The sequence below is a fragment of the Xenopus laevis genome, chromosome 8S, assembly GCF_017654675.1.
Source record: "Xenopus laevis strain J_2021 chromosome 8S, Xenopus_laevis_v10.1, whole genome shotgun sequence".
Classification (NCBI taxonomy): domain Eukaryota; kingdom Metazoa; phylum Chordata; class Amphibia; order Anura; family Pipidae; genus Xenopus; species Xenopus laevis.
Genome location: NC_054386.1, coordinates 85426445 through 85481930, shown reverse-complemented (window position 1 = coordinate 85481930; position 55486 = coordinate 85426445). Strand labels below are relative to the sequence as shown.

General features: G+C 40.1%; 1 protein-coding gene across 1 annotated transcript; it reads left to right on the top strand.

The window, feature by feature from the left end:
- Positions 1–9275: 9275 nt before the first annotated feature.
- On the top strand, positions 9276–40055 carry ehd2.S (EH domain containing 2 S homeolog). The gene is given in 5 exon segments (NM_001089067.1): positions 9276–9808; positions 13489–13586; positions 29687–30099; positions 38096–38260; positions 38494–40055. Coding segments are annotated over 5 exon segments (1617 nt in total). The 5' UTR covers positions 9276–9404; the 3' UTR covers positions 39031–40055.
- Positions 40056–55486: the final 15431 nt, after the last annotated feature.

Below are 55486 nucleotides of genomic sequence, written 5' to 3'. Positions count from 1 at the left end.
GAGGAGAGTGCTATTCTAAGCACTTTTATAATATACATTCATTATTTTCTTTTATTCCAAGATATTAAGGGATACATGTACTGTTAATATGAATGAATTTTGTTACAACAGCGCCACCTGCTGGTAATTCCCCCACCAGTCTGACCACCAAGTAATCAAGGAAGTTGTCAGGAGAAAGAAAGAGGCTGCTCTGATGTTCTTCTACTTAGGAAAGATTTGAGAGAGAGGTTTCTTATTTCTTTCCTAAGCAGAAGAACATCAGAGCAGCCTCTTTCTTTCTCCTGACAACTTCCTTGACTACTTGGTGGTCAGACTGGTGGGAAAATGACCAGCAGATGGCGCTGTTGTAACAAAATTCATTCATATTAACAGCACATGTATCCCTTAATATCTTGGAATGAAAAAATAATGAATGTACTTTACAAAAGTGCTTAGAGTAGCCCCCTCATCAATTTTACATTCACTTATTTTAAACATTTACTTATCCTTTAAGACAGATCTGTCTAAGTTGCATTTAATAAGTAAATATGGACATTTCAACTTACATACAAATTCAACTTAGGAACAAACCTACAGATCCTATCTCGTACGTAACCCAGGGGCTGCCTGTACAAATATTAAGTTAACGAAAAAAGAAAGTCTGTGCCGTTTCTGGATTAACCAAACATATGCGGCCTGTTCAGTAAGGCTTCAGTGCCGCATATTTTCACATATCCACATACGATTTTCCAATGTCTTTTATCTTTTTATTGATGTAGTTCAGTCTAAACGTAAGAGCTGTAGCCACTGTAGGACATAAAGTTTAGAGACTAGATTACTATTGCAAGCTGTAGGATAAGAATGGCCAATATAAATGTTTGAGATCAATATATAACCCATATGGTATTTGGATATTAAATACAAGCATATGTTGGAGGTAATATTTTTATTTATCCCTCCGTCGTAGGGGCAATTTCACGAAGATCCGAAGTTGCGCGGGCAACAGCTTCGCCGCACTTCGCCTGACGTAGTTTCCCCAGCGATACGCAAATTCACTAAAATGCGAAGTTGCGCTCAGGGAGGCAAACGGTAGCGAAGTTTCGCTAGCGTTAATTTGTCAAAGCGAAGTTGCACTAGCGATGCCTAATTTGCATACGGCACCAAGTTAAAGTACAATGGACGTATATGTAGCAGCAAATACATTACACTACACAAGGCTGGGAAAGCTTCATAAAATAGAGTTGTTATTTTTCCCTATACATGTGCCCACTGTATAGTTTAGGTGCCATATGTTAGGAAATGTTTTGAGGAAGTCCTATCTACTCTATTGCACTTCGCCTGGTCTGAGGTGGCGATGGCAAGTCTGGCGCAAGAGGTAATGTTCAGTAAACTGCGCAAGTTAGTGAATTAGCGTAGTTACGTCCCATTCACCATAGTGTAACTTCACCTGGCGTAAGGGTGCGAAGTAGCGCTAGAGTAGGTCCACTTCGCTAGCGAATTTACGCCAGCACCCGTTAGCAAATCAGCGGAGTAACGAAATGATGTCACGCTGGCGAATTTGCACTAGCGTTAGCCGCTTCGCACTTTAGTGAATTTGCCCCGTAGTGTGGGCAGAAAACCACTGGGCAAATTCATTTGTGCAATGTTTTATTAATAGAACCATATTTTATTACTATCTGCTTGAAAGGGGCATTTGGCAGCATCAGTGGATTTTATGGATTATCCTGTACAGGTTACTTGGAACCTTTAAGACTTGCCAGCTGGTATTTTTTTTTATTTTTAGTAATGCTGAAGATGATGTGAGATTGTATTTTCAAGACATTCGGTTTACACAAAGATAAAACAAGAGGAAATAATTTTTCCAATTAGACAAATGTGTATGTGAAGCTATAATGTCCGTTTAATGCACTCACCTCCTGCTTGCTGACGCCGATTACACCATCTTTGTTTTTGTCCATAGCCCGACATTTCTCTGAAAATGCAAATACCTCTGGTTCAAAATGAGCAATACCATGGCTTGTATGAGATCTCTAAACCATCCGTAAGTGGAGGAATGGAATTTGGGGTTTACTAAGGCAATTGCTTCCCCCACATAAACAAATAAGTCACATACGTGTGAGGCATATTGTACACTAGATGAGTAGTTGCTGGTGTCAGCTGGACAGAAATAGGTTTTATTGCTTTCTACAGGGCAAGTAGTATAGTATGCCCCAGCGTAAAAAATTTTACTATAGCTAGCTACTAATCTGGTGTGACATACGCCAGAGACCATTTTCATGCAGAATTGCAGTGGCAGGGATGGTTAAATAGGGTTGGATGTTGTCCTCCAAAAGATTTTTACGGCTCCATCTCCTGAAAATGGTCTGTCAACTAAGGAGGCTTTCCCATTCTCCCACTGTCCTACACACACTGTAGAGCAGGAGTGCCCATACTTTACTAATGTGAGGTCTAGATCCTAATGATGTTGTCCCATTAGGATCTACATCCATAAAAACATTGTTAGCATTCTGTTCCATGGAAAATATTATTTAAATACTGATTTATGAGAAAGTGTATATTGCTATATTTAACAAACTATTTCTTTTTTAACCTTAACATAATAAATATGCGAATGAAAAGTATAAAACAGGAGGGTGATTTAGACAAGCTGTTTGTTGACAGTGTCTTGAGATCTACTGATCATCAGCTAAAGGTCTACTGGTAAATCCTCATCTACCTTTTGGGCACCCCTGCTGTAGTAATTTAATTCTCTGCTTTTTCTCTCCAAGTATCAATGCTATGATATCTGGACTGTCTTTCCACTCCTCTCGAGCTCCAGACATTGTTCCTGAGCATCTGTGGTGCCTCTATAATGCTCTGAAGATGTACACTCTGTTCTGATTTACAGTTTCTCCAAAAAAAAAACTTCCATGTTGCTCTTTATGCCTTTATTTTGATGAAAAGCCTGAAATAGGAAGGTGATATAGACAAGCTGTTTGTTGACACCAGCTAAAGGTAATGCTAAATCCCGATCTAGCTTTTGGGCACCCCTGGCCTAGAAGATGTATTAGAGCTCACTCTATTAAAATCATCAGACATCATGTCTCTCTACATGCAGAATTTGTGCAAAAGGCAGTTATTTTGTTAGATTTTGTTTGTACTGGAATTAGTTATTTGAATGAGCTCTAATAGATCTGCTAGGAAAGGAAGCCCCCCCCCCCTCATAAGATATATTGGATCTAACTGTCAATGACTATCTGACACCCAACTCCTGCATGAAGACAGAATTAGGAGAAACAGATGCTGAGAGAGGAACAGTGAAGATAAACTTGATTATTTCAGAAACGGTACCGAATTTTTAATCTATTGTATTTAGAAATGCTGAAGCTTATATTAAATTTTCATTTTCACAATAGTTCCCCTTTAAGTTGCCAATTCTGCCCTTTTAGATGGAGTCAGTCCCTAGTCCTAGATCTGCTCATTTACCAAGCAAGTAGATCTGGCTGTGCACGACCAGCTTTCGGATTACAATATTAACTAAACAACATCACTTGGAAACTTTGTTTTCTCTTCTAAGCAAAAAACCCGGTATAGTCTTATGACTCCATTAATATCAAGTCTCTAAAAGACAGTCTATGAAGCAGTGACTAACCCATATATTTCTATGTTACTTAATTAATTTGTGTTGAAAAAAAGACTTTGTTTTACTCAAGGTCGTTTCTAAACACTGGACAAATTTACACCTGGGTAGTAACCAATATCAGCCAATCAGGAATTTGTTTTATTCTCAGCCACATGCAGGTAGAACAATGAAAGCAAGCATCCGATTGGTAGCCAGGGGTTACTGCCCAGGTGCAAATTTGCCCATTGTTTATAAATGACCCCCAGTGTCCCAACAGTAAATTGTGGCCTCAAAAATAGATCATGGTGCTGCCCTTGTTAATGTATCCAAAATCATTAGCAGCTGCTTGACTTGTAAACACCAAGGAAATCTAGTTCTTGCTACCCATGGGAACAAATGGAATGTACATGACAATTTGTTCTCATTTCCTGTTGAGGAAATATATAGAACAGAAACTGAGGGACATTTTGTGAAAAATCAACATTATATTTACTTATTCCCAGTGGCATTGGTAGATACATTTCTGTTTGCCTCTTGCCGACTTCTGTTACTATAACAAGTAATTAGGCATTATCACTGATCCTTATCTAAAATACTTAAGGTGGCCATAGACACACAGATCCTATCGTACGAATCGAGGATTCGTACGATTTTCGGATCGTGTGTGGCGTGTGCCGACATCTTTCATCCGGCGGAGATCGGTCGTTTGGTCGATCGGTCAGGTTTGATTTTGACCCGACTGATCCCGCCGGAGCCCACGGCACATCTTAATCGGATCGTTCGGCCATACCCCTGATATAGCCATGTTTGTTAATGGCATATCGGGGAAAGATCCGCTCGTTTGGCGATGTGGCCAAACTTAAGTATTATTGATTGCAGCATGGGGAGATAAAGTAAAGGGATATGGTGTTAGGACAGGGGCACACAGGCAGATTTGGGGAGATTTAGTCGCCTGGTAACTAATCGCCTCTTCTGCGGAGAAACAATCTCCCCGAATTGCCTTCCCCCTGCTATGAGAAAACGCCTGCACCAATGCACTTGCGGCGCTTCAATTTCTGAAGTTGCCTCACGAGGAAACTTCAGACGACTTCGGAAATCAAAGCGCCACGATTGCATTGGCGCAGACGTTTTCTCATTATAGCAGGGGGAAGGCAATTCGGGGAGATTGTTTCTCCGCAGAAGAGGCGATTAGTTACCAGGAGACTAAATCTCTCCGAATCTGCCCGTGTGCTCCTGCGCTTAAACACTCGAATCATCGTACGATCGGACTTCCCCATCTCCCCAACCTGCCACTAACCATTCAGATCAAAGTCTTACCATTCCGACCAAATTAAGTAGTTAAAGAACAGATCAGCCGATGTTCTGCCCCTGACAGCAATCGTACGATAGACAAAGCTGGTGACAGTCTCCCACTGAAAATCGTACGATCGGCAATACACGCAGAGATATTACCCGCAGCCGACAGAAATCTTCTAACCTGTCCGATCGACCAAACGACTGATCTCCGCCGGGCAAAAAATGTCGGGACTCTCCACACACGGTCAGAAAATCATATGAATCATAAGATCCTGGCCAAGATGGCAGCTAATGGCCTGTGTATCTCTAGCTTTAGGCATGTTCCATTTATATTTTATCTGTCACTGTGTTCATGTGTAAAACTGAATATGAATAGTAGCCGGGCTACACAGAGTCTGCATCCAATGACTAGACTGAAGTCACACTGTACACTGTATTTCAATAATTGTCTGATCACTTGAGTTTACAGCTGCCTTCTGCACGAGAAGAGATGGATTTCCATTTTGAAACATAAAAACCGACTTTTCAATTTGCCAATGCCAGATTTTTGCCCTGGGACTGTACTTCCATGGGCCAATCAGAGGCACCAGTGCAATTTGGATGATCTTATGTACACTGCACTTGCATTTGTGAACAAAACCTATTTCCTCTGCACTATAGAAGCTTAATAACTATATATTTTTCAGCCGGCACATGCACACATGAAAGCAGGTTATTTATTTCAAAATAGCATATTGACATATATAGGGAATAAAGTACCACTCCTGGTACAATATAAGGATATTAGAATCCAGAAAGAAGTTCCATATATTGGCTCATGACATGCTTTTTATATGTAAGTTTTATCTAATTCCAAGGTGACTTCTAATCATAATTTACAACATGGGGTACTTAAGTGAGGATTAAAATTCTTTCTTGTTTGTTTTAAGAAAAGGCTAGGTATAAAGCAAATGGCATATAAATACATTCTCTTTTTTAGGCTACGGGGGAGATTAGTCTCCCATTGACAAATCTCCTCTTCTTCGGGCGACTAATCTCCCCTAAATGCCTTCCCGCCGGCTAGAATGTAAATCGCTGGCGGGATGGCACTCGAACGCTACGTTTTTCGAAGTTGCCTCACAAGGAAACTATTTCAGAAAGCCGAAGCAATATGATTGCCATCCTGCCGGCGATTTATTTTCTAGCCGACGGGAAGGCATTTAGGGGAGATTAGTCGCCCGAAGAAGAGGCGATTTATCACTGGCTAACTAATCCCCCCAGTAGCCTCGTCTGCCACCACCCTTAAGAAATCTTGCATTGTATGTAATGTACAGTGGTGATGTTTTCTGTAGCTTTTGTTTTGCCTCACCCTAATATTTCTATTTGTTTACTTTGCTATGTCCTTGCTCTTTAACACACAGGTCAACGAGTCACGTTACACATGAAGGTCAAATCACAAAGCACCGTTTAAACGGCTTTTATATACAGGTTTTTCAGGGCTTTTATAGTTTTCTGTAGGTAAAATCATTTGCAACGAGCTTTCAGTTTACAAAATTGCTGGAATAACTTGCTTTGCCCTGAGGTTACTTCATAAAGGAGAATTGATCAATAGAGAAAACTGTCAGGGTCATGGCACCCTAAAATCCGGCATTTTGAACCATTACATAAGTATTAGAACTTTACTGGATAGGCCAGTCTCCAGCAGACATACAGTGTGCACAGACAGATGTCAGCTAGAAGCACCTTTGGGTTGAAATCCCAGCACCGAGCAATTTTTTTTTTAAATGAGATTTAGGCATTTTTTTCAATTGTATAAAAAAAAATAAAGATAAAAATACAGAATTTTAAGCCAAAGAAAAATTTACTTTGTATTTCAGCTAAAATATAATTATCTTTCTAATGATATAAAACAGAACAGCACAAATACTAAAGGGATACTGGCATGGAAAAACATGTTTTTTTTTTTCAAAATGCACCAGTTAATAGTGCTGATCCAGCAGAATTCTGCACTGAAATCCAATTCTCAAAAGAGCAAACAGATTTTTCTATATTTAATTTTAAAATCTTATGTGGGGCTAGACATATTGTCAGTTTCCCAGCTGCCCTCAGTCATGTGACTTGTGCTCTGATAAACTTCAGTCACTCTTTACTGCTGTACTGCAAGTTGGAGTGATATTACCCCTCCCTTCCACCCCCAGCAGCCTAACAACAGAACAATGGGAAGGTAACCAGATAACCGCTCCCTAACACAAGATAACAGCTCCCTGGTAGATCTAAGAACAACACTCAATAGTAAAATCCAGGTCCCACTGCGACACATCAGTTACATTGAGTAGGAGAAACAACAGCCTGCCAGAAAGCAGTTCCATCCTAAAGTGCAGGCACAAATCACATGACCAGGGGCAGCTGGGAAATTGACAAAATGTCTAGCCCCATGTCAGATTTCAAAAATGAATATAAAAGATCTGTTTGCTCTTTTGAGAAATGGATTTCAGTGCAGAATTCTGCTGGAGTAGCACTATTAACTGATGCGCTTTGAAAAAAAAAACATGTTTTCCCATGACAGTTTCCCTTTAAGCTGGCATTTCCTAAACTAAGGAGGTCACCAAGTTTGGCATCAATCTTCTCACCTGTTGTTTGCTGATTGTGCCATCTTGGTTTTGGTCCATATTCTGGCAATGAAATGCAAATAATAATAATATAATGGCTGGATGTAAAAAAAAAAAACATAATGGAATGCAATTTACAGTTGACTTTTTGTTGTGGTTAAACGTGATCACAATGAACGGAGGAATAAATTAAAGGTGTATTTTAAGACCAATGTGTTCAAAAAGTAAATAATTTATTTATCAAACAAAATTTTTAGAATCTGGCCGGCCAGGAACACAATAAATAGATAATCAGTAAAATTACGTAAAAACAATTATCAGGTTACTCCAGGTGGATGGTCACTCATTTTAATATTAATAATACAATCCTGTATATACTCCTTGGTTATGATAGGTGATTGCCCCAATTGTGAAATAGCAAGGAAGGCTGTGAGTTAAAGTTCTCCAACTTGGAAAAGTTGTGTGGGGTGGGAGTTTCCAAAGGGATTTGCTGGGGCGTCCCCCACTCCCTCTATTTTCCAGCTGTAAATGCCCCCCAAAATAATTGGATGGATCTCACCAGGTCCTGCGTTCCAGTCTTTCCTCTAAGACACAGCTGGGCATAGACTTTTAGTGATAAACAGCCGATTCACGATTTCTCCACTTTGCAGGTACCTTTTCCTGAAGATCCAAGATGGCACCTGGTTCACTTTAGCATGTGCGTTCCATGGCGGAGCGCAATTCTCCGAATCTTCTCACACCGATTTCCACTATTTTACCGATTTTCACTGTCTTCACAAAGTACCGGCAAACTGCTGATTTTTACCATATTGTGGTAAAACGCAGAAGAATGATGATCCAACCTAAGGAGTGACCCCACCTGGGTGGACTTCCACCTGGGATCACAATAAACCCATTCAAGTTTTTCTTCTTAAAATAAATGCTAGAAAATGCAAGGAACATGCATTTATAGAAAAACAAACAAGGGTTTACAGAGTACAATAGGATTAGAGGGTCCTACACACAAGAATTTACAAAGTAAAGGTTAGGGTACAATTGAGACATTAGGATTTTAGAAACAATGTTGTGATTTATGATACAGCAATGATTGATTAATTAAGTTACATTAAAGGTGGGTCTTTAGGGAGTGTTTGGAAATAAGGAGAAAGTCTGACAGCTCGAGGCAGATCGTTCCAGAGAAAAGCAGAAGCCCGAGAGAAGTCTTGTTGACGAGAATGGGCAGAGAAGTGATGAGAGGAAGAAATGTTATCCAGTCTTTGAATTATTCATCAATAGTAAGTGGCATAGAAAAGGCCAGTTTAACCAGATGTTGCCCTGTCTATACCAGTGGTGTAACAACCTTTTGGCAAACCCTAGGCAACTTTTAACTTTAATGTATGCTCTTTGCCTATACTGTTCAACTTCATCGGAAACCTGATATCCGGCAATGCTTATTTTTGCCACTAGGTGACAATATAATACCAGAGACCTGCACGTAACCCAGTTGTACAAAAACGATACATTCCTAGGGTGGGGAGCAAGGGAACCCAGGGAGGAGACTACAGAAAACAAAGTTTTTGTTAAATGAAACATATGTTTTGGCATTAGACTGTTTTTTTGTAATATTGATTTGGTTTGGGCTGGGTTAGGCAGTCCCAGCTCTTTTAAAATACCCTAGAACCTATCCCCATTCTGTAGAAGCTAGCAAGGTGGTCCCACATTCTCCACACCCTCCTACTCCCATATGCCTCTGCTCACACACCCTGTTCCTGCCTGCCCTTTTTCAAGCCCTCCTGTGAGATTTTGGATTATTTTTTGTTTGTGACTGAGTAGGGAAGAGGAGCAAGTTGCTTAAAGAGAATAGAGAAGAGATTGTAAGAGAATAAAAGGAGAGCTTCTCTTGGGAGCAGCAAATTTCCAGTCTTTACCCACTCGTGCATCAGAGCAAGTTACTGTGAAATATGTTCAGCTGGATGGGCAAAAACGAGAAAACCAAAAAGACCCCCGAGGTCATCCACACAGTGACCGAAGGCCTGAAGGACCTGTACAAGAAGAAGCTGAAGCCAGTAGAGGACTTTTACAGGTTCCATGACTTCCACTCCCCAGCGCTGGAGGATGCTGATTTTGACAATAAGCCCATGGTGCTGGTGGTGGGACAATACTCCACCGGGAAGACCACCTTCATCAAGTATCTGCTGGAGCAGGACATCCCTGGTAGTCGAATTGGACCAGAGCCTACCACCGACTCCTTCATAGCTGTCATGCATGGAGAGACAGAAGGAGTGATACCTGGTAATGCCCTCATGGTGGATCCCAAGAAACCTTTCCGCAAACTCGATCCCTTCGGAAACACATTTCTGAACAGGTGGGTCCAGGAGACCAGTTTTCCTTTTTCTTTACTACTGGCCAATATAATTTTACATGGGATATTCATTCCCTTATACAGTACAGCAGTTCCTCTAGAAATCGACCCCAATAAGGCCTGTTTGGGAACTATTCCTACTTCAGTATGTAACTGCTAAGGCAGGGGTGCCCAAAAGATAGATCAGGATCTACCAGTAGACCCTTTGGGATCAGTAGATCTCAAGACACGGTCATGTGTCTAAATCACCCTCCTATATCATGCTTTTCATTCAGATATTTATTATGTTAAGGTTACATAAATCAATATTTAAGTAATATTTTCCATGGAACAGAATGATAACAATATTTTATGGATGTAGATCATAATGGGACAACATCACTAAAAGTAGACCTCACATAAGTAAAGTATGGGCGCTCCTGTGCTAAGTCATGGGGTTATTATTGGCTATTCCTACAAAGGTTGAGAGGAATGCCAATTAAAGGAGCTGACATTAGGGGGCAGATTTACTAAGCTCAAGTGAATTTTCGAAGTTAAAAAAGTTCGGATTTCAAAGTAATTTTTTTGGGTACTTCGACCATCGAATAGGATACTACGACTTTGAATTTACTTCCACTTAGATTCGAAGTAAAAATCGTTTGAATATTCGACCATTTGATAATCGAAGTACTGTCTCTTTAAAAAAAAACGTTGACATCATACATTCAAATTAAAGCTACTGAAGTGCAATGTTAGCCTATGGGGACCTTCCACAGCACTTTTCTTAGTTTTTTTTGATCAAATCGAAATCCTTCGATTGATCGCTAAAAATTGTTCAAATCGTTCGATTTATATTATTTAATTGTTCGATCGTACGATTTCTATTCGATCATTCGAATATGCTAAAAATCTTGCTAAAAACTTCGATATTCGAAGTCGAAGGATTTCAATTCGAGGGTCGAATTTCGAAGTTTTTTTTTAACTTCGAAATTCAACCCTTAGTAAATCTGCCCCTAGATGTTGGGTGTGGGTCTATGTATGTTCAGTGTTCCATGGAGACTACTTGCACCTGTGTCCTAGTCAATTTTTAGTAAGAAATGATTTATGATCAGAGAGGGAGATTATAGGGAACGCCCTGGCAGGCTGAGGTTGTTGATAAAACTTTTTGTTTTTAAACTAAGTTTTATTGATTTTCATTACATATAATATGGGTTGTCCGCTTGTTGCGGTACCCTGTCTTTAATAATTACATAGTAATGTTAGAAAAGAAAAATCAGAAATTAAAGAAAAAAAGAAATAAGAAAAATATATGACTAACATTTATTTAAAATAATAACTGTATAGCGGCGGGGGTAATCTTACTACTTAAGTGTTGGACTTGGGTTATTCGGGTTGTTGTCTCCCTCATGAATGTGTTGCCTCATTATGGGTGAAGGGCCATATAGAGCTGGGGTCATTTTCATGGGCTAGCCAAGGGAGCCAGATTTTATATTAAGCTATTATATCATTCTTCAGTGGGTATGGAAGCTTTTCATTGGTGGCTATACCAATTATTTGTCTTTAGGGATCCCAATGGTAGTCCTTGTTTTTGCCAGCTATGATGAGTCTCTCTGATATCAATATGTGCTGGTTCAGCTGGTTCAGTACTTAATGCACCTATAGCTGTATATTCTGTACATATAAATTCTTGCCTAACAGTGGATTCTCCCACTTTTGTCCAACTACATCTCCCATCATGTACAGACAGGTGAAGGCAGATAGTAAATGATGGGATTTGCATTCCAGTTGTTTGTGGTGGGGGGGGGGGGATTGCAATCCCTGTTGGGCACAAGTGGTGATTTCCAAACACTTTTTTTTCAGTTCAGTCGTTTTCAGATTTTTCACTAGAAAATAGACTTTTTTCCCGTTGCTTCCATCATTTTGTTTTTGACCATTTTTCTAAAATAAAAGTTAATGTCCCTGTCTCTAGTGTTTCAGTCTGGCAGCTCAGTGATCCAGGTGCAGTTTAGTGATGTGTCGGGTTGAACCCGACCCGCCCTTTCTCCGCTTGAGCCCAACTTCAATTTATAGACCTGCGCCGACCCACCCCGCCGATGATGTCACAAAAGGGGCGGGGGAGCACGTCCTCGTCTATAAAAAAGGAAGCCGGCAGGGATGGGAGGTTGGTCCGATCGGGCGTATCACTAGTGCAGATTCAAAACTATTACAATTTGCTACATTTAGCTGATACAATTAGTTGATACTTTTTTTCAGCATCTGTGGAATATTAGCAACTATTGTATCAATTCTTACAGCTGCCTTTATAAATAAATAATAGCAATTGAGAAAATTGTGCTCACCACTAAACATTTTTGAACCTTGGCGCAGAGGTGCAATGAGGGTGTGACCACATCATTTATACACAGAGAAACAGGTGATCGTTTGCACTTACCAATATCAGTATATTAAAGGCCACTGTGCAGATAGCATCTTTCAAGTAATCCCTGTTGTATCCAAAAAAAAGGCAATACTTTAAAAATCTTGAAAAAATAGTGTGCACTCCCTTTAGAGCTGGGTGCCTAGAACCAAAAAGATTAAATGCATACAATGAAGGTGGTTCACACTCCAAATATCTTTATTCTATCATTTACACCAACGTTTTGCCTCCTGTTTGGGGCCCCAAGCCGGAGCCGAAACATTGTTAACTTAAGAGATGATAAATAGTGAAACTTGTGATAACAAATTCTGTTATACTTTTATATGAAGCAGGTCAAATATTGAACTGGAGGATACATTCTGCAGCTTCCTTGTGATGCTCTCTGACAGCTGACAGTACAGTTCAGCAATAATAAGTAAAAAAGTAATAATAAGTAGAAATACCTTTCACGGTGCCTCTTATAGATATTACAGTAACTTTCATACTAATCAAATGATGAACAAATGTATAAATATAGATTCAACCCATGTCTGACTTATGCTCCAGGATTTCATACTGTGCTGTTCTGTAGCAGAGATTCGTATTGATCGGGTTTAAAGACTTCTAAGGGAGATGCTGCGGCAGCTGCTGTTTGGGTCAGAAGAGCAAAACACTATTATTTGGCTATTGCTATAATCTCACTACAATCTACCCAAAATGCAGCTGCAATTCCAGAAACAAGTTTACTAAAATTTTACTTAAAATTTGATTTGTAGAATGGTGCTTTTTTTATGAAGCATATTGCATTAGATATATTATATATATATATATATATATATATATATATATATATATATATATATATATATATATATATATATGTGTGTGTGTGTGTGTGTCAGGGCTGCTATTTCTAAGCAGGACCCTTGTATAGATTCCTTGCACACCTGAGATGTCAAATCCCCCAGGGCAAAAAAAGCAATAGGCTTAGAGCCAAGACCCCAATCACCTAGATCAAATTTTCCATTAAAAAAGTATGAAGGAAGCAAATTCCTTTGAAATACCTCATGTTAGTTACTGTGTTTTTAATTACATAGAATGAAACCATTTTGGAGGCCATGGGTAACCGCAGGGGATTTGTTGTAGCCGTGATTCCTCATGTAAAGAAATATATCACTTCACTATCAAGATTTAACCCTGACCATTATGAAACCTGTTGTTTCCACGCCTTATATCTATGTTCATATCATCAACCTTCCATCACTTTCTTTTTAATAGAGGGACTTAATTATTCATATATTTCTTGCAGGTTTATGTGTGCCCATTTGCCTAATAAGGTTTTGGAAAGCATTAGTCTTATAGACACTCCAGGTATCCTATCTGGTGCCAAGCAGCGGGTGAGCAGAGGTGAGTAGAATGTTGGCAATACATTAGAGCAAAACTGTCAATTATATCCATAATAGTTTGTGTGTTATACATGTTGTCTCCATGGCTTCCTAGAGGTCTTACTGAATTTGTTGTATCTTTTTTTTAATTATAAACGGTATAATATCATGTATAAAGTTGAATGCGAAGCACTGCAGGTCCCTTAGCACCCACTGCTACTCACTGGAATATATGTTGGCATGTTCAGGGTTGGACTGTGCTGGCGGGACACCGGGAAAAAACCCGGTGGGTGCCCAGATCCGCACCCACATCTGCAAACGGAAGGCTCCTTAAAGGAGAAGGAAAGGTAAAAACTAAGTAAGCCTTATCAGAAAGGTCCATCTAAATATACCAGTAAACCCCCAAAGTAATGCTGCTCTGAGTCCTCTGTCAAAAGAAACACAGCATTTCTTTCCTTCTATTGTGTACACATGGGCTTCTGTATCAGACTTCTTGCCTTCAGCTTAAACCTCATTGCCCTGGGCAAGAGCATGCTCAGTTTGCTCCTCTCCCCCACCCCTCCCTTCTCTACTGTAATCTGAGCCCAGAGCAGGGAGAGACTCAGACAGGAAGTGATGTCACACCACATTAATACTGCAGCTCCTATCCTAAACAAACAGAGAGCTTCTAGAGCTTTTTACTCAGGTATGGTAAAACATTCTACAGACTAAATATAGCATTCTAGCTTTCACTATTGCAGCTAATCTATTGGCAATAAAATGCCTCCGTAGCTTTCCTTCTCCTTTAATGCCCGGAAAAAACATTGCGCCCACTGGCACATGCGTACATACACAGCGCACTGGCGCAGCACTGGGGTGGCCAGAGAAGGACCCTGGGCATGTTTTTATTTGTACCACTTTGGTGCTTCCCATTTGATTGAATATGTCAGTGATCCCCAACCAGTAGCTCGTGAGCAACATGTTACTCTCCAACCCCTTGGATGTTGCTCCCAGTGGCCTCAAAGCAGGAGCTTATTTTTGAATTCCAGTCTTGGAGGCAAGTTTTGGTTGTATAAAAACCAGCTGTACTGCCAAACAGAACCTCCTGTAGGCTACCAGTCCACATAGGGCTACCAAATAGCCAATCACAGTCCTTATTTGGCACCCCATGGAGTTTTTTCATGCTTGTGTTGCTCCCCAACTCTCTTTACTATTGAAATTGGCTCATGGGTAAAAAAGGTTGGGGACCTCTGGATTATGTAGTGAGTAGCTGGTATCTAATTGCTGCCACAAAATGCTGCATATATACAATGAAGAAATCCAGCAATTTATATAATCCTTACCTAAGAGCCATTAGAGCCCCTGAAAATGTGCTCCCTGACATTACTCTCATTTGTTGCAAGCTCAGCGATGGGATCCATGTCTGCTGTAGCAGCCATTGACCAAAGTTAAACTCCCATTAATCAAATGCCACTCAGAGTGATTTTGGTTACTTTGGTGGTGTGACATGTTTCCAAGTGACAGTCATACAACGATTTCTTCAGGCAATTGCCGTAGCAGAGAATCAGCGGCAATTTGACACCACACCACCAATAAAGAGACTATAAATGATAGGCAGCAAAGCATCTGAAATCACCCCATATGCCCATACCCATAAATATCTTCCTACTGCAAAGCATAATTAATGAAAAAAGAACACAGTGCAAAATTCATACTCAAATCATTGTGATTTTTATCCATAATGCAACATTTCTGCCCAAAAAAAGCCTGTTGGATAGGTGCATTGGCACTTGCAACAAGTTGCTTAGAAGCATGTATAGATACAAGTACCTTTGTAAATAGTGGTTTATACATGCACAATTTGGTATCCTTTTTTAGTACTTTGTTATTAGCACTTGAACAGATTCTCCGTTTTAGGATCACTTCTGCCACGTGTTTGGATATTATTACAGTCTTTATGGGAAAAACCCTGCTAGCCACTAGCACAGCTGTTTGTGAGCATGTTAGCTTAGTGTAAACCCACTTAGGCTTGATTTTCCATGGTGCATAAAAGGCCTTTCAGCTGTAAATAGATATGGAATTTCCATGGATTAGACACTTCACACACACACTAGCCTTTAGACCTAGTAGAGTAATGGGTTTGCAAAATGGTTCCTTGCATTTACAGTTTTCCAAGGTGGAGCAAGCGCCATGATGGATCGTAGGGCCGTTTCTGAATTTACTCAGGGGGTATTAGTACTAATATTGGACAGACTAGTTGGAGTAGGTTGAGGGGTACTCAGCGGCAGCTTTTGTACTGGTTTCAGGTTATTCTAATGCCATGGAGGTATTTGCATAGTTAAATGGTCTTACAGGAAGCTGAGATTGGTTGAGGTCATTTTTTGGAAGGACCGGTCAATGTTAGGGGTCAAGTTGTGCTTAGAACATAAAATCTTATCCGGTGTGTTTCAAGAGGGGAAGGGCATGGGGGCAGCAGGATTCAGCGCCCATTATCTGATCCAAATATAATACTCTCTTGTTTATAAAAATGTCCATTCTTATTAGGAGCTACTGCATCTTTGCCTTTGGCACTTTGCCTTCTGGCTCTGTTCTGTAAACTTCAGGGAGGTGAGAGGGTGGGTTGTTCTCTTCAGGAGTTATGTTATCCCTTTGTCACCAGGCAATGTGAGACAACATGCACAGCTTTTTACAGACAAAGGGGAACTTTCACTGCAATATCAATCAGTACCTTCATAAAGAATTATTGCAACAAAAAGTAAGTAAGGATGGAACACATGCAACAACACATACAAACAACATGCATAGCCTACAACACACAGAACAATACACAAGCTCGGCAATACCGAGCACATCCACTGCAACAAAGAATAACACGCCAGCACTATAATCACAAATGTATCACAGATGCACAAACCATAAATGAACATTATGGGGCAAATTCACTAAAGGGCGAAGTGACTAAAGCTGCTGAAAATTCACTAGCGAAGGAGATAGACTCTAGCGCTACTTCGCACTCTAACGCGAATTTTCGCTCTGGCGAATGGACGTAACTACGCAAATTCACTAAGATGCGGATTTTACTGAATGTTACCTCTTGCGCCAGACTTGCCTTCGCCACCTCAGACCAGGCCAAGTGCAATAGAGTAGATAGGAGTTCCTCAAAAAATAGTTGAAAATTTTTCTAAGTCCCAAAAAACGCTGGCGTCTTTTCAGTTTTTCAGGGTGTTAGGCTGCAAAAGAGTGTAATTTTTTTTTAGGGTACCCGGCTTCCCCCCTACATTTCCTAACATATGGCACATAAACTATACACTGGGCTCATGTGTAGGGCAATATAACAACTTTATTTTATTTTAATAAGGTTCCCTGGGCTTGTGTAGTGTAATGTTTTTGCTGCTACATATACATCCATTGTAATTTAACTTCCCGCCGTATGCAAATTAGGCAACGCTAGCGCAACTTCACTTTGCTTGCCGAATTAACGCTAGTGTTCAGCGCCCTGGAGGCAACTTTGCATTTTAGTAAATAAGCGTTGTCCTGGTGAATTTTCTCTGGCGGAGTGTTGCGATTTGAGTGAAGCCGAATTTTGGGAGGTTAGTGAATTTGCCCCGTAGAGTAAATAACTACAACATACAACAAGATGCAATATAGACACACGCAGGATGCTGCCTAAACCTTAAACCTAGATCCTTATTTCTTCCACCCCTGTACCACAAAGAACCTCTCACCCCTCAACTGCCACATCCTTGCATTTATATTGGATATTTACCAAGGAGAACCCAATAACAGAGTTGTGTACGAAGCCGAGAATGGTAAGGGGTGGGGGAGGGGATATATGGGGAAGCCTTTTCCTACTTAATCACACACCCTGTCTGAGTCTACATTTCATGCTGTGTGTTTATACTTCCTCACGTGCCATAGTATAAAAGCTCAAAATCCGAAATGCATTGTGAATGTGGTTTTATAAGATTTAACAAGCATATTATATCATTTTGCACATATATCTTTCAAGAATGCATGCATGGATTTTGTGGCTTGTTTTTCAAAAGTACATGTAATTTGGTGTGTGTAAATTCAAGGCAACGCCCAGCCTAAAGTAGTGGAAAACCAGCTGTTATGCAAGTAAAACTGATTGTTTTATCAGAGTCCAATAGACAGAAATGTTTTTTGCAAGAAATATACAAGCGAAGCTGAGGAGGATAAGGCAATCGAGATTTGTGAGATTGTTTTTTATATCTTTGTCTGTTTGCAAGAAAACAAGAATACATTTTAGCTCTTAATCCTCTGCCCTGACCTGGCTATATTCAATAGGTAAAATAGATTTGCTCCAAAAGAATCAAACTCTAGGGGGTGATTTATCAAGGTTCACATTTGAATTTTTACACAAAAACTCACAAATTCGAACGATATTTACAAAAACTCAAATGTCCTGGTATTTGTTAAGCAAAAAAAAATTATGAATGTAAAAAATCAGTATCTGAAAGCTGGCGAGTTCATGTAGAAGTCAATGGGGTTTGTCTTAGGCAAAATTCAAGGCATTTTTTTTAAATTCAAGTTTAAAGGGATTCTGTCGTGATTTTTATGGTGTCATTTTTATTTCTAAATTACACTATTTACACTGCAAATAATTCACTCTACAAGTTTATTCCTGAACCAGTACATTTTTTAAAATTTATAATACTGGTGTGTAGGTGCATCTCAGGTCATTTTGCCTGGTCATGTGATTTCAGAAAGAGCCAGCACTTTAGGATGGAACTGCTTTCTGGCAGGCTGTTGTTTCTCCTACTCAATGTAACTGAATGTGTCGCAGTGGGACCTGGATTGCTGTTCTTAGATCTACCAGGCAACTGTTATCTTGTGTTAGCAAGCTTCCCATTGTTCTGCTGAGGGGGGAGGGGTGATATTAGTCCAACTTGCAGTACAGCAGTAAAGAGTGACTGAAGTTTATCAGAGCACAAGTCACATGACTGGGAGACGCTGGGAAACTGACAATATGTCTAGCCCCATGTCAGATTTCAAAATTAAATATAAAAATGTTGCTCTTTGGAGAAGTGTATTTCAGTGCAGAATTCTTCTGGAGCAGCACTATTAACTTTTGAATAAAACTTGTTTTCCTATGGCAGTATCCCTTTAAATTCAAGTTTTCAAGCCTAAATTTGAGTTTTCAAGCTTTTTAACTACAAATTCAAATTTTTTTTTACCCTAGAAACTCAAAAAATTTGAGGTCTTCAAAGCAGAAAAATACTCAAAACCTCCCAAATTAGATTTTTTTTTTTTATAAATAGTCTCTATCTGTTTTTTAATGATCTGCACCTGAACTTACCCACTCTAAAAATGTTAACTGCAACTTGCTCAGATTTGTGAAAAAAAATGCACTGGCAATTCTATTCATTGTGAGGCCCAATTATGGCAGGTGCACATGAAGCACTGCTTTATGGGTAAAAAAACAAGATGATTTGCACACTGTGTGGTAAGTAAATATCCCTTATTATTGCAAGTTTTGTTAGGGACCATTACTAGTGATGGGCGAATTTTGTTTAGAAAAATTAGCGAAATGCAGTGAAGTCAATGGGTGCCAAAATTATTTTGAAGCGCGTCGATTTAGACGGGCGCGACAATTTTTATACGCGTGCCTATTTAGTCCAAATGCATTAAAGTCAATGGGCGTCTGAATAATTTTGACGCGCGACAATTTTTATTCTTGCGACTATACTGATGCTTGCCCACATTTTTGGATTTTTCACCGGTGAATTTTTGTGGCAGTTTTGTGAATTTATTTGCCTGTGGTGAAACAACAGAAATTCGCCGCAAATTGGCGCCTGGCGAATTTATTCTCCCATCACTAACCATTACACATGGGTCAGTTTGATTGCAGTTGCGCTCCATGTACCCTCTACCCCCTGACTCTCTCTGAAAGTCAATCTAAGAGTGATTATTTGTATCTGTACTGCTGTACATTGTATCTCTATCACAAAGTCTGTGTAACATTACACTGTAGTGTGGTAAAACTACACAACACCATATTCTTGCTAGGGGATAGTGATGGGCGAATTTGCGCCATTTCGCTTCGCCAAAAAATTTGCGAATTTCACGCGAAATGGCGAAAAATTCACGAAACGGCGCCGGCGACTCGGTTTTGACGCCGGCGTTTCGCGAATTTATTCGCTGGCGGCGAATCGCGCAAATTCGACGCGAATTCGCACCTGGCGAATAAATTCGCCCATCACTACTAGGGGACAGTAGAGCAGTATTCAGTTGTGGTGATTAGTGACTTGGCAGGATACAAGAAAGAACGAGTGCTAATTCCGTTTCCAGCAGTGACCCTGTCCAAACACCACACTGTTTCTGTACATGTATCATGAGATTCAGTTTGGGTAACACACATTTAGCACTGCTAATTCCTATAAATAGGAGAGAAAACTAAAGAGAAAATTCAGGCCAAGTTGGGCTGGGGTGGGACAAAGGATTCATTCAACATTGGAGCTGGGAGAGAAGAGATTTGGCACTGCATGTTCTTCCCTGTGGCAGCTCACAGCTGTCTCTCACAAGATTAGAGCGCAGCCAACTTGGAGGGGGCAGTCAGATTTTTTCTTCCACCTCTTACTGCCATTTTACTCTGGTTGCCTGCAAAACCATTTCATCAATACTTCCATTTTGCAGACATGAATATAGCTATTGCTAATTATAACAGCAGGACACTGGAGACAATTTACATCATTTACACCAGCAGTGTTGGACTGGCCCACCGGGATACCAGGAAAAGTCCCGGTGGGCCCAGGTGTCAGTGGAACCTCATGCTGCTAAACTTTTGGCCTATTTCATGGCCATTCCCTATTTCTATGAGAACAAAGAGGCTAAATAGATGGAAAAATAGAGTATAGTATGTAAAGAAAAGAGACAAGGAAAATAAAGGTTGAGTGAGGAGAGTGGGCTCCTGGTCTAAGATTAATTGATGGGCTCCTGGTGTCCCAGTCCGACACTGCACACCAGTCTATAGGATCTCACAATCTAAGATCCAGCTAACCTGCCTGTATTCTTTAGCAGTATGAGAGGAAACCAGATTACCCAGAGGAAAGTCACTCAGTTTCTTATTGAAACCCTGGCTGCCTCTCTTTCCTGTATAACAATAATCCACAATGTACCTTTGCCTCTTTCTGTCTCCTCTGAGCACTTTATGTATCCTGACTCTTTATTCTCTGCCTGTACCCTATTTTCTCTGCCCGCAGCCTGTGTTCTTTCCTTGTACCCCAATTCCTAGTTCTGTTGTAGCCTCCTTTGCCTGTGCTGTTAACCCCTACCTCCACTATCTTCCGTGCCTCCGTGTTACCGACTGTCTGGTCACTAGCTTGCTACCTTCTTTATTTGTACAATACAGGTGTGGGATCAGTTATCCAGAAACCCATTATCTGGAAAGCTCAGAATTACGGAAATGTTGTCTCCCACCTGTTTTATCCAAATTTTTTAAAATGATTTACTTTTTCTCTGTAATAATAAAACAGTACCATGTACATGATCCAAACTATAATTAATCCTTATTGGAAGCAGAAGCAGCCCGTTTGGTTTCTTTAATATTTACGTGATTTTCTAGTAGGCAGATTTATCAAGGGTCGAAATTCGACGTTTTTTGACCTTCGAAATTCTAATAAAAAGAGACCAACCAAAATTTATTAAAAAAAACATTTTGCCGGTGAACAGGCTGTATTCGATCGTTAGAATCGAAGTAAGATCAAATTTGAGTCAACGTATTTTCAAAAAAACTTTTCAAAAACATTTTCAAAGTCCACCAATTGACTCCATATAGGTTCTAGCAGGTCCCCCATAGGCTAAAACAGAAATTCGGCAGGTTTTAGATGGAGAATGGTCAAGTTGAAGTTTTAAAGAGACAGTACATGATAAATTTTGATATTCGATAATTGAATTTGGACTATTCCCTAGTCAAAAATAGCTTGAAATTTGAATTTTTTTACTTTGAATTTTCACTTTGACCCTTGATAAATCTGCCCCTTGAAGTATGAATATCTAAAATAAAGAAAGATCCATTATCTGGAAAGCCCCAGGTCCTGAGTATTCTGGATAACAGGTCCAATACCTTTCTGTAAACCTCATTTTTTACACTATCCCCTACCTTCATTTTTTATACACTAACAACCTGACTCTGTGCCACCTTGCATGTTTGTAAACTCAATCTTTTCCTCTGTTTTCCAGTGGCCCTCTGCCTCTGTGCTACCGCTCCTGTTTATACAGCATCTCTGTGCATCACTTCCCTGCCTGAACATTGCTGTCCCTAGAGGATTGCTATCTATATGTATTTTTGAATAATAGCCTCGGTATGTTCTCACAAAGAGACCCAAAAGCCTGTTTTTCTCATTAGACTCCGGAACAGCTAGAAATGTTAGCTCCCTTTGTTTTGTAGGGACTGCCCCTTCCTATAAAATAATGAACACAGAGCTCAACATCCTCTATTTTCCCTATGCAGTTTAGTTATTCATTCAAAGGTATCATGTAAGATTGTAGATAAAAATAATGTGTCACAACGCAGTGATAGGGAACAGCCATCTGGGGTGGTGGCTGCATGTAGCTGAATGCTGCAGTTTAAGTGAAAAAGAGAGTTAATTGTTCTATATATTGTGTATTAAAACACGGTAAAGGGAGGCCTGGATTTGAGGAAAGGCCACCTAGGCCTGGGCCTAGGGCGGCAGGATTTTAGAGAGGAGGCATCAGGGGTGCTCCACCAATGAGGCGAGTTGTTCCACTCGCCTCAGGCGGCAGCGCACCCCTGGTTAACAGAGGCGGCAAAAATGCCGCTCCTGGTAAATAAGAGCCGAATTTCCGGTTTTCAACCCGGAAATTCGTCTCTTCTAGTGCAGAGAGTGCAATTGCGCTCTCTGCACTAGCGTCGTGCAGCGCCCCGACCCCCTCCTGCGCAGAAAATGTGAGCACCGTGGCAATGGAAGGCCGTCTCAGGCGGCATAAAGGCGCGGATCGGCGCTGGGCGGCATGCTGCCCAAACACACCCACGTTGGTTCAAAAACATTGGGGATGCGGAAGAAATACAATCTCCATGAAAATTTGCACGAATAAAGGGGAGGGGACAGGGGCGACGAACGGCAGTGGGCCTAGGGGCGCCCGCTATGTAAATCCGGCCCTGGGTAAAGGTATGGGACTTGTTTTCAAAAATGTTTGGGACCTGGGGTGTTCCAGATAACGGAGCTTTCTGTAATTTGGATCTTCATACCTTCAGTCTACTAGAAAATCATGTAAACATTAAATAAACCCAATAGGCTGGTTTTTGCTCCCAATAAGGATTAATTATATCTTAGTTGGGATCAAGTACAAGTTACTGTTTTATTATTACAGAGAAAAAGGCTATAATTTAAAAAAAAATTGGATATTATAATGGAGTCTACGGGAGATGGCCTTTCGGTAATTCGTAACTTTCTGGATAACGGGTTTCCGGATAATAGATCCTATACCTGTATTATGTAGTAGCAAACTATCACTCTAATGCCCTGACATTGCGGGGGAGTGAGTTTGGTTTGGTTCATCATGGAATGTATGGGGAAGGCGTGAAGGATTCCTTAGAGCTGGCTCTGATCAGCACAGACTGGTACTGTAGTTCCCGACTCCAGCAGATTCCTCCATTGTTACATCATTAATTAGAACCATTTCACTGAGCACCAAAAATACTTTATTATTTCTACATCTGACCATATATTGTCCTTAGGGATGCAGCGAATCCAGGATTCGGTTCGGGATTCAGTCAGGATTTGGGCTTTTTCAGCAGGATTCGGATTCGGCCGAACAGAATCCGAATCCTACTTTGCATATGCAAATTAGGGACAGGGAGGGAAATCATGTGACTTATTGTCACAAAACAAGGAATTAAAAAATGTTTTCCCCTTCCCACCCCTAATTTGCATATGCAAATTAGGATTCATTTCGGTATTCGGCTGAATATTTTGCCAAGGATTCGGGGGTTCGGCCGAATCCAAAATAGTGGATCCCTAATTGTCATCCTGTAAAGTACTCTGAAGCAGCTCTGGTTTTTAGTGATGGGCGAATTTGTCCCATTTTGCTTCGCCGGAAAAATTCACGAAATGCGAATTTTGATGCCCGCGTCAATTTTCCCTCTCGTGTCAATTTTGATGCCGGCGTTAAAGTCAATGCGCGTCCAAATAATGTTGACGCGTGATGGTTTTGACGTGAGTGACTTTTCTGACGCGTGTTCCGAAAATTTTTGACACTGGCGAATTTTCGCGCCAGTTTTGCAGAAATTCACGCCTCTCTAATTTATTCGCCCCCATCACTACTGGTTTTATTCTGTAGGGTTTTCATATCTTGCAGTGAATCTTTTTATGGTCTGTCAATGTCATTTTTTGTCTCTAAAAGAGGAGGTGCAGCAAGTGCCTGATATGGTACTTTTGCCATGAGATTATATATATATATATATATGCTCCCTTTCCTCTCCCTGGGTTTTTGCCTTCTCTCTAGTCTATCCTGGGCTTCAGGCTACATTGTGAACAGCAAACACATTGACTCAGTTAAAAATCACCAAAAAAGGCAACTAGCTCCATGACATATTTGGAAACTTTGAGTCCTAGGGAGAGGTGGAAAGAAAGGGGAGGTTAGGGGGAGAAGAGGAACATTGTTGTTGGCAAGGAAACAAAATAATGTAGGAACGGAATCACATCCCCAATGTAAAATAAATTTTTTCCACTAATGAATATTTTCCTTATCTCTCCATACCAGAGGGTGCAGCCATGCTAGGGGCAAATCTAGGGCACAAAGGGGGTCAGGCAAGTGTTCGGTACAGAGTGAGACTCTTGTACAGTGTGAAAAATCTTATGAATCTGCTGCTTTCTCAGAAAATGAAAACCTCCTTTAAGCAGAGTTTAGAAGTGAGTTCGGACAATTTCATGGCAATATGAAATCAATCATTTTGTTATTAGAAGCTTTCCCCCTTGCACTTGTCACTTCCAGCTTTTTTATTTCCATAGTAAACAAATTCTTCCTGAAGTAAACAATGCAAGGAAATATGCTACGCCATCCTGCGAACCAAAGTGGAAAATGTCATATTTTATTAGACTTCAAATCCAGCAATGTGTACATAATAATTAGCGATGGGTGAATTTATTCGCTAGGCGAGAATTCGTGGCGAAAATTTGCCTGCGTCAAAAAAGAATGGAAGTTGGCGTCCGTTTTTTTAAACGCTGGCGCATTTTCACTAGCGTAAAAAAAAAAAAACAGATGCCGGCGCCAAAAATGGACACCGGAGTCAAAAACGAGACGCCAGCGAATTTTCTCGAATTTTTTGCCATTTTGCGGGAAATTAGAATAATATATTGTCCACACCTTTAAAGCTTTCAGTCACATTTTCCTAGTTTACTGTTGCTGGACGAGCCCTGATGAAAAGCAGTCAGGCAAGAGTAATTACACCGTGAGTCATAGAAAATGATGTTGCTATGGTTTAATCATATCTGAGGGAAAAAAACATATTCTGTTACTCATTAACAGGACGGCTGGCTGTAACTGGTCTTTTTGCTAAGTAACATTTTTGATCTGCAGTTCTGCAGTTAGGAAAGAGCCATAAGTAGATTTATATAGCACAATGGAAAATAAAATAATCAAGGTTCTCAGTCAGTTGGCTTTCTTGTATCAGGGCCACAGGCCCCTAGCAAAAGGCAAAGTAAAATATTTACAAAAAGAGCAAAGAACAAATTAAGAACACAGTTACATACATAGAAAAGTACATGTAAAAGTGAACTTTCTTTCTAAGACTTCTTTTCATATCATCTGCCTTCAGCTGTTCATTAAGGTGGCCATAGACGCAAAGATCTGCTCGTTTGGCGACATCTTTCATACATAGTAACATACATAGTAACATAGTAAGTAAGGTTGAAAAAAGACACATGTCCATCGAGTTCAACCTTTTTTTTTTTTTGTTTATTAACTACCTATCTGCCAGTTGATCCAGAGGAAGGCAAAAAACCCATCTGAAGCCTCTCCAATTTGCCTCAGAGGGGGAAAAATTTCCTTCCTGACTCCAAAATGGCAATCGGACTAGTCCCTGGACCAACTTGGACTATGAGCTATCTCCCATAACCCTGTATTCCCTCACTTGCTAAAAAGCCATCCAACCCCTTCTTAAAGCTATCTAATGTATCAGCCTGTACCACTGATTCAGGGAGAGAATTCCACATCTTCACAGCTCTCACTGTAAAAAACCCCTTCCGAATATTTAGGCGGAACCTCTTTTCTTCTAATCGGAATGGGTGACCTTGTGTCAGCTGGAAAGACCTACTGGTAAATAAATCATTAGAGAGATTGTTATATGATCCCCTTATATATTTATACATAGTTATCATATCACCCCTTAAGCGCCTCTTCTCCAGCGTGAACATCCCCAATTTGGCCAGTCTTTCCTCATAGCTAAGATTTTCAATACCTTTTACCAGCTTAGTTGCCCTTCTCTGTACCCTCTCTAATACAATAATGTCCTGTTTGAGTGATGGAGACTAAAACTGTACGGCATATTCTAGATGGGGCCTTACAAGTGCTCTATACAGTGGAAGAATGACCCCCTCTGGAAGAATGACCCCCTCCTCCCGTGACCCCCTCCTCCCGTGACTCTAATACAGCTCAAGACCTTATTTGCCCTTGATGCTGCTGACTGGCATTGCTTGCTACAGCCAAGTTTATCATCTACAAGGACTCCAAGGTCCTTTTCCATAATGGATTTGCCTAGTGCAGTCCCATTAAGGGTATAAGTGGCTTGGATATTTTTACATCCCAGGTGCATGACTTTACATTTATCAACATTGAATCTCATTTGCCACTTAGCTGCCCAGATTGCCAGTTTGTCAAGATCCTGTTGCAAGGATGTCACATCCTGGATGGAATTAATTGGGCTGGATAATTTTGTGTCATCTGCAAACACTGATACATTACTTACAACACCCTCCCCTAAGTCATTAATGAACAAGTTAAATAAAAGTGGACCCAATACTGAGCCCTGGGGGACCCCACTAAGAACCTTACTCCAAGTAGAGAATGTCCCATTAACAACCACCCTCTGTACCCGATCCTGTAGCCAGTTTCCTATCCATGTGCAAACGACTTCATTAAGCCCAGCAGACCTTAGTTTAGAAAGCAGTCGTTTGTGGGGCACGGTATCAAACGCTTTGGTAAAATCCAAATAGATCACATCTACTGCCCCCCCACTATCCAGAATCTTACTTACCACATCATAAAATGCAATCAAATTCGTCTGACATGACCTATCCTTCATAAAGCCATGCTGATTGTTGCTCATAATGCCATTCATTAGGACAAAATTTTGAATGTGATCCCTTAACAAGCCTTCAAATAATTTGCCCACCACAGATGTCAAGCTTACTGGCCTATAATTGCCAGGCTGAGATCGTAATCCCTTTTTAAATATTGGAATAACATCAGCTTTTCTCCAATCCATAGGCACCATACCAGATGACAGTGAATCTGAGAAAATCAGAAATAAGGGCTGGTCTAAAACTGAACTAAGCTCTCTTAGAACCCGGGGGTGTATGCCATCAGGCCCTGGAGCCTTGTTTACATTAATTTGTATTAAAGCTTTTGAATCATATCCTGAGTCAGCCACTGACTAGATTGAGCTGAACCATTCGTGCAGTTATTAAGTGAGCCTGTGAACCCAGACTCCTCTATTGTATACACTGAAGAAAAGAACTGATTTAACACATTTGCCTTATCTGTATCTGTTACAACCATACTGGTACCATTATTTAATGGAGCAACACTCTCAACCTGCATCTTTTTACTATTAATATATTTAAAAAACTTTTTAGGGTTAGTTTTCACCTCCACCGCAATTAACTCTTCATTTCTTTTCTTAGCCTTCCGGATTGCTGATTTACAACATTTATTACAGTGTTTATATTCATTAAATGCAGCTTCTGTCCCTACAGATTTGTAGTTTTTAAATGCCTTTCTCTTCTTTCCCATTTACTTCTTTACTTCTGTATTAAGCCACGCAGGATGATTCTTAGAGCTTCTACATTTACTCCTTAAGGGAATAAATTGAGAACAGTAATGATTTAATATCATTTTAAAGGACAACCATTTCTGTTCTGTGTTTTTAGCTGAAAACCTAATGCCCCAATCAATGCTCTGTAGGGCAGCCCTCAAGGCACTAAAATTAGCTTTGGCAAAATTCATGGTTTTTGTTGCCCCAGTATATTTTTGTTTTTTGCACCAGACATTAAAAGATATAACATTATGGTCACTATTACCCAGGGGTTCAATGACTTGCACATTTGCTATAAGTTCTGGGTCATTTGAGATCACTAAATCAAGAATAGCATTTTTTCTGGTAGGCTACTCAACAACCTGTGCTAAAAAATTGTCGTGCAATAAGTTTATAAACTTGTTCCCATTAACTGATCTAGCAGTACCGTTGCTCCAGTCAATATCTGGGTAATTAAAATCCCCCATTATCATTACTTTACCTAAACTAGCAGCCTTTTCTATTTGCATTAGGAGCTTTGTCTCTTCCTCCTCACTTACATTAGGGGGTCTATAGCATACGCCTACAATTAATTTGCTGGATTCTTTACAATTGGTTAAGAACTCCACCCATACGACTTCTGCCCCCTCATTTTCTAACATAAACTCCTCCTTTATATGAGCTTTTAAATCCTGCCTAACATACAGACATACCCCTCCTCCTTTTCTATTGCCTCTGTCCCTCCGAAACAAAGTATAGCCACTGATATTTACTGCCCAGTCATGCGACTCATTCAGCCATGTTTCGGCCACACCAATCACATCATATTTTCCTTCCATCACCAGCAGCTCCAGCTCTCCCATTTTACCAGTCAGACTTCTTGCATTTGTAAACACACATTTAATACTGGCACCATATTGAACATATGACATGTGGTCCTCCCTATCCTTAACAGTATCCCTAGCCAAATCTCCTCCCCCATTTTCCCTTTCTTTGCCCACTATCTCATCTAACCTGTCTACCACTGAATCTTTTACTGAACCCTCCCCCCCACACCTAGTTTAAAATCTCCTCCAACCCTCTAGCCATCTTCTCTCCCAAAACAGCTGCCCCATCATCATTGAGGTGCAGCCCATCCCTAGCAAAGAGCCTGTAGCCGACTGAAAAATCAGCCCAGTTCTCCAAAAACCCAAAACCCTCCTCCCTACACTTTCCCCGATATGCCATTAACGAGCATGGCTATATCGGGCCAAACGGCCGAACAATCCGATTACGATGTGCCGTGGGCTCCGGCGGGATCGGTCGGGTCAAAATCAAACCTGACCGATCGACCAAACGACCGATCTCCGCCGGACGAAAGATGTCGGCACACTCCACATACGATCCGAAAATCGTACGAATCCTCGATTCGTACGATACGAACTGTGTGTCTATGGCCACCTACTCTTACCACTCCCTATAGCTTAATGTTGTTATTATCTGACCATTGCTTGGATCAGTTTGCCCCCCCCCTCATACAACATATATAGTAGGGGCTGATTTTTGCCCAAACATCTCCATACATACTGCATGCCCATCTGGATGCTTCAAACACAGGCCAGTCAACTAATAGTGGGCTTAAGGGAGATCTTTTCCCAAAAACAGTTTTTAAAGTAATTCCTATGTATTAAACATTTGCAGTGAATTTTAAGTTGTTATTTGTAATTGCTTGTATTTGTTAATCATTTTCATGTTTTTTTGTTCTGAAGCAAGGTAGAAGTAACTAGTCTCGCTACCTGTCTGTTAATCAGTTGGCTTTTTTGTTACATGTTTTTAAGGGCAGAGACACACGTGGAGATTCGGGGAGATTAGTCGCCCGGCGACAAATCACCTGTTCTTCGCGCGACTAATCTCCCCGAACTGCCTCACTAGGAAACTTCGGAAAAAGAAGTGCTCCGAGTGCAATCCATCGGGGAGGCAGTTCGGGGAGATTAGACACCTGAAGAAGAGGCGATTTGTGGCCAGGCGACTAATCTCCCCGAATCTCCACTTGTGTCTCTACTATTGGGTGGTCGCCGTTTGGTGGTATCTAGAACTATTTCTGAAGATAGGTTGGATTCTTGATCTTAGGACATTGACTTCCTCTTGTCCCCATTTTTCCTCCCCAGGTTATGACTTTGCTGCAGTCCTTCAGTGGTTTGCTGAAAGGGTGGATCGTATCATCCTTCTCTTTGATGCCCACAAACTGGAGATCTCTGATGAGTTCTCTGAAGCCATTCGAGCCCTAAAGGGCAACGAGGACAAGATTCGTGTGGTCCTGAACAAAGCTGACATGGTGGACACTCAACAGCTCATGCGTGTCTATGGTGCCCTGATGTGGTCTTTGGGCAAAGTTTTTAATACTCCTGAAGTTCTAAGAGTTTTTATTGGTTCGTTCTGGTCAGAGCCCCTAATGATCTCTGACAACAGGGGATTATTTGAACTAGAAGAACAGGACCTTTTCCAGGACATACAGAATCTACCCAGGAACTCTGCTTTGCGTAAACTTAATGACTTGGTTAAAAGAGCTCGACTTGTAAGGGTAAGCATCTCTCACTTTAACGAATAATAACTCCCACCTAAGACTAAAGTGTAGCAATTGCCTAGAAAATTGCCTGTAAAATAATTACAGCTTATAGTGCAGTCCCTTTTAGGTTCATATCATAGTAATGAGAAGTTACGTATGTATTGGATAGACCTTCCTAGGGCAGGACTATTACTACATGGGTGCAAGAACTGTTATTGGACCTAGGTGCCAGGACCTGAGGAAGATCAAAAATGTGATCCTCTTAAACAAAATTGTATTATGGTGCTTTATATGGACAGTTAAATGGGTTGTTTACCTTTGAGGTAACTTTTAGGGGCAGATTTATCAAGGGTCGAAGTGAGATCGAGGGAATTTTCGAAGTTAAAAAATTTGAAATTCGAAGTAATTTTTGGATTCTTCGACCATTGAATAGGCTACTACGACTTCAACCTTCGATTCGAAGTAAAATCGTCGAGCTATTCGACCATTCGATAATCGAAGTACTGTCTCTTTAAAAAAAACTTCGACTTCAATACTTTGCCAACTTAAACCTGCCGAAGTGCTATGTTAGCCTATGGGGACCTTCCAGAGCATATTTCTAAATTTTTTGTATTCGAACGAAAATCGTACGATCGTACGATAAAATCGTTTGAATCGTACGATTCAAAATACGATCAGAGTACGATCGTACGATGCAAAAAATCATACGAATTCAACTTCGAATTTCGTAGTATTCAATTCGATGGTCGAATTTCGAAATATTTTCCACTTCGAAATTCGACCCTTGATAAATCTGCCCCTTAGTATGATGTAGAGTAAAATTCTGCAATTGGTTTTCATTTTTTATTACTTGCGGTTTTTGAGTTATTTAGCTTTTTATTCAGAAGCTCTCCATTCTGCTATTTCAGCAATCTGGTTGCTAGGGTCCAAGTTACCCTAGTAACCATGCATTGATTTGAATAAGAGACTGGAATATAAATAGGAGAGGGACTGAATAGAAAGATGATTAATAAAAAGTAGCAATAACAATAAATCTGTAGCCTTACAGAGCATTTGTTTTTAGATGGGGTCAGTGACCCCCATTTGAAAGCTGGAAGGAGTCAGAAGAAAAAGGCAAATAGTTAAAAAACTATACAAAATTAATAATGAAGACCAATTGAAAAGCTGCTTAGAATTGGCCATTCTAGAACATACTAAAAGTTAATTTGAAGGTGAACCACCCCTTTAAGACATACTGTCCATTCTCGTCATTAGATTTTACATAAGTTTACAAAAGTTAAGTTGGAGAAGTGCAGGAATAGGACTCCAATAATAAGTAGAGGTAGGAAGTAAATATGCAACCTCCTTGCTGGGTGTAAGTATATATAGTGAATAAAGTACCCCCTCTTGTAAAATATAAGGATATTATTAGTTACCGAGGAGTTTCATGACCATATAAAAACACGAGGCCGAAGGCCGAGTGTTTTTATACAGGTCATGGAACTCCGAGGTAACTTCTAATATCCTTATATTTTACAACTGGGGGTACTTTATTTATTATAATACACAAATTTTAGTGAGTCATGTGACAGAAATGACATCACTACTCACCGTTTATAACTGATGACATCACTACTCACCGTTTATAAGGATATAATTTACAGGATATTCATGGCTTTTGTGTATTATAAACATATATAAGCAGAGTAACCGAAGTAACACAAATACACAACCGACACAGAGGAGGATGTGGTGATGACCCCTTCCTAGGGAGAACATATACTCTGGTCAAAATGAGCTGATATTTTAATATGGTATATACAAAAGGTTTTGCAGGTTTTTATATTGACATTTATATTAGAAGCCTTTAGGGATGCACCGAATCCATTATTTTGGATTTGGCTGAACCTCCGAATCCTTCGCAAAAGATTCGGCCGAATACCGAACCGAATCCGAAGGAAGGGGAAAACATTTTTTTGCTTCCTTGTTTTGTAACAAAAAGTCATGCGATTTCCATCCCTGTCCCTAATTTGCATATTCGGTTTGGCCAGGCAGAAGGATTCATCCGAATCCTGCTGAAAAAGGATGAATTCTGGCCGAATCCCGAACCGAATCCTGGATTCGTCCATCGATTCGTTTTCCGAAGTCGCCGAAGTTGCCTCAAACTGGGCGTTTTGGGGAGATTTAGTCGCCTGATGACTAATCGCCTCGTCTTTGCAGCGACCAATCTCCCTAAACACCTTCCCTCACTCTGCGCTGGCTAAAATTAAAAATCGCCGGCGCTAATCACATATATTCGTTTCCCGAAGTCGCCTCAAACTTCGGACGATTTTGGAAAACGAATCGCTGTGTGTGATTAGCGCCGGCAATTTTTCATTTTAGCCAGCGCAGAGTGAGGGAAGGCAATTGAGGAGATTGATCGCCGGAAAAGACGAGGCGACTAAATCTCCCCAAAATGCCCAGTGTGACCTTACCCTTAATGAAACTCAGGGATTCTGCTCAGCAGGGACAAAAATAACAAATGTATCAACTAAATGTATCAATTTAGAACAGTCAAAGAGTCAGCGACCCCCTCCCCTCCCATAGCTGCTTTAGAAGGTGAAAAATTTGACTTTACACTTCAATATTAGAAAAACCATCACAAATAGAAAATAGAAAGTCGTTGGAAAAAGTCTTTATTTCTGGTGAACTGTCTGAAACCTACTGTATTGAAAAAAAGTGTTTGAAGGTGAGCAATACATGATTTTCAAGAAGGCTTAAGGTATGAAGAGCCTAATTACAGAAAGATCCGTTATCTGGAAAACCCCAGGCCCCAAGCATTCTGGATAACAGGTCCCTCTATATTTAAAAGCACACAAAAAATGATGTGTAGGGGTTAAATGATCATTGGCTGGTGTTCTGGGGATTTGCTTCTAACTCTCTTTGGCAGCAGAGCTGGGAAAGTGTTGTGTGACAGAGCCAGCACATTCCATGTAGTTTACTCATAGCACAGACACATATACACTCACAGAGAAGGAGAGCAGACACTGAGGGAAGAAATACGAGAAAGGAAGAGAAGCATGACACAAAGACTTTTTTTTTTGTAGTTAAAATAAATAAAATTACAGCTCTAAACACAAATAGAAGGTAGAAGAAGAAAGTGTTGCGGCACAATTGGCTGTAAGTTATTACGGCTGAGGGACCTCTCATCTCTAACACAGAAGGAGCCATTGTATTTTTAAGGACACACATTGGCTGGATATGAATAAATGGGCCATAGTTTAATACCCAGTAAAATGCCACGTCTGTTGGTCAGTAGAACTGGCAGATCTTCTTCAAAGCCTCCAGGGAATCCAGGATACAGACTGAACCAAAAGGGAGTAAAGGTTTCTGAAACCACCTCTCCTACCACCAATGTAACATTTTTTGTATGCTTTTAAAGCCAGGGGGACCGCATGAAGAAAGTATAAATCCAAGAGCTGTCTATATTTGAAGACAAGGCACTAATGCAGCAATGAAAAATACCTTACAAAGCCCTCAACCCCCCAATTTTTAATGATGTTTCATAAGTCCCAGTGTGGCAGTAAAGCAGCACTGAATGAAAACTTAAGGGCATGAAAGAATGAAATTGGCCATATACGGGCAGATTTAAGCTGCCGATTCAGATCCTTTAGATTGATTCTGTAGCTTATCTGCCATGTATGGACCCATCCCCCCTGATCGATATCTCCCCTGATCGATATCTTGATTTTTCTGTCGGATTGAGGACCTCATTGACTCACTCATTGAGTCCTTGCTCTATCTTTTCCTATACCCATCATAGTTATGCAAGGTTGGCATATCGGGGGGAAATATCTTACAGTGTATAGCTAGCGATGGGCGAATTTGTCCCGAAAAATGAGTGCATTTTCCGCGAAGTGGTGAAAAATTCGTGAAACGCATTGGGTGTCAAAATTATTGACGCGCGGCAATTGTGACGCCCGCGACAATTTTCATACGCATGCCTATCTTGGTCAAATGCATTAAAGTCAATGGGCATCCGATTAACTTTGACGCACGACAATGTTTATGCGCGCGACTATTCTGCCGCATGCCCAAATCTTTCCGATGTGGCAGATTTTTTTCTACGTCGAACTTTCACCGCAGTTTCACAAATGTATTCGCCGGCAGTGAAACGTGGAAATTCCCCATGAATTTGCACCTGGCGAATTTATTCACCCATCACTATGTATAGCCATCTTTAGGGTTCTTACTGACGAGCGTTTTTACCTGCGCACCCCTGCGTTCCGTTTTTCTGCATTCAGCCGCAGGGGAGCGCAGGAATAGACGCATTCGTTTTTTCCAATGGGGCTGTACTCACTCAGGCGCGTGTAGGCGCCGAACGCAGGAAAAATGCAGCATATTGCGTCTCAACCTGCATTCGGAGCCTACACGCGCCTGTGTGAGTTTTAGATGTAATGTAATGATACATTTTAGAGTGTTTTTGTATAGCAATTCAAATGTCCCAGACCTCACAGTATATTGGGGTTCCGTGTATCGCCTACATGTGTGTCTAATTAAACTGGGGGACGTGGAAACATTATGATCTCCTTATCTCTTCCTGACACCTTCTCTGGCCTCCCCTTGGAAGAGTGAGAGATTTCCTTACAAAAGGGAGGGAGCAATAAATCCTCCTGCAGTAGGAAAGTATATTATTTGCGGTAGTACTACTCCTGTATTCTGTGTTGAATGCAGAAAACCACAGAAAAATATAATTTTAGATTGTATTTGGGTATTATATGCCACTAACCTCAGTGTCAAATGTAATGTAATGTCATTGCAGCACTTGGCACAACCGGAACTCTTTAATTACTGGATCCCTAACATTCCGTTCCCTAGCAAAGGCTTTCAGATTCCCCAGCAACATATACAACACTACAGAAAAAAAACTTTAGAAAATTAGGTTTATTTTAAGGGGCAGATTTACTAAGGAGTGAAGTGACTAACGCTATGGACTTTTCGCCATCGTTGCCACCCGCAGGGACATCGGCAATTTACAGGCGCAGGTGGAAATTCGCTAGCGAAACAGACCGTTCACACCATTCACACTTTTCGCTCTGGCGAACGGACGTTACTCAGCAAATTTACTAAAATGCGGATTTTACTGAACGTTACCTCTTTCACCAGAGTTGCCTTTGCCACCTCAAACCAGGCGAAGTGCTTAAAAGCAGCTAGATCTTCCTCAATCTTATGTCACTTACATCATATCCTGTGAGCCGAAAATGCATCAAAATTCTAAAAACGCAGGTTTCTGTTTTCATCGTGATATTGCTTGCAAATATCCTAACAAACTTTTTTTGGAGAACCATTTTTTTCCAGACGTTTCCTAACATTCATTTTACAAATGTAGAGCATTATATTAACTCTATTGTCTTTATTAAGTTTCCCTGGACATGTGTTTTTAAAAAGTCGATTTGTAAGTGTTTACACCAACATTTAACATAAAGACGTCCATACAACTTTAAATTTTCCGCCCTGTGCAAATTGACCTGAGCGTAAGATCACTAGCGGATTTTCGTTAGGCAGAACTGAACGGTAGCGCATCTTCGATTTGAAATGCTCGCACTGCCGAAGTAACGCTAGCGAAAAGTCATCAGCGCTAGGTGCCCAGGATGAAACTCCGCATATTAGTGAATTGGCGTAGTCTGAGCACATTTGCGCCTGGCGAAGTGTTGTGATTGGTGTGAAACGGACACTGGCAAAAATTTGCCGGTTAGTGAATCTGCCCCTAAGACTTCAGTGTTGTCCCATCTAAAAATTTGACAGATATCTAAGTGGTAGTGATGGGCGAATAAATTCGCCTGGCACAAATTTGCGGCGAATTTCCAAATTTCGACACCAGCGAATAAATTTGTGAATCTCCCGTGAAAATTCGCCGGTGAAAATTCGTCGGCATCAATTTCCGATTTTCACTATGTTTTTCGTGAAAACCTTCAAATTTCTCGATTTTTTCGTGAAATCCTTCAAATTTCACAATTTTTTAATGAAATCCTTAACTTTTTAACGATTTTTGAGTTAAATCCTTCAAATTTCATGATTTATTAGTGAAAACCTTCAAATTTCAAAATTTTTGAGTGAAACGTCCGATTTTCAAGATTTTTTTGTGAAAACCTTCAAATTTCACAAATTTTTCGTGAAATCCTTCAAATTTCACAATTTTTGAATGAAAGCCTTCAAATTTCACTATTTTTTTGTGAAAACCTTCAAATTTCACGATTTTTGAGTGAAACGTCCGATTTTCAAGACTTTTTTGTGAAAACCTTCAAATTTCTAGAATTTTGAGTGAAATCCTTAAAATTTCCCAATTTTTGCGTGGAACCCTTCTAATTTCACAAATTTTGTGTGAAAACGTCCGATTTGCAAGATTTTTTCGGGAACTTTCTGATTTCATGATTTTTCGCAAATTTTTCGGCGAAGCGAAACGGGATAAATTCGCCCATCACTACTAAGGTGTTGTACAGTATAAAGAAACAAGATTGCACCAAATTTTCAAATTCCACTGTACAGTTAAGGTGGCCACACATGATAAGCTAATACCTATTTCTTCAGCATGTGAAAAGCTTTGCATAAATATCAGGACTCTCGAGATTTGTCTCATTCTTACCGTGCCTCAAAAGCAACTTTATGGAGTAAATTTTAAAACCTGTAAGTTCTATAAACAGGATACATATTTATTGCCATGTTCAGTCCTTTTTGGCAACAGAGATGTAAACATGCAGTAGACATTTATGGTATTATGATGTTAGTGGCCCCAAAGGAAACATTAGGGTTTCCTGTCTCCCTTGAAGTGCTGGACCCCTCACACTCCTATCCACCCCCCTCTCGCTGCTGCCCCTCCCTATCTATTGATGTTTAGGGCTCTTAAGTGTATCTACCAGTTCTGGAAAGTTTCCATGGCATCCTTGGGAGGAAAAGGGCAGGATGCTATTAGAGAAAATGACGTATGGGGAGAGAAGAGACACTTCCAGTGGCAATGTCAGACCATCACACTCTCTACATTGAAAATGAAATAATGACCCAATAATGTGTTCAGGGACTATGTATTAGTGGTAAAGTAGAGGGGCTTTTGCTTAACAGATTCTTAGCCAAGTTAATTTTGCCCATCGACTGAAAAAATTATTTGTAGCCACTATGAAAGTAAATAAATGGAGACTGAGCAGTGAATTCTTTTTCTCTGCAGCCAGGGAAAAGTAGACCATGCTCAATGTATACAATAATTGTATATAGATAAGATCTATATATAGAGGAATGCAACTAATTGACATTACTGATTGGCAAATTCCCAAGAAATTCCCAGAGACTCCTTAACCATCTGAAGAACATGAATAGACAGAGATTCCCAGCAGTTAGAGTAAAGGAATTTTGAGGTCCATATGTGTGTGCATTCCACTACATCACACACAGTGCATGAAACAAACAAAAAAAGAAAGGAATACTGCTGGTGCGAGGACAAATCCTATCACACCAAATGAATAACATCTACAAACATAAAAGTCTCAATACACTTTGTGGCAGATTTATCAATGGTCAAAGTGAAAATTTGAATTAAAAAATTAAATTTTCGAGCTAGTTTTTGGTGTACTCGAATACTGCAAAATTCTATTAGAATTTTAAAAAAAATGACTATTCAAATATCGAAATTTATCATGACTGTCTCTTTAAAACGTAGACTTCGACCATTCGCCATCTAAAACCTGACGAATTGCTGTTTTAGCCTATGGGGGACCTCCTAGAACCTAGAATTTGGAGTCATTTGGGGGATTTTGAAAAATCTAATTTTTATAGGGCAAATTCTTTGATTCGAATTCGATCGAATGCGGTAAAACTTAGATTGTTCACCCGAAGTTAAATTCGATATCCAATAAACCCGTTGTATAAACTTATTCACTAGCAATATTAAAGTGGAATATTGTGGAGAATGTTTTTCACCCTTTGACAAATATGACCCTTTTATACCCTTTTATAAATAATGTGTTGAATCCATAGTGTTATGATTATTTTTTTTTGTCTGCAGGTCCACGCTCACATCATAAGTTACTTGAAGAAGGAGATGCCATCAGTCTTTGGCAAAGATAACAAAAAGAAGCAGCTTATTAACAAGCTCCCTGTTATTTTTGCCAAGATACAGCTGGAGCACCACATTTCACCTGGAGATTTCCCAGACTGTGCCAAAATGCAGGTAATTTGATTTTTCCATACTTTCCTTCTTTCTCTTGTTCTTTTTTTATTGTTTTGGCTGATTTCAAGATATTGAATCAAGTACACTTTTAAAATTAAATTTAAATATCTTCTGACAGTTGTTAAAATTGTTAACCCTGACCAGCTGTTTGGAAACATTATTAAATCAAAAGCAAAATGTTTAGCTCATTGCTCAATGTAAGCTATGGATTTTTTTTTCTTATCTTCTAACAGGAGCAACTGGCAATTCATGACTTCAAGAAATTTCATGCCTTAAAGCCTCATATAATTGATGCTTTGGATGAGATGTTGACAGTTGACATTGCAAAACTAATGCCACTGCTTCGTCAGGAAGACCTGGAAACCTGTGATAATGTGGTGCAAGGAGGGGCTTTTGATGGTACCCATAATGGTCCTTTCATAGAGGGTTCCACTGATGAGATCTTTGATGGTCTAGATGATGAAGATTGGATGGTTACCAAGGATAAACCTAAATATGATGAGATATTCTTTAATTTAGCCCCAACTGATGGAAAACTCACTGGCACCAAGGCCAAAAACTGGATGGTAACTACTAAGCTGCCCAATTCCGTGCTGGGCAAGATCTGGAAACTCTCTGATGTTGATCGTGATGGCATGCTGGATGATGAAGAGTTTGCCCTTGCAAGTCATTTGATTGAAGTTAAATTGGAAGGTCATGGGCTACCACCCGAGCTGCCAAGACACCTGATCCCACCCTCAAAAAGAAGACAGAAAGGTTCTGCTGAATAAATTCATCGAATTATACTGCAAGATGTGAACATCGGATTCTTACGCCCTGGCCATCCTTACATGTCATGTGAACAGGGACGTTTGCTCTATAAATTACTAACAAAATCAACATAGCTTCACCTGTATTACTGCTTAAATATTATAAAACACTTTGGTCCAGCTTAAATTTATAAACTTATCATTCCACTGGAAAAATCACTGAGGCTACCTACCAATTTCAACACCAGCTGAGATAAAGACATTGGCTTCCAAAGTTCATGTATAGCTAAGGCTATCAACTAACCTTATTGAAAAAGAACAAACCTGCTTCCTTTGCATGCCTCTTAAAAAACACAATGTCTGTAAGGTTGGGCAACTCTTTGCTGTTTTTGATTTCTTTGTTTGCTGATTTTATGTCATATTATTCATAATACATTTTTCAGAGTTTGCTGTTGACACTCTATCTAGTTTCAATCATTTCTGCAGGATTTCCAACAGTCCATTTTGCTTATTGTTTTATCTTTCTGTATTTTGTATACATCAAACATATACTATATAAGGAAATTCGGTCACTGGCCATATTTTGTCAGAATTCCCACCAAAACTTAAATTTCTTGGGAAGGGTCATGTCTGTTCTGTTTTGAAGGTTCAAATCTGTCTCAGAAGAAATCTATCCCAATGAAAGCAAATATAATTTGGTGTCCTCAAACAAGCCACGTGGTGGTGTGTGTGTTTGTGTGTGTAGTTGTGTTTAAATATCCATGCGAGTTGACTTGTAGTTTTTTTGAAGGTCCTTCACCCAAGCCATAGCTTTATAAAACCAAATAACTGAGTGGTTGGTAAGTATGTGAACCTATATAGACATATAATATAAATTTTTTTGCAGTGGAGTCTTGTCTGAGCAAGAGCCTTATCTGCAGGTTAATATGTGACTACTATATACAACTGGTGCTTCAAATGTTGCTTGTGATGTTTATATACAAAAAATACTCAATTTAAATAATATCAATAAAGTATCTTCTGCTGGGGCCAGAGCTTACAATCTATTCAAGTTCTTCGACTTACTGTTAATTCAGTGTTCTGTACATGGGAACATGGAAATGGTCATTTACCACTGGACTAATGTTTTTGTTTAGAGTGATGTTAAAGCATTCTGCATAAAAAAAAAAGTCTTAAAAATCTAAAATAACATATTCTGAGCATTAGCATAGAGCCTTAGGGACAAATTCACTATGCGCCGAACGCTAGCGTCAATTCGCTAGCGTTGGCCATTTGCGTTACTTCGCAAATTCACTAAAGGACGTAACTTCGCTAGCGTAACTTCGCACCCTTACGCCTGGCGAATTTGCGCAACGGACGTAACTACGCAAATTCACTAACGCGCGCATTGTTCTGAACGCTACCTTTTACGCTAGACTTCCTTCGCCACCTCAGACCAGGCAAAGCCAATATAGTAGATTTCTTCAAAAAAAGTTAACATTTTTTCTAAGTCCCAAAAAACGCTGGCAAATTTTTTTGGGGCTCCCCTCCTTCCCCCCCTACATTTCCTAACTCATGGCAACTTAACTATACAGTGGGCACATGTGTAGGGCAAAATAAAAATGTTATTTGATGTTTTGAAGGTTTCCCAGGCATTTGTAGTGCTGCTACATATTCCTCCATTGAAATTTGAATTTGGCGCCGTATGCAAATTAACCATCGATAACGTAACTTCGCTTCACTTAGCGAATCAACGCTAGCGCAACTTCACAACCTTACGCTACCCCTGAGTGCAACTTCGAATTTTAGTGAATTTGCTAAGCGCTGGCGAAACTACGCCTGGCGAAGTGCGGCGAATTTACGCCTGGCGCAACTACGAATCTTAGTGATTTTGCCCCTTAGGGTGTTATTTACCCACATAGCATGTGGTAGGGGCTCTTCTGATTCATCAAGTCTAGCTAAGGTTAAAATTTGCCTTAGATCTATTAACCCATACCAATAAGTTGTTTAATTTTCAACAGGAGGTCAGTATTGTTACATATTGTTATGGGTTACTAGCACTGCGGCAAATGGAGCAGATACCTATTTTTAGAACCTTGTATCTATGATATACAAATATGTCTAAATGTGGCTAACATGTGACTCAGCCTGGCTTGTATGCATTGACACTGTGTCTAAGGAAGTCATAATACCAGAATCATCAGTCACTTTCTGTGCCTTCATCTGATCTGTATATTTATAAACTATGCACCAAATTCACTATTTTGGGATTCGTCTACATTGTCATTTGGCCAAATACTGAACAGAACCATAATTTGCATATGCAGATTAGGACAAAGAGAACCCCGCACACAGCATTTTTCAACTTCCTTGTTTGTTTGATGAAAAGGCACATGATTTTTACATGATAAGGATTTGGTTTGGCCAGGTACTTGGATTCGGCCGAATCCAAATCCTGCTGAAAAAGGCTAAATCCTGGCAGAATCCCAAACCAAATCCTAGATTCGTGCATTCCTAATATAAATATATCCCAGTCATGTTGAACATTTTTTTCATAGATTGGGTAGATTACTCAGCAACACTTATGCAGTCCTGAACTTATTAGAATCCTGCTGAAAAAGGCCAAATCCTGGCAGAATCCCAAACTAATTCCTGGATTCATGCATCCCTAATATAAACATATCACAGAACAGTTTTTTCATAGATTGGGTAAATTACTCAGCAACACTTATGCAGTCCTGAGCTAGAACTACAAAACAAACAAGGGAAAGTTGTGCTCACCACTAATTTTTAAAACCATTAGGTGGGGGTGCAATGAGGGTGCGACCACAGAATACATATAGTCAAATACAAGAGTCCTCTGCACTCAACCCATTATCAATATATTTAAGACAGAGACATTTTGTGCATACTGCTACTAAAAAATGCCTTACCCTTTAAACAAAACAGGGATTGTTTGTCCATATATTGCAATATATTTAAGCTGGCCAACTACGTCAAAGTCATCCCATATCTGGCCAGTCCTACGCTTAATTTTCATCTAGAAATACAAAAGCATAAGACCAAGGGGGTTATTTATCAAAATCTGAAAATTTCTCATTATTTTCTGAAATATACTCAGACCAAATCCGTCTGGGTTATTTCACATTTTTTTATTTTTCCTTTTCCCGATAATTTCCAGTGCGGGAAAAAAAAATCAAAAAAAGAGTGAAAATTCAAACTGTACAAGATTTTCCGTCTGAAAAATCAGATTTTTGCCTGAAAACAACGAAATCTTTGGATTATTGCCAGTATATGCTAAGTTTAAATGCGTTGTTTGAGCTTACTGCTGTATATGGTGGGCCCGGTGCACATGCCCCAGACCTTCAGCAAAGAAGCAAAACCTCGGAAACTTCAAAAGAGGCTGGCACAAGCCTGGACCCACGAAGTAGTGAAGCCGGAGTCAGATTGTAAAAGCGTTAGTCATATGACTAAGTGTCCCTGGTAGACACGAAATGCGTCAGGCCTTGGTTCTTAATCATTGAAAATAAAATGTAAGCTTTTTTAACCCTTTTACAATGTGACTCCAGCTTCCACTCCAGCTTCACTACTTCGTGGGTCCAGGCTTGTGACAGCCTCTTTTGAAGTTTCCTGGTATTTGCTCCCCTTGCTGAAGGTCTGGGGCGTATGCACCTGGGCCCACCGTATACAGCGGTAAGCTCAAGCACCGCATTTAAACTTAGCATATACTGGTTACATAATTGTATAGTAAGTTACATAAAACCTCGGCAGGTCTGAGATGGCAGTTTTTCCATCCTCAGGATATAGTAAATCGAATTGTTCAAGTTTTTGGCATTTGAACTTTAATAAATAACCCCCCAAGATGTATGTTAGGTTCCTTTTTTGAATGCACTACATTTGGCCTTTATTTGCACACCTGAGCTATTGGAAAAACTGAAAAATCAGCTTGACGATCAAATATATTTGAGTTTTTGGTGGTGCCCTCCTATTCTACTAGAGTATGTATTGTATAAGGTACAGTAAGGGGCACAAATTACACTTTATGGCATTTCCAAAGGCTAGCATCTTCACTCATAATCCCTTTATGATATACCCGAAGATTATACATGCAGTTTATTCACCCTTTTACAAGTTTGTACTGCACTCCATAGCCTATCTTTACCAAGCTTACTTTGCAACTGATATCCATCTTTCTTTTCTGACTGCTTCCTGTTTGTGTAATGAACACAATCTCCTGTTTAGACAGGCACACCGCCCAAAGGGCAGATATTTCCCAGCCCACTGAAGAAATACGTCTCATTTCTGCACCATAAACGCAATGTTTGCATCACAAACGACAAGCATGGCATGGCGCACATAAATACACATGAGCAAAGATTAAGTGGCATGTTATGAGACATAGAAGGAAGAAGGTCTCTTCCCTGTGGATCTTCATTGCTGTATAATTTATGAATCCAGCTTGGTGTCATGCAGGGTCTCACAAGCCAAAGGCTAGGTCACCAGATGATAAAAAAAAGCGATGGCCTTCGGCTGTAGGTTGGATGGTGATAGTTGGATTTTAATAGCTTGCTTCTTTACCAATTACATTTTCTGACAAGGGGGGAACATGACAAGTGCCCACCCTTCCCTGTCATTAGGTTAAACTGAACAAGCCAGACTAGTAGACATTTATTCAGGAAATGTCTGGCTTTTTGTTTTGTTTAATTTGTTCCTTACTTTGTATTTTCTCCCTTTTCATTTCCCTTGAGCTTTCCTATATACCACTGAATTACGCTGAGCTTTTTATTTGCAGACCTTGTGTATGACACATATGTATAAATCTGTGTTGCCAAGTACCACAAAAGCCTACAATCATTCCTTACAATAAAAAACATTGAACCCCATAATCCTTGCCTGCCACAAGAATGAGAATAGACATTTTGGGAGTCTGACAAAACAGCTCTGATAAAAAAACAGGATAATCTCATTTACAAAGGTGTCCAAAATTGCTCCCCTTATTGCATCATTTGTGTCATACCCAAAGCACACCCCAGGGCTGGGGCAGGCCGGCCAGGCGCCCTAGGAAGGGGGACAGTGACCTAGGGGAGGGGACAGCGAAGGAGGGGAGGGAGGGGACAGCGACAGAGGGGAGGGAGGGGACATCGACGGAGGGGAGGGGACAGCAACCGAGGGGAAGGCGGGGATAGTGACAGCAACGGAGGGAGGGGACAGCGACGGAGGGGAGGGGACAGCAACTAAGGGGAGAAAGACAGGATGGAGGGAAGAGAGCGACGGAGGGTTGGGTGACAGAGGGAAGGAAGGGGAGTAAGACTAAGGGGTGCAGACTAGGGGTAGGCAGAAGAAAATTTTAGAGGTAGCTTCCCAGCACCCCCCTATCGCTGTGCCCTAGGCAGCTGCCTCTTCTGCCTACCCCTAGTTCCAGCCCTGGCACACCCAAAAGCCAAGGCACAAAGCATACTGCTCAGTAGAGCAAGGAGCCCTAGTCCCTTTGGCCATTCCTACTCGTAATTGCATTTGGATGCCTATGGGCCATTACCATGTACTACACCCCCCTAAAAGCTAGGTACAAGTGGTATAGGACTAGGCAATACAAAGGGGTGGGCAGGGTCCATAGCCAAAAGCATCTCCAGGTCATTTGATCAAGTACTGCACAAATAAGGGAACAAATGCAATGTGCTCCTGTATGAACATTGATTCTCCTATGGAAAAAAAAAAACAGTTACAAAGTTAAATATCTCAATTTGCATGCCTGGGTCTTGGCCCATTTGTGTATTTCTTTATATACATTATTATTCTCTTAGTTATAAATCAGTATCAAACTTTGATTAAAATGATTTGCTATTTAAGAAGCAGCTTGTTTGCACTCTATGATCTTTCCATGTCTCAATCAAGCAGCCATTTTGCTCTTATAGGAAAAATACCCACAATCTCAAAGTCCCATCTGGTGCCAGTTGCAAATTATACTGTAAATATGTTCCAGCCCTTAAATGTTTCTGAAGAATAACATGATGTGTAGGGCTGGCTCTGTTCCTGGCTGACTCATTCCCTCCACAAGAGAAACAGGGAAAACGGAGAGGCGAGGCACTGTCAGGAATGCCAGACAAAATGTTCTTAAACAGAACAGTATATGGTGTATTAAACTTGCTATACATTTAGCTCTGGAGCAAACAAAGGGATACTGTCATGGGAAAACAATGTTTTTTTCAAAACACATCAGTTAATAGTGCCGCTCCAGCAGAATTCTGCACTGAAATCCATTTCTCAAAAGAGCAAACACATATATTTATATTTAATTTTGAAATCTGACATGGGGCTAGACATATTGTCAGTTTCCCAGCTGCCCTAAGTCATGTGACTTGTGCTCTGATAAACTTCAGTCACTCTTTACTGCTGTACTGCAAGTTGGAGTGATATCACCCCCTCCCTTTCCTCTCCAGCAGCCAAACAACAGAACAATGGGAAGTTAACCAGATAACAGCTCCCTGACAAGAAATAACAGCTGCCAGTTAGATATAAGAACAACACTCAATAGTAAAATCCAGGTCCCACTACACAACATTCAGTTACATTGAGTAAGAGAAATAACAGCCTGTCAGAAAGAAGTCCATCCTAAAGTGCTGGCTCTTTCTGAAAGCACATGACCAGTCAAAATGACCTGAGATGGCGCCTACACACCAATATTACAACTAAAAAATACACTTGTTGGTTCAGGAATGAAATTTTATATTGTAGAGTGAATTATTTATAGTGTAGTACAAGTACAAATACATTTAAAGTCTAGAAAGCAATATTTGCAGATGACAATTGCTTGGGCACAAAGCAAAAACAACTGTTATTGAGAAAGTGGAGTTGAGGCTTTCACATTGGATAAGGATAAATATGATTAATCCATATTTGAATTCACATTCTGTGATGGAATATGGAGGTGGAACTGTAAATCAGTTGCTAAAAGTAATATTGTACTTTGTTTATACTGCTGGACCCAGGTTCAAAGCCATGAGAATGGGATGGTAGAAAGTATATATGAGCAGAGATATTCAGTTTGTTAGCTGCCTCAGCATGTTCAGCAGAAAATTATTAATCAGTTTAAACTGATTTTTCCATCACATGAACAAACGACAGGACTTGTATGAGCAAGAATTACAGAACCATTAATAGTGTCTGCGGGGTTCAGAAGTTCACAGACAATTCTGAAAACAGTTGAATGAGCTGATAAAGATTTGTACTGAAGGAGTAATTATGCAGAACAAAAAAAAAGCTGCAATGATTCAGACCTCCTATCGACATCAGATATAATTATAGAAAGTAAAAATTTAATGTGCGACTGCAGAGGAAAGGGCCTGAAACACTGTTATTGCTGTATACTCACCGGTAAAGACTATAGTCATTCCTCCCAACTGTCCCGTTTTTAGAGGGACAGTCCCTCTTTTGACAGCTGAACCTGCAGTCCTTCATTTGTACCGGAAAGTCACGTTTTTCTCTGCACTGAGCAGCCAGATAAAGAAACTATTTTTCCAACTTAATTGGCTTTTGGCAGAGAGCCCAGAACAGCCACAGCTGCTTATAACATACTTTTGTAACAATTTCAAGATAAGCAAATAACTAATTGTAAGAAGATAAGATAACGGGACTCTATTTTATTGTCAGCGCCCCCTAATAAGTTAAAAAATAAACTGTGGTGCCAGGGCCCCCATAAATGTTTTTTTTAAAAAAAATTGGTGGTAAGAGCCCCCCTACAACAAGGGTTGCTACCTTTTCTGGAAAAAAATACCGGCCTTCCTATAGGTTTATCTTTTTCCCCATTAATAACATTGGCATGATAGATTAGCCAAATTGTATCCTACAGCCTCTGATGTTTGCCCAAAATGTGGAACCTCTGTTGGTACTTATATGCATGTATTTTGGGACTGCGCTGAAGTGCAACGGTTTTGGATAGAGGTATTGCAATATATGGCTGCAGAACTTGATCTGCCCAATATCCGTTCTCCACTTACCTGCCTCCTTGGTATAGTTACAGATCACACATTAGGCTCCCACTTGAAACTTTGCTACTTACAGCTTCTGTACTATGCTAAGAAAGCGATTTTACTGCAATGGAAGTCGATGACTGCTCCTACTCTTGGCTTCTGGAAGCAACTGGTCAACGACTCTCTTCCTAAGCAAAAACTTACCTATCTTGCTAGAGGTTGTCCCCGAAAGTTTGATGCGGTATGGGGGACCTGGGTGATGGCCCAGGATCAGTGATCAGCCCCGTGGGATGTTTCAGTTGTTAAACGTATGATGCATATGTCCTGTAAAGTACTGGTTGGCCCTTGAGACCACTCTCTCTCTCTTTCTTTCTTTCTCTTTTTTTTTTCTTTCTTTCTTCCCTTCTCTATCATTGTACTTTTTTGTTGTAAAAATGGAAAAATAAAAACTTTTAAAAAAAAATAACATTGGCATGAACCATCATTTTTACCGGCCAGGCCGGTAAAATACTGGCCAGGTGGCAACCCTACCTACAAGTTAAAAAAAATAGCTGGTGACCATGGCCCCCTATAAGTCAACAAAAAAGTTGGTGCCAGGGCCCCCTATAAAAGTTTTTTAAAAATCATTGGTGGTCAGGGGCCCCCATACGTAAAAAAAAAAAAAAATGTTGATGCCAGGGCCCCCCATATAAGTTTTTTAAAAACCATTGGTGAAAGGGCCCCCCCTTACAAGTTAAAAATAAACAATGGGGCCCCAGAGAATATTTTTAAAAAAAGCATTGGTGGCAGGGGCATATAGAGTATTAAAATAATACATTGGTGGCCAGGGGTTTAATAAAAAAACAAAAAACAAAAAAAAAATTGGTGTTTAGTAGAACTGAACTCTTGGCTTCAGGACTTCAACTTTGGCTCCTTTTCGTGACTTCAGCTCTTTTTGCGGCTTCAGGACTTCAACTTCGGTTCCTTTCGTACCTTCGGGTCTTTTCGCAGCTTCGGGACTTCAAGTTCAGCTCCTCGTTACTTCGAGTCTTTTTGCGGCTTCACGACTTTAATTTCGGCTTCTTTCTTGACTTCGGGTCTTTTCGCTGGGACTTCAACTTCGGCTCCTTTCATGGCTTCTGGACTTCAACTTTGGCTGTTCGGGACTTTGGCTGTTCAGCTATTCGGTGGTTCGGGACTACTGAAAATGCCTGCCTATTTCAAAAAGTGCAGCCTGTGCCCCCCTGATGGTGGCCCTGCATCAGATCCACCACATATGTCATGCTTATCTGATATGAGTATAACAGTTGTACTTTGACCATATCTTTACACTAATTATAGTATATAAGTCAGAGCTGACAACAAACCAAATTCTGGTCTGGTCATAACAAAATATAAATGCTTCCGCTTCTTCTTATCACAATCACCTGGAAAGAATGTTTTAAAAGTCTTCTATTCTACCTACAATTTTTGTATTAAAACAAACAAAAAAAAAACCAGTGCAATCTATATATTGCAATAAGCCAAAGAACTTGCATCTTTGATTTCATTTGGACTCCTGAGGCCAAAGTTTGGAAGTTATCTCTCCTGCTAAATCTGCTCTGCATTCCTCACCACGGTGCGAATATGCAGGGTCAGGAGATGACAAATGAATTCACTGTCTCACTGAATAGGAATGGGTGAAACACACACACAGTTACTGTGGAGAGGAGGCAAGCAGGGTCAGTAAGGGTTTGTTTTCTAAAATAACTCTTTGCTTAGAGCTGTTAATAGGAATGGTTTGCTAACATTTGTTTGTACTAGGAGTTGTAGTTAGGTTATAGTAAGCAGATAAAGGAGGCAGAATCAGAGGTTACATGACACAACTGTCCATAAGAAAAACTTGGTATATATCAATATTTAATTAAGCCACATATGTGGATAACAGATTGCATTGCCCAGAGTTGAGCAACCAGAAACGTGCTCTTCCATGTCAGCTGATATTATTCAACAACTCTAATGGGGAATAGCTGCATGACCTAGGGAAACAAGTTGGGGTTGTTCACTCTGAAGCAGAGGCGCTTAAGGGGTGATATGATAACTATGTATAAATATATAAGGGGATCATATAATAATCTCTCTAATGCTTTATTTACCAGTAGGAAGAAGAGAGTAGTCACCTCGCACACCCTGGCCGTCCAAATCCCGTGACACCTGGTGCTCGATGAAGGAGGTCATAGGTAGCAGTCTCCTCTTCGGTCCTTCAGTGATTTAACCATCACCACTTAATATTTATTGTTTCTGTGCTTTTGATGTATCATGCTAGCTTGGATGACTTGTGACCTCTAACCAATGTCGATTCTTCCTTTGCCCCATATCCGGATATTATGTGAGCTTTTTCTCTTATCTGTGTTCTTCCTCTTTTTACTCTTTTGTATTTCTTACTGTGAATGCTTATTACTTTTGTTCAATTTTAATGTTTTTTTTTCTTCTCTTTCTGAAAATTCTTTAATAAAAATATAAGTTACAAAAGAAAAAACTTTATGGCGAAGGTGTATGGTTCAAGAGGAATAATTGAGCAATTACATAAACAAATGATGTAAGTTTAGTATTAAGTCAGCACTATGAACGTGAGCATGGATTTAGTATCATTTATTGGAGGAGTGAGTACAGTTCCATCACTCACCAACAGATCTAAGCCTGCCTGGGCTTGTGAACCCTGAGAGGGTATTTAGTGAAACGGTGTGAGCTGGCACAGCTTTCATGGGGTTATTTACACAGGAAAGAATGTGGAGGCATATCAGTTGCTTGGACACTTCACACAAGCCTCTTAATTTCCTTACATTCCACTTTACTGCATGGAACAGTTAATGCTTTACTTCTTTTTAGTGCAATGTACGGAATCTGACATTAAAGTTCTAGGAAAGCCTGTCTTGTTTCTAATAACCTACAGTAACCCAGCAAAGTAAAGAATACTTGCTAGCCAAGGGCCTCTTGCGTTTGGAGTTGACAAAGTAAACCAGGAGCATGCAATCCATTCTTATAAAAAAATGTGAATTTTGAAATGTATCATGTACTGTCCCTTTAAGAATTCGAATTCGAGTATTCGCCACCTAAAACCTGCTGAATTTGGTGTTTTAGCCTATGGGGGACCTCCTTCAATCAATTTGGAATCATTTGGTGGACTTTTGAAAAAAAAAAAATTAGATCGAATTTGATTCGAATTTGCAGCTCGATCCTATTCACCCGTTTTCAAAAAAAAAAAAAACAATTTTAGAATTTCGAGTTTATGGCAGTTGATGGGAGTTTTTAGAAACTCCCATAAACTTGAAATTCAACCCTTGATAAATCTGCCCCAGATGTATTTGTAGTAATATATATAGGATACTGATGTTACATGCTTTTTATTAGAATATAATTATATTATTAAAGGGGTGGTTCAACTTTTAGTATTTTATAGAATGGCTAATTCTAAGCAACTTTTCCATTGCCTTCATTTTTTTTTAATTTATTTATTTGCCTTATTCTGCTGACACTTTCCAGCTTTCAAATGGGGTCACTGATCCCCATCTTAAAAAAACAAATGCTCTTCAAGGCTACAAATGTATTGTTATTGCTATTACTTATCTTTCTATTCAGACCTCTGCATGGTTGCTAGGGTAATTTAAATCCTAGCAACCGGACTGGTGAAATTGCAAACTGGACAGCTGCTCAATAAAAAGCTTAAAAAAACAAAAACCACAACGAATGAAAAAAGAAAAAACAATTGCAAATTGTCTCAGAGTATCACTCTCTACATTATACTAAAAGTTAATTTAAAGATGAACGACTCCTTTAAAATCCCATGCCATTATGGTCTTATAATATTGTGCATGAAATGTGAGTGTTTTCCAGTTCATTCTGTGTATGATGCTGCCTAAAGTGCTATAAGTGCAGTGCTATAATAGTTATAATAGGTTAACAGTGCATACTTCTCAAACTTCATTAGCGGTACAGGGAGTAGATGGAAAGGATTTACCCAATTGTAAATCACTTGTGCAATGGTGCCCTCTAGTGCTGGATACTGATATGACAAGTCTAGCAGTGTATCAGAGTGTATGAACTATGAAGTACACACAACTACAGTCCAACTGGATTCTGATAAAATTAAAGGGGAACTATTGCGAAAATGAAAATTTAATATAAGCTTTAGCATACTGAAATAATACGTTTTCTAAATATAATGAATTTAATATTCTGTACCGTTTCTGAAATAAAGTTTATTGTCATCATCCCTCCCTCAGCATCTGTTTCTCTTCATTCTCTCTTCATGCAGCAGTTAGGTGACAGATAATCATTGACAGTTGGATCCAATATATCTTATAGGGGGGCTCTTTTTGCCTAGATGATGTATTAGAGCTCACTCTATTAATATCACCAGACATCATGTCTCTCTACATGCAGGATTTGTGTAAAAGGCAGTTATTTTGTTAGATTTTGTTTGAACTGGAATCAGTTCTTTGAATGAGCTCTAATACATCTGCTAGGAAAGGAGCCCCCCCATAAGATATATTGGATCTAACTATCAACTGACACCTAACTGCTGAATGAAGAGAGAATGGAGAGAAACAGACACCGAGAGAGGAATAGTGAAGATTAACTTGATTACTTCGGAAATGATGCCGAATATTTAATTGATCGTATATATAGAACGTTTCTTATTTCAGTATGCTGAAGTTATATTAAATGTTCATTTTCACGATACATGACCTTTAACGTACACTTGCCTACAACTCTGTAAGATATGTCCTGTTCTGCCAGTCCGTCATACCCTGAATTCTTTTATTAAAGGACACCTATTGGGGCAAGAAACAATAGTGTCGCCCACTGGAGGTGCAGGGGTTTTTATTAGCAAGGGGGTTTAGTTCTCCATTTACTTTTCGCACCGCCAAGCATGAAAAAAACTTTCCTTCTCCTTTGAAGCGCACCTGTTAGGCAAAAATATTATCCCCAACTAGGGTTGCCACCTGGTGGTATTTTATCGGCATGGCCAGTAAAAATGATGCTTGATGCCAATGTTATTAATAGAAAAAAACGGCAAGAAGGCCGGTATTTTTTTCCAGAAAAGGTGGCAAACCTATCCCCAACCAAAGGTTAATAGAGCCCAGACTCTGGTTGGGGTAACAGTAATGGGTAACAGTAATGTGCTTTAACAAAAATGCCCCTGCCAGTGCTAGGATACCCACAGTGGCCATATCAGTCAGAGTGCATGCACAAATGCACTTCTGATGTCACGCACCTTTGGTTGGGGATAATATTTTTGCCCAACAGGTGCCCTTTAAATTTTTGAGTACTGACTGCTATGCAAAGGCCATGGTAACAACCAAAAATTGGTGAAATACAATGTGGTTTCATGATGGCACCAGCAGATTGTGTCGCAGTGTCATCAGTTGGAGCTAGGGTTGCCACCTGGCTGGTAAAAATGATGGTTGATCCCAATGTTATTAATAGAGAAAAAAGATAAATATATAGAAAGGCCGGTATTTTTTTCCAGAAAAGCTGGCAACCCTAATTGGAGCATGGTACATCACCATTACCAGTGCCCCATATCATTATACAATTACACAAATGCAGTTGCGCAATGCATAGGGTTGCCACCTGCCTGGTATTTTACCAGCCTGGCTGGTAAAAGTTAAACTTCATCCCAATGTTATTAAAGGGAAAGTAAAGTCTAAAATAGAATAAGGCTAGAAATGCTGTATTTTGTATACTAAACATAAACATGAACTTACTGCACCACAAGCCTAATCAAACAAATGATTTATGCTTTCAAAGTTGGCTACAGGGGGTCACCATCTTGTAACTTTGTTAAACATCTTTTGTAAGACCAAGACCAAGACCAAGAAGCAGCGGCTTCTTGCTTCTTCCGGGTTTTCTCTGCACTTTCCGGAGCAACTTGTCACTCTTCGGGTCTTTCCGGCTTATTCTCTCTCCTTCTGGTGCAGCATGCAGGTGGGTGGTGCTTTGGCGTGTCTCAACTCAGACCCAAGAAATCTCCTTGCGCTAGAAGTGAGCTGATGTCTCTCCGGATCTGCCAGCAAATTGTCTGTCTCTGTGAAGCCAGGCATTGTTTCTGCTGCAGTCTATAGCTGCTCTGCTGCAGTGTTGCTATAGGAAGAGCTCGCTGCTGGCTGCTTTATTTTGCACGAACTTGAAGCAGAAGATCAACTTTGGCGTGAGTCAAACTTTGAGCAAAACAGGAGGCTAGATTTGTATGTGGTTTGTTGTCAGTTAATGTCATTTTGAAAGGTAAAAAAAAAAGAGAAATTACTCAACAAAGTTTTTTTTTCATCTTTCAAAATTACATTAACTGTAATTTATCTTTCAAAATTACATTTGCTGGCCCCAGCAAATACAATATTGTTCTGTGAGGCTACACTCCTTCTGCACTGAAATCCATTTCTGAAAAGAGCAAACAGATTTTTTTATATTCAATTTTGAAATCTGACATGGGGCTAGACATATTGTCAGTTTCCCAGCTGCCCCAAGTCATGTGACTTGTGCCATGATAAACTTCAATCACTCTTTACTGCTGTACTGCAAGTTAGAGTGATATCACCCCCTCCCTTTTCCCCCCAGCAGCCTAACAAAAGAACAATGGGAAGGTAACCAGATAACAGCTCCCTAACACAAGATAACAGCTGCCTGGTAGATCTAAGAACAACACTCAATAGTAAAAACCCATGTCCCACTGAGACACATTCAGTTACATTGAGAAGGAAAAACAGCAGCCTGACAGAAAGCATTTCTCTCCTAAAGTGCAGGCACCAGTCACATGACTGGAGGCAGCTGGGAAACTGACAAAATGTCTAGCCCCATGTCAGATTTCAAAATTAAATATAAAAAAAATCTGTTTGCTCTTTTGAGAAATGGATTTCAGTGCAGAATTCTGCTGGAGTAGCACTATTAACTGATGCGTTTTGAAAAAAACATGTTTTCCGATGACAGGATCCCTTTAATGACAACAGTCTGCATTAAGTCCAACCATATTTAGGGAAGCTTTAACACAACACACCTGTGAGAGCCGACAGTGAGAGCAGAAACATGGCGTCCTTACAGCTTGAGAGTTCGCACAGGAAGCCACATCAATGATCAATTTTCTGAGAGTAGCAACAGGGCCTATTTTCCACGTGTTTTCAATAAGACACTGGCGCATGCGCAAGCAGAATGGGAGAAGCTACGCTGTTCTTTTAAAATGGCCGCAACCGGTCACAGTAGCGTGGGGCAAGAGGGTCTCTTGGGCTTTGTTCCCGGGTCAGAGGCAGAACAGAAGGGCTTGCGTGGAAGGAAACGGATAAAGAAGAACAAAAAGAAGAATTGGTTGCGGCACAGCGATGTGAAGGACGTGGAAGAATTCTTGGACGATGTCTGATTGCAGGAAAGAACTGCGGGGTGAGAACAGCCACAGGCTGAACGCGAGGATCTGGCTTTATGGTTTATTACTTTATTGTGTCTTTGTTTCATAAGGGGGTGATTCCAGCACAATAGGACAAGAGGCTTTCGATTACATTGTAATAAAGGCACAGGCATTTCTCTAGTGCAGCTAATATAGGTAATACGCTTGTAGCCTGCAAGTCTGACCTTAGGGTAACTGCACGGTTTCTTACCGAGGAGGGTCCCATAATTCATCAAGTGGTTTCAGGCTCACTTAAACTGTTGGTATGGCATTGTTTTATAGTTACTATTGTCCTGCTTTATGTACATCCCAAAATGTGTATTGTTTGTAAGCACCAGGGCCCTCCGGTGTATTCCTTTAATGATTTTGAGATATTAAATCGGGTTGTTCACCTTCCAACACTTTTGGTTTTGGTTTTAGATAGTTAATCAGAAATAAAAACTTTTTCCAACTACTTTCTGTCACCTTTTTTCTTATATTGAAGTGTAAAGTGTCATTTTTTCACCTTCTAAAGCAGTTCTGGGAAGGGGGGTCGCCGACCCTGTAAACTGTTCTAACTTGATACATTTCTTATCTTTGTCCCTGCTGAGCAGAATTCCTGAGTTTCATTAAAAGCAGCTGTTAGAATTGATACAATAGTTGCTAATAGTCAAGAGATGCTACTGAAATATGTTATCGACTAAACGTAGCAAATTTGTAACAGTTTAATTACTGAGCTGCCAGACTCTGAGACAGGGACATTCAACTTTAAATTTAGATTTTCGAAAAACAGTAAAAGTTAAATAATGGAAAGTAATTGAAAAAAGTCCTGTTTCTGGGGAACAATCTGTAGAAAGTCGACTGTAAAGGTAGATGTTTAGATTTAACTTCCGATCGGACACAAGATCGTTCGTTGCCATCTCCTGACCTGCCACTAACCTTTCAGATCAAATAAAGTAGTAAAAGAACAGATTAGACAATGTTCTGCCCCTGACAGCAATCGTACGAAAGTTATGTCCGACCAAAGCAGGTGACAGTCTCCCACTGAAATCGTCAGGTCGGAAATACACCCAGAGATATAATCGGTAGCCAACAGAAATTTTCTAATCTGTCTGAACGACCGACACGCCGCCCAAAAATCGTACGAAGCGAAGATTCG